The 72,089-nt window shown below is 38.1% G+C and overlaps 1 long non-coding RNA gene across 1 annotated transcript; it reads left to right on the forward strand.

The window, feature by feature from the left end:
* The first annotated feature begins 25,478 nt into the window (after window positions 1-25,478).
* On the forward strand, window positions 25,479-36,465 carry LOC122483236. Its single transcript, XR_006297360.1, has 2 exons — window positions 25,479-25,791; window positions 36,183-36,465. It is a non-coding gene; the product is annotated as an uncharacterized LOC122483236 (long non-coding RNA).
* The last annotated feature ends 35,624 nt before the right edge of the window (window positions 36,466-72,089 follow it).

Consider the following 72,089-nt stretch of genomic DNA (forward strand, 5'->3'; position numbering starts at 1 on the left):
CCAATAATACTATTTTTAAAGTTTCTTATAAAACAGTTTATCTCCAAATAATGGAGATGTTTGCATGCTCCCTTTTCTATCTATGCTAATAGTACCTTCCCTTTTAATTCACTCAGACTAGAAACTCCAATGTCCTATGCTAACCTACTTACCCTTCCTCCCTTGTGACATCAAACACTGAGTGGCCCCCTTTAGAAAGATCTTGCACATCTATGTTTATCCCCTCACACCTACAGTTCTACAGTGGCCTCCTCAACTTTCTTTTTTAAACATAAAACAACATTTTATTAATTTCAGGTATACAACATAGTGATCCAACAATTCTATGTATTACTCTATGTTCACCACAGTAAGTGTAGTCACATAAAAATCTACTACAATATTATTGACTGTATTCCCTATGTTGTACTTTTCATATGCATGACTTATTTTATAACTAGAAGTTTGTACCTCTTAATCCCCTTCACCTATTTTGCTTGACTCACTCACCTCCTCTCAGGCAACCATTGCTTTGTATTTGGTTGTTATGTCTTTTAGATTCTACATATAAGTAAAATCATAGGGTATTTATCTTTCTCTGACTTAATTCACTTAGCATTATACCATCTAGGTTCATCTGTGGGGTCACAATAGCATTTGTTGCTCTCATTCTTTTTTATGGCTGAGTAATATTCTATTGTATAAAATATACCACATCTTCTTTATTCATCTATTGATGGATACTTGGGTTGTTTCCATATCTTGGCTATTGTAGATAATTCTACAATAAAAATAGAAGTGCACATATCTTTTCAAATTAGTGTTTTTGTATTCTTTGGGTAAATACCCAATAGTGGAACTACTGGATCATATGTTATTTCTATTTTTAATTTTTTTAAGTTTATTTTGAGAGAGAGAGAGCGTGCGCACAGAGTGAGAAGGAGAGGGGCAGAGAGAGAGAGGGAGAGAGAATCCCAAGCAGGCTTCACATCATCAGCACGAAGCCTGATAAGGGGCTTGATCTCACAAACTGAGAGATCATGACCTGAGCTGAGATCAAGAGTTGGATGCTTAACTGACTAAGCCACCCAGGTGTCCTTCTATTTTTAATTTTTTTTTTTTTTGAGGAACTTCCATACTCTTTTCCACAGTAGTCGCACTAGTTTACATTCCTATCAATGGTGCATGAGGCTTCACTTTTCTCTAGATCCTCACCAACATTTATTATTTCTTGTCTTTTTGGTACTAGTCATTCTGAATGGTGTAAGGTGATATTTCATTGTGGTTTTTATTTGCATCTCCTTGATGATGAGTGATGTTGAGCACATTTTCCTGTGTCTGTTGGCCATCTGTATGTCTTCTTTGGAAAAATGTTTATTCAGGTCCTGTGCCCATTTTTTAATCAGATTGTTTTCTGGGTGTTAGGTTATATATCATTTGCAAATATCTTTTTCCATTCAGTAGGTTGTCTTTTTATTTTGTTAATGGTTTCCTTTGCTGTGCAGAAGCTTTTAACTTTGGTATACTCCCAACAGCTTATTTTTCCTTTTGTTTCTCTAACCTGAGGGACAGATCCATAAATGTGTTGCTAAGGCCAATGGCTAAGAGATTACTGCTTACGTTTTCTTCTAGGAGTTTTATGGTTTCAGGTCTCACCTCTAGGTCTTTATCCATTTTGGGTTTCTGTGTATGGTGTAAGACAGTGGTCCAGTTTCATTATTTTAATGTAGCTGTCCAGATTTCCTAACACCATTTATTGAAGTGATACTATTTATTTTTCCCCTATTGCATTTTCTTGTCCCCTTTGTCACTGATAAATTTACTGAATAGGCATAGATTTATTTCTGAGTCCTTTATCCACTTCCATTGATCTATGTGTCATTTTTGTGCCAGTACCATACTATTTTGATTACTATGCTTTTGTAGTATATCTTGAAATCTGGGATTGTGATACCTCCAGCTTTGTTCTGCCTTCCCAAGCTTGCTTTGGCTATTCAGGGTCTTTTGTGTTCCATATAAATTTTGGGATTATTTGTTCTAGTTCTCTTAAAAAAATAGTATTTTGATAGGAATTGCATTGACTCTCTAGATTGCTTTTGGTAGTATGGACATTTTAACAATATAAATTCTCCTGAACCAAAAGCATGTAATATCTTTCCATTTGTTTATGTTGTCTTCAAATTATTTCATCAGTGTCATATCATTTTCAGAATAAAGGTTTGTTTGTTTTTTACCTCCTGGGTTAAATTTATTCCTAATTATTTTATTCTTTATGGTGCCATTGTAAATGGAATTGTTTTAATTTCCCTTTTTGCTGCTTCATCAGTAGTGTAAAGAAATGCAACAGATTTCTGTGTATTAATTTTGTATCCTGCAACTTTAAAGAATTTATTTATTAGTTCCAATAGTTTTTTGGTGAAGTCTTAAGGATTTTCTCTGTATAGCATCATCTCATCTAAATAGTGACAGTTTTATAATTTCCTAACAATTCGAATGCTTTTTTTTTTTTTTTGTCTTAATGCTGTGACTGGGACTTCCACTATTATGTTGAATAAAAATGAAGACAGCAGACATCCTTGTTTTGTTCTCAATCTTAGAGTTTGGAAAGTTTTCAGTTTTTCGTCATTGAGTATGAAGTTAGCTGTGGTTTTGTCATAGATGGCCTTTATTATGTTAAAGCATTTCCCTTCTAAATCCACTTTATACAGATTTTTTTTTTAATGAATGGATGTTGAATTTTGTCAGATGCTTTTTCTTCATCTATTGAGATGATCATATTGTTTTTACTCTTTCTCCTCTTAACGTGAGGTATCACACTGAAGGATTTGTGAATAATGAAACATTTTTGAATCCCTGGAGTAAATCCCATTTGACCATGGTGAATAATCTCTTTAATATACTCTTAAATTTGTTTTGCTAATATTTTGCTGAGGGTTTTTACATCCATGTTCATCAGGGATACTGGCCTAGTTCTCTTTGTGTAGTGTTGGTCTAGTTTTGGCATCAGGGTAATGCTGGCCTCATAGCATAAATTGGGGCATTTTCCTTCCTCTTCTATTTTTCAGAATAATTTGAGAAGAATAGGTATTAGTTCTTCAATTGTTTTGTAGAATTCACTAGTGAAACCATTGGTGTGTGGACTTCTTTTTGAGAGTTTTTTTATTATCGATTCAATTTTGTTACTAGTAATGGGTCTGTGCAAATTTGTTATTTCTTTCTGATTTAGTTAGTAGTATGTTCCTAGTAATTGACCCTTTTCTTATAGGTTGCACAATTTGTTGGTGTATAATTTTTTGCATCAGTCTCCTATATGTCTTTGTATTTCTCTGGTGTCAGTTGTTACTTCCATTTTATTTCTGATATTAGCCATGTCCTTTCTCTTTTTTCTTGATGAGTCTGGCTAAAGATTTATCAATTTTGTTGATCTTTTCTAAGAACCAGCTTTTGAATTCACTGAGATTTTCTACTTTTTTTTAAAATCTCAGTTTATTTCTGATCTGATCTTTATTATTTCCTTCTTTCTACCAACTTTGGGCATTGTTTGTTTTCCTTTTTCTAGCCTGTTAGGAGTTAAGGTTAAATTGTTTGAGATTTTTCTTGTTTCTTGAGGTAAACCTATATTGCTGTAAACTTCCCTTTTAAAACTGTGTTAGCTGCATCCTGAAGATTTGGGAAGACTGTGTATTCCTTTTCATTTGCCTCCATGTATATATATTTTTTAATTTCCTCGTTGATTTTTTCATTAACCCATTGGTTGTGTAGTAGCATGCTATTTAGCCTCCATGTATTTGTGCTGTTTTTTTCCTCATATTTGATTTCTGGTTTCTTACTCTTGTGACTGAAAATTATTTCAGTCGACTTAAATTTATTGAGACTTGTTTTGTGTCTTAACATGTTATCTGTTTTGAAGAATGTTCCATGTGTTGTTGAAAAGAATGGGTATTCTGCTATTTTGGGAGGGAATGTTATATATACATACATATATATATGTATGTATATATATATATGTATGTATATATATATATGTATGTATATGTGTGTGTGTGTGTGTGTGTGTGTGTGTGTGTGTGTGAAGTCCATCTAGTCTAATGTATCATTCAAAGCCACTGTTTACCTATTGATTTTCTGTCTGGATCTACCCATTCATGTAAGTGGGTGTTAAGTTCCACTAATATTATTGTTTTGTTGTCAGTTATGTCTGTTATAGTTGCTTTGCATATTTAGGTGTGTCTCTCTTGAATGCACAGATATTTAAAATTGTTATGTCCTCTTGTTGAATTGATCTCTTTATCATTATATAATGCCCTTCTTTGTTTCTTATTACATTCTTTGTCTCAAAGTCTACTTTGATGTAAGTATTGCTATCCAGCTTTTTTTTTCACTTTTATTTGCATGGAATATCTTTTTCCTCCCTTTACTTTCAGACTATTGGCCTTTAGGTCTCAAGTTTCCCGCGGGCAACATTTAGAAGGGTCTTTCCTTTTTTTAATACATCTGGTCACCCTATGTCTTTTGATCAGAGCATTTAGTCCATTACATTTAAAGTAATTACTGATACTGTTGAAGGAGTGTTTTTTGCCATTTTGTTAATTGTTTTCTGGTTGCTTTTGTTCTTCTCCGTTCTTTTGTTCTCTTCACTTGAGGTTTGATAGCTTTCTCTGTGTTATGCTTGAATTCCTTTCTCTTTATATTTTGTGTATCTATTGTAAGTTTTTTATTTTTGGTTATCATATGGATCATATATAACATCCTGTGTATATAGGAGTCTGTGTCAAGTTAATGGTTGAATTTGAGCATGTTCTAGAAGTATTAATTTTTTACTCCCCCCTCTACATTTTATGTATATTATGGCATATTTTACCTCTTTATTTTGTGTACTGTTAACTAATTTCTGTGGATATAACCAATTTTACTACTTTTGTGTTGTAACCACCACACTGGCTTTATAGCTATTAATCTACACATTTACTGTATGTTTTCTTTTACCAGTGGAATCTTTTTCTTTAGTAATTTTCTTCAGTTTATGATCTTTTCTTTTCAATTTAAGAAGTTCCCTTACCGTTTCCTATAAGGCTGGTTTATTGATGATCAACTCCTTCAACATCTGTTTGTCTAGGAATCTTTCTCCTTCAATTCTGAATAACATTGCTAGCTAAAGTATTCTTGGTTGTAGTTTTTTGTGGGTTTTTGGTTTATTTTTGTGTATTTTCTGGGTTTTAGGTTTTTGGGTTTTTTGGTTTTATTTTCCCTTTCAGCACATTGAATATATAATGCCATTGAATATATAATGCTTTCTCTGTGGCAGAAAAGTTTCTGCTGAAGAAACAGCTAAGAGCCTTATGGAGTTCCCCTTGCATGTAATTGTTTTATTTTCTCTTGCTGCTCTTAAAATTCCCTCTTTATTTTTCATTTTTTCTACTTTCATTAATATGTGTCTTGGTATGGACCTCCTTAGGTTTATCTTGTTTGGAGCTTTCTATGTTTCTGGCCATCAATGTCTGTTAGAATTTTCACCTTTTATTTATTCAAATATGTTTTATGCCCTCTTGTAGTGAATATATTATTATTATTGATGATGTCATTGACATCCCTTAGCCTATTCTCATTTTTATCATTCTGGTTTCTTTTTCCTATTCAGCTTGGTTGCTTACTATTACACTATCTTCCAGATCACTGATCTATTCTTCTGTATCTTCTAATCTCCTATTGATTCCATCCAGTATATTTTTCATTTCAATTATTGTATTCTTCAGCTCTGACTGGTTCTTTTTTATATTTTCTATTTCTTTGTTGAAGTTCTTACTATGTTAATTCACTCTTAAAGTTGAATGAGTATCTTTATGACCATTGCTTTAAACTCATGAGGCACCTGGGTGGTTCAGCCAGTTGGGCATCTGACTTTTGCTCAGGTCATGATCTCATGGCTCATGGGTTCAAGCCCTGTGTCGGGCTCTGAGCTGACAGCTTGGAGCCTAGAGCCTACTTCAGATTCTGTGCCTCCTTCTCTCTCTGTCAAAAATAAACAAACATTTAAGAAATTTAAAAAAAAAACCTATCAGGCATATTGCTTATATCTGCTTTGTTTAGTTCCTTTTCTGTGATTGTTGTCTTGTTCATTTATCTGGGACATGTTCCTCTGTCTCATTTTGTCTCACTCTCTAGATTTGTTTCTGTATATTAGATAGGTCACCTACATTGCCTGGTCTTGAAAGTAGTGGTGTTGTAGAGGTCCTGTTGCAGCCTGTAGAGCAATATTCCCTGATTACCAGCGGTATCCTCGGTGTGGGCTCTGTGTACCCTCTCTCTATGGCTAAGCCATGCTTGCTATGGGCACACTGGTAGATGGGCCTGGCCCTCAGCTCAGCTGGCTGCGAGACCCACTTTGCCCACATTCGGCGGGGTTTGGTCCCTGTGTGGCAAAAGAACTAGGTGGGCTCAACACTCAGTGAGCTATCTGCATTTAGCCTTTTTGATAGCTTCAGGCTCATTGAAGGGCAGGGCATGCTCCCTATGCAAGCAGCTAAGAGATCTGGCTGTAGGAACTGTGGGTATAATGATATGTGGTGTTATCTATCCCCCAACACATAAAGGGCAGGTTTCACTTTGGAGGGGTGCTGGTTTCAGCAGGGGTTGCTTTCCAGGTGTGGCAGGGAAGGAGCTGCTTTGAAGGGGTACCTGCTGCAGCAAGCAGATTAGGTGAGACATGTCTGTAGGGAAATACTGACTCCCACAAGCACACAGCTATCTAGGCTCATGTAGGGGAAGGAAAATTGTCTGCCAGAGCTTATGTTCTTGGAGAAATCTCTTATGGATCCCTGCCCCTCAGACACATGTCTTAAAATTAGTAAATCTCTGCCAATCATACCGCAGGAGCTTTTCAAACTGCTGCTTCTATGCTATCTCTGAGGCTGAGTTATTTAGCATGCTAGCCCTTTAATGGTGGGTACTTGGTTTTTTGTCTTTCCAGTGCAGGTCCCCAGGGCTGAGGGTGCCTGGTGTGATGTCTATCTTCTTAATTCTCTGTGCCCGTGAGGTTCCTAGTGGGTAGTTGTACTTGGGGGGGTGGGGGGGGAGGTTGGTGCCTGACAGTGTCTCTATGCCTTTCATTTTTTTAAAAAATGTTTATTATTTTTTGAGAGAGAGAGCATGGGGAGGGAGGGGCAGAGGGAGAGGGAAAGAGAATCCCAAGTAGGCTCTCTCTGTCAGCACAGAGCCCAACCCAGGGCTCCATCTCACAAACCATGAGGTCATAACATGAGCTGAAATCAAGATTCAGACACTTAACAGACTGAAACACCCAGATGCCCCACTTTCTGCCATTTTTGATGTGTCCTTCTCTTGACTAGCTGTGGAAGATTTATTCTGACTCCTGAGGTCTTTTTCATAGTTGTAACACATGCAATTATTGCTTTGGTGTATCCATGGGATTAGGTGAGCTTAGGAACCTCCTCCTCCACATTCCCCAAACTCTAAACTTACTTTCTTATAAAATATTGCTGATGGCTTTTCGCTGTCTTCAGGATAAAGTCAAGGCTTTCCAGGTGTGTGAGACTCTAGTTACAAGCTGTCTTCCCCTTGTCATCCATACTCCCTCTACCTTCCCATGACCACAACAGTAAGGGCTGCCACTGTAGAGAAAGTGGTAGGGGCAAGCAGTATGCTCTAACCTTTTCTGTACTCCTGATTAAACTCTCAAATAGCCTCATGGAGGGGACACTAGAGCAGGGCATAGAACCAAGCCTTCTCTCTGACTCTGAAGGCCTTACTCTTCACCACTACACCACTCTGTCTCTTTTAGGGCATATGGTTTCTCCCCGATTTTTCCAAGTACCCTACACATCGCCATCTCTGTGGCTTGGCCCTTGTCCAAGTTCTTATCTGGAATTCTTTCCCCCTTTCAACCTGTTAAAATCCCACCCATATTTCAAACCTGTATTATTGTTATATTCACTTAAGAAACTTAGGGTTTCTTTTTTAACCTTAACATTTATTGTGAAATATATCAATACAACAGTTGTATTTACTCGAGACATTTTTATTAAAAACAAATTTTGTTAAGGCCCTCTGAGTTTATTCTCCTCGTCTATCCCAGAAAATATCCTGAAATTTGTTTTTATTATTGCCATGCGTGTATATTATTGCCAGGCTGCAATAAATATTCTTATACAGGTACCCATGTATACATGTGTGAATGTTTCTAACCTACAATCTAGTCACAGAGGAATCACTTTGTTGTAGGGTATGCACTACTGTTAACTTCTAGCTCTTGCTAAGTCCAAAGTGGTTGTACATATTTATACTCCCACCAGCAAAGGATAAGAGTTTCCATTCCTCATATCCTTGCCAACACTTAGTATTTTCAACCTTTCAGTATTTGCCAATTTGTTGAAGTAACATGGCATATTTTCATTGTGTTGTTTTCCCCTCATAATTAATGAATTTGATCTGTTTTTTGTGCATTTATCAGATCTGGGTTTTTCCTCTTTTCAGGAATTTTCAATCCCCTTTTCCAGTTTTCTTTTGGTTTATAAAATTTTACTCATAGCTATTACATATGCACACTAAATACTAATTCTTGGCTACATATATTATAAATAGCTTCTCCAAGTCTGTGGTTTATCTTCCACTTTGTTTAGAGGTCTTGGCCACATAAAAGATTTAAATTTTAATGCGGTCAAATCTATTTATTTTTTTAAATGTTCTGTTTATCAAAAAATTATTATTGGGGGTACCTGGGTGTCTCAGTTGGTTGAGTGTCTGACTTTTTAAAAAAAAATTTGGGTTTTTTTAAGTTGTTTTTATTTTGAGAGCAGGGGAGGGGTAGAAAGAGAGGGAGAGAGAGAATCCCAAGCAGGCTCTGCACTGCCAGCTCAGAGCCCTATAAGGGGCTCAATGTGGGGCTCAAGGTGCCTCAAGTGTCTGACTTGATTTTGGCTCAGGTCATGATCTCACTTTGTGGGATTGAGCCCCATGTGGGGCTGCATACTGACAGCATGGAACCTGCTGGGGATTCTCTCTCTCCCACTCTCTCAAAATAGATAATAAAAATAAAAAAATTATTCTTCTGTGCACAGTGTATTTTATGTTATGCATTCAAGGTTTGGCTCTTCATAATTATGTATTTAGTCCACTTGGAAGTCATTGTACACAGTGCTAGAATAGAAATCTCATTTTATTTATCTACAGTTTACTTCTTTCCAAGACCACTTGTTGAATAATATATTCTCTTTCTACTGGTTTTTATGCAACCTATATTATAATTTTTTATATATAGTGGATCTGTTTCTGTGCTTTTTTTCTGATAAAGTCATCTATTTATCTTGCATCAAAGTCACATTGTCTTACTGACTAAATTATGTCAGCAAGACTTATCATGCTTGCCCTGACCTTTACATCTGTTCGTTCTTACAGTTAGTTTCAAACAAATTAATCCTCTTGTATACTTTTACTGAATTTTTAATGTTCCAATTTCATTTTCAGAACAATCACTGGACTTTTAATATTGTCTCTCTACCCATGAATATGATTTATCTTTGAATTTAATGTGACTTATTTTTATCTATTTCAGTAGTTTTATACTTTCTTTACAAAGACCTTTCACATTTTTTATCCATTCATCAGTTGATAGACATTTAGGCTCTTTCCATAATTTGGCTATTGTTGAAAGCACTGCTATGAACATTGGGGGGAAAGTGCCCCTATGCGTCAGCACTCCTGTATCCCTTGAGTAAATTCCTAGCAGTGCTATTGCTCAGTCATAGGGAAGTTCTATTTTTAATTTTTTGAGGAACCTCCACACTGTTTTCCAGAGCAGCTGCACCAGTTTGCATTCCCACAAGCAACCAATTTGACAATAAATTATATTTTTAAAAAAAGACAAAACATGATAATCATCAACAACAACAAAAAAAGACCAGACCTTGCATAGTTTTTAGATCAAATCCTAGGTCTTTTTAGAATCATTATGGTTATTTTATGATTTTATAATTTTATAAATATGGTATAAATTTATATTTTATAAATTATATTCTTGAATTATTTATTCTTGTGTGTTTAAGAATCCAATTAAAATTGACCCTTGATCAACATGGGGATTAGAGCTGCCAGTTCCCCCAAAGTTGAAAATCTTTGTATAACTTCTAACTCCTCCAAAACTTAGCTACTAATAGTCTACTATGGACTGGAAGTCTTACTAATAACATAATCAATTGGCATATTTTGTGTGTTGTATGTATCCTATATTTTTACAGTAAACTAGAGAAAAGAAAATGTTATTAAAGTCATAACAAAGAGACTGTTAGCACTGTAGCACTGTTCTGTTTTTTTTGTTGTTGTTTGTTTTTTTTCAACGTTTATTTATTTTTGGGACAGAGAGAGACAGAGCATGAACGGGGGAGGGGCAGAGAGAGAGGGAGACACAGAATCGGAAACAGGCTCCAGGCTCTGAGCCATCAGCCCAGAGCCCGATGCGGGGCTCGAACTCACGGACCGCAAGATCGTGACCTGGCTGAAGTCGGAAGCTTAACCGACTGCGCCACCCAGGTGCCCCATCACTGTTCTGTTTTTATAAAAAAAAATTACATATGTAAGTGGACCCATACAGTTCAAATCTGAGTTAAGGGTCAACTATAATTTCATATAATTGTGTTTATCAAACTTCCTAAACTCTCTTCTAAATTTTTTTTTCATAGGATTTCTTGGATATTTTATATGTAGAATTATATCACCAATAATAGCAATTGCTTTGTTTTTACTTTCTAATTGCTACAGTTTTCATTCCTTTTTCTTCTCCCTGAGATGGCTAGGACTTCCAATGTAGTTAATCTGAAGCAGTATGAGAAATTGTCCTTAACTGTTTCTGATTTAAAGGAATCTATTCTGTAATTTTATAATTATATAAGCTTTAGAATTTGAAACATACTCCTTATCAAGTTAAGAAAATTTCACGCAATTTTGACTTTGTTAAAACTTTTCATCATAAATGAATTTTGGATTTTATTAAAGTCTTTTTTTTGCATCTGTTATACTCTACATAATTTAATATGCTAATAAAATGAATCACATTGGATATTCAGAAAACAAAACATGGTCAAGATTCTTTTATTAACATTGCCAAATTTACTTTGGTAATACTTTAGCAATTTTGTTCTGACCTATAATTGGTCTGTATAGTTTATTTTTATTATGATGCCCTTGATTGATCTTCATATAAGATATAATGTAAGACCAACTGCATTTATCAATCAGAATAATCTAAGCTGAAAAAAAATCAGTGGTTAAATGCAACTTTTTTTCTCCTACAACATGCACAACTATCTTAGCAGGAGCCAGTTCTCCTTCTAAGTCATACCAGAACCCAAACTGTCAGGTACTTTGCCTCCACCAGTGATCTGTGAGCATTCCAGTAGATGAAGAAAATACAATGAATTACACATTTTCACCTAAAAGAGGAACCTGTTAATTTCACACTTATTCCACTGGCCAAAATAAGTCACAATGCCATGCCTGTCTGGGTAAGTGCAACCCCCATGTTCCCAGAAGGAAGAGAATCAAAATATTAATGACTATATTGCTTCACAAATAAGTTAGGAGCGTTTCTTCTATGTTATATGGGGAAAAAATTGTATAATTTGAGATTGAGATTGAATCTTCAGGAAAACTCCTGGAAACCCATGCAGATCTGATGCATTTTGAAAGGAACGTGGTTGGAAAATTTTAACAATTCATTCGTTTTTGTTAATTAACAGAGGCCTATTGGAGTTTTCTGTTTTTCATTATGTCTACTTGAGCTTAGAATTTTCTATGACATAGCCCATTACATCCAAATTTCCAAATCATTGCCCTCAATTGTTCATGCCATTTCTATTGATTTTTAGAAATATCTAACAGTCTTCACTTTTTTTCATGATAATCTTAACAGAATTTTAACAATTTTATTAGTCTTGTAAGAAGCTAGGTTTTGGATTTTTTGATATGCCTTACTATTTCTTTTATGTCATTAATTCTTTACTTTTTAATTCTTAGCTTTTTAATCAATTTGTTTTGATACTTTATATATATACATATATTTACATATATATATTTTATAAATAGTATATGTAGTCATATACATTTTGATATTTTCATTTTGACCTAAATATTTTCCAAATTCTATAATGATTCCTTCTTTAATCAACACATTATTTAGCAATATGTATTTTTGGGAAAAAATTGTATTGGGGATAGTTTTTAATTATCTACGTCCTTTTCTGTTTTAAATTGGTGTACAGTAGGGGCGCCTGGGTGGCTCAGTCAGTTGAGCATCTGACTTTGGCTTGGGTCATGATCTCTCAGTTGACAAGTTCAAGCCCCGCGTAGGGCTCTGTGCTGACAGCTCAGAGCCTGGAGCCTGCTTCTGATTCTCCCTCTCTCTCTGCCTCTCCCCCACTCATGCTCTGTGTCTCAAAAAAAGATAAACATTAAAAAAATTTAATTGATGTACAGTTGACATGATACTATATTAGTTTCTGGTATGCAACACAGTGATTCATCAATTATCATGACAAGCATATCATAATGTATACAAATATCATCACCATCTGTCACCAAAGTTACTAGAATATTGTTGACTATATTCCCTATGCTGTACTTTTCATTCCCATAACTTCTTTTATAATGGGATGTTTGTACCTCTTAATCACCTTCACCTATTTTGCCTACCACTCTACTTTCCTCCCCTCTGACAACTACAAGTTTGTTTTCTATATTTAGGAGTCATTTTTTTTGATGTTTTGTTTGCTCATTTCTGTTTTTTAAATATATTTCACACATATAATATTTGTCTTTCTCTGACTTATTTCACTTAGAATAATATCCTCTAAGTCCATGCATGTTGTTTCAAATGGCATGGATAAAGAATATGTAGTATATATATACAATGGGATACTCAGCCATAAAAGTGACTCTTAATGTAATTATAATGTCATAAAACATGGTCTGTAAAATTCTGATTTTGGGTTTTAAGTTATATTTTGTACCTGAAAATATGATCAATATTCATAAATGAATCATGCATAATTTGAAAGGAATACATATTTTTTAAATGTATATATTTGTTTTGGGAGAGAGAGTATGAGCAGGGGAGAAGCAGATAGAGAGGGATAGACTGTCAGTGAAGAGCCTGACATGGAACTCAAACTCATGAACCGTGAGATCATGACCTGCACTGAAATCAAGAGTTGGACACTTAACCAAGTCACCCAGGCACTAATATCCATTAGATCAAGCTATTGATGTTATTCAAATTTTCTATAACCTTGGTATTTCTTTTTGTTTGCTTTAATTTACTGAGAAGTACCATTCTTTAGCAGCTAGTAATGCAAACTGGCTGGATTCCAAAGCTGTCTCTACTATTTACAAGCTGAGATCTTGGGCAATTTCTTTAACCCCTACATGCCTCAAATTCCTGATCTACAAAGTTAATTGAATAATAACAGTTGGCATATAAAGTAGTTGATATATAATTAAAAATAATGGCTAACTTTGTAATTTATGTCAGCCCTAGAAAATTATTACAAACAGATTAAATGTCTCACTAAATCAAGATTCAAAGTTTCTTAGTTCTCCTGAAGACTCTTAAGAACATATCTGATCTCCCATGTTTTAGTGCCTCTCTCATTTTCTTTCATTTCTCACAGTTGTTTTCTCATTATATCTGTTAAATTCTTTTAATGCAATGGTATATAATTTATCTGTCTCAAGGAATGGCCCTACCATCTTACCAATAACTCAGGATATCAGGATGTTGTCCTTGTCACCTGTTTCTCCCTCACTTCGTATGTCTAAAAAATAACCAGATCCTGCATTACTTTCCCATCTCTTAAATCCATAGAGTTTGTTTTCAGTTCCAGTATTACTTCCCTAATCCAGATCACCTTCATTTTTCCAAAAGAATTGTACTTAGGATACTTGTTTCACCCACCTATCCAACAAATATTTATTAAATATATACTGTGGGACAAGCACTTTTCAGGGTGCACTGGATACAAAGACGAATGAAAAAGAGATGTGTCTCTGCCCTGATAGAATTTATAATATAGTGTGGGAAATAGATATCAAACACTTTCACAGACTAATGGAAAACTGTCTAAATAACAAGAGCATTGAAGGAGAAGTTTCATAGTGCTGTGATTGAGGCCCTTTGAAAAGTTTTTTCTTTCTTCCTCTAGACTGCAAGTCAAGGAAAATGTCTGTGAGAAATGAAAAGGGTGTTAAAAAGGGATGCTTGAATTTATGAGTCATTAACTTTATAATGTAGCTCCAGTGGTTTTCCAGGTTTACATTATATTCCATAATAAGTTTTGTTTTTTATATTAAAAAAAACACAATAAATGAGATATTTGAAATAGCCTTGGATACACTACTTTGTTTCACTTGAGGTGTGTTGAGGTGACAACAGCCCTGTGGCCTACCTGTTATTTCAGTCATGATTCTACATGGTAATGCCCATTTATATGTTGATCTCTTCAAATAGGCTGGAACCCTCTGGAAGACAGAGGTATGCCTTAACTACTGTGCTTCAGACACCAAAACCCTGCTAAGCACTTGGTGGGCCCTACATAAATGTGTTTGAATAAGCTCAAAATAACAGACATTTGGACTCCTTTCTAAATAGCTCATTGCATGTGAATGTCCTCAGGATGCTGAAGGGGAAAAAGAACAGCAAGAACTTGGATCCCCCACCAAAGATATGTTTTTAAGTAGAGAGGTTTTTTTTAACCTTCAGCATTAATTTCATTCACGAATGAACAAGAGAACGATAAACTTCAGACCTCACTTACTCCCCCTCCAAAGTGTACCTGGTTATCCATTTGTCCAAATGATTCTTTAATGTGAAACCCTCCATGTGACTTCCAAATAGTGCCAATTATTTTCTGAACAGCAACGAGTCAATGAGCCAAATTATGTGTGTTTTCTTATCATACTCTAATTAAAATTCTTCCCAGTAGGTAAAGTTTCTTAGTGCAACATTAAAATATTACTCTATAATTCAAGGTCATGTTTGCACTGAACAAATTAGCTTAATTCAAGTGTCACATTGATTAGGAATTCTTTTAGTGCTTGGAATGCTCATGGAATGGCTGAGTAATCTTTGGATATTGGCGTTAAAAAAAAAACCTCTGTAGAGGAAGAAAGATGTTGCTTACCTTTCCTTGGGTTACAGAGTGAAATCCAGAGCATGTCTTTTTTTTTTTTTTTTATAGCCATCAATGATGATTTGAAACATGAACAATGAAGTACTTCTTACTGAAAATAGGTAAATAGGAAGATGCTCCAGGCATTCTAGAGAGTGAGAAGTTGCTTAGCATTTAAAATATTATAGGACTGGGGCGCCTGGGTGGCGCAGTCGGTTAAGCGTCCGACTTTAGCCAGGTCATGATCTCGCGGTCCATGAGTTCGAGCCCCGCGTCAGGCTCTGGGCTGATGGCTCGGAGCCTGGAGCCTGTTTCCGATTCTGTGTCTCCCTCTCTCTCTGCCCCTCCCCCGTTCATGCTCTGTCTCTCTCTGTCCCAAAAATAAATAAATGTTGAAAAAAAATTAAAAAAAAAATAAAAATAAAATATTATAGGACTAAACAAACTGGTTGCAGACATTAATCTAAAATGCAAAGGATAATCTTCATTAGACATATAGTTTGGATATGTGTCCCTTATTTTGTAGTAGTTTATCCTTAATATGGAGTGTTCAACTCTTTTACGTCATAAGAAAATATATGCAAGTCCCATATATTAATGATTGGGAATATTTATAATTTTTAAGACAACCAATCTCTGGAAAAAGAAAAGTCAGAAAACAAGGGTTCATTTGCCTTCATCCTTCATTGAGGTCATAGAATGTTGCCTCTGCTTCTTTGCCTAGGTCCATCACTCCCTCAGATCCCTCTAAGACATCTGCAAAAAGAACAATGATTCTTTTAAAAGCCAGCCAGTCTTCCCACTGAGCATGCAAGTTCTGCCACTTATGGCTGGAGGTTACTTCCTGTGTGCCATCCTTACCCAACGGAAGGTGTCTGACTGATGCTCTGTGTTGGTAAGTACTGCCACTTATTTTTGATGTCCATTGTAAGAAGAGTATAAGTGCCAAATATTTGCATAACTGTCCAGACCTATAAATAAATGTAGCTTTGTGATTATATCCCACTCAGCCTTGTTGCTCAGGTTGTTGGTTTACTTTTTTAAAGTTGTCCATCAAGTCTCCAGAGAAAGACCCAGTAAGTTACAAGCACACTCATTCTTTGCTCCCTGTCTACAATGCTGATACCCATGTCTTAAAGTTAGGATTGATTCCAGAAATTGAAAGTATTTCTAGCATCCTGCTGTTTGGAGTGGGTGAGTGTTTTAGGCTCCATGAGAAAAGATAAGGTTGGTCTAATTTAAAATCAGCCTGAGTTGTTGCATTAGATTCACAATAGGTTTGGCTATATCAAAGAGTCTCACAACCAATGTTTCAACTATTTAATTTTATGTTTTATTTCCTCCAGGCCAAAAGGTACCCTCAGAGAAAAAGAAAGAGGGATTCACATGATAGTAGGTCTGTCCAGAAGTTTCTAGGGCAGCTTAGCCACATTTCGTGAAGTTTTCTTGGGCACTACTGAACCAAGGAATAAAAGTTCACCGGTGCAGAAGAACACACATATTTTGGTAAAATTTTTAGAAGCTACTGGGGAAATGCTTGGATATGGGCTATTTAAACAAATTGTAGAATTAAGCTTATTGAATCTTACTGAATTCTTTCCCAAGTATGAGCTTCTGCAATATCAGTTGTCCTAGAACTTACCTGACATGAAATGCAATCAAGAAGACAAGAAGACTATGACCTCAAGCAATTTAAAATAGCTTTCAAATATAAGTCTGTCCAGACATGGTTAAATTGTTTCTAAAAAGAATTTTTTTTCTTTATGTTTTGCATACATTGGAAAGGGGAAGCAAAAAGTATGCATGGTATTTAGTCAGGGAAATAGAGGCTAATCCATGATCTTCTCAAGCCTTCTAGGATGACCTCTGCATATGTTAGCACATAGCCTTAGGTTTCTTGCCTTTGTAGATTCTTGAGACCACAGAGCTGCATCCCTGGGTTGTCTTTATCACAGAGTTCCTGGTGAGTCTACAATGTAGGATACACCTTGGCCCTGGGCTACCACAAGCAGCCATCCTGAATGGATATTTACATGGCTGGATCTGTAGAACTCCCATAAGAAAATAACATTCTTTTTGTGTACTGATCTGGAATTTAAAGCAGTATTCATCTCCTAAGAATAAAAGAAGAAGGAATTTTGATTTAATGCTCTAACTCAGAAAAGCTTAGAAGTAAACATTTCAGCATTGTCACAGACTTGAATTTGGTAAGGAGAATTAATGTAAGAGAAAAATTCAACATCACGATGAGCAAGCAGCACTGAAACAAATTAATCCAAAGAAATGCATGAGATATAAAGAACTGCAGCATACAAAATGCAGTATTTTGCTGGATGAATTACTTTATGACATTCATGAAATAGAAATGAAGTAATAAAAATGTTTCCTCAAAATATTTTGATTTTGAGGCTGCCTCACTCAAATTTTGGCTAAAAATCTATATTTAGCTCAATTTACTGATATCTAAAAACTCAAGCTCAATCTCCTATAACATACCTTTATGTCTTCTGGAACTCCTAACATGTATAAACTCTGAATCAGGTCCTATAGGATATATGACATATTGAGTAATAATATTAATAAATAATAAATACTTACTGAGAACTTTCCAGGTGCTAACACTGTTTTAAGCACCTGACATGTAATAACTCAATCTTCATAACAATTCTATTAGATGGTCACTATTATCATTTGTTAAAGAAGATGCCAAAGTAAGCATTGCTGAGAGAATCATTCAAAATAGGGCCAGGAAGATACTGAAGAAGCAGGACCTGTGCACATCTCCTGTTTGAATTTTAAGAACACCATGAACTCTTGACTTTTGTCAATTTCAACTTGGAGGAGCTGGTCCAGGTGCAACTGACAACACATCTTTCCTCTTTGGACTGGAATAGAGATATAATGGAGCAACTTCTAGCTAAACAGCCAATACTGTGTCAGTCAATTTAACTCTGGCAGTAGGAACCATAATTCTTTCAAAACAATTTATGTAACCTTTTGAGTGTTGCCTTTACAAGTCTGCACTCCCTGTTTGCAATTCAGAGCACATTTTTTATTTCAATGGACTTTAATTTTTTTTTTTTCAACGTTTATTTATTTTTGGGACAGAGAGAGACAGAGCATGAACGGGGGAGGGGCAGAGAGAGAGGGAGACACAGAATCGGAAACAGGCTCCAGGCTCTGAGCCATCAGCCCAGAGCCTGACGTGGGGCTCGAACTCCCGGACCGCGAGATCGTGACCTGGCTGAAGTCGGACGCCTAACGGACTGCGCCACCCAGGCGGCCCTATTTCAATGGACTTTATAGACTGCTTCTTCTGGGTTGCAATTTCTAAGACCTTAAAGAAATATTTTTGGTTGCTTTCCTGCCTCTTGATCTTCTTGGGCAACATTACATGACTTAATCTGCAGGATCTAGAGTGCCTGACCGCCATCTGTAGCACTGTTGCCATTTGGGTAAGGTCAGAACAATGGCCCATTGTGCTCTGTGCACTCAGGCAGTTAACTCCAAATTTTTGAAAGCTAATCTGAACCTTTCCAAGTGATTCTCAAACTTAGCCGAAGCTTCTCAACCCTTTCTCTACCTCCACCTCCTCCACCTGTGTAACCTAGTTTAGCTGAACTTCCATTCAATATTGACAACTCAGAGGTTTCTCTAGACCCCTAGTCATCCAGGTTCCTTTTAAAGTTCAATGTAATGAAGGATGCTGAAAGGACTTCATCAGTTACCTGTACTTCTTGGACTAAGGCAGAATTAGAAGCCATTACTAAGGACTTCTCTGTGGCCTTGAGGACCCTTTAGGATTTGCTAAAGAAATTATACTCTGACCTATGAACCTGGGTATTCTGACCTTTATCAATTTATCCATATACTTGGACATGCAAGGGAATAGATGGAAAAAGTAAGGTAGACAAAGCCTTTTGAAGACTTTTCTAAGCAAGAAGCTACAGATAAAACAGGAGCTTTTAAGCTAGCTAAAGATTTATGTAAAACTATCCTAAGATTTTTTTCCCAAAGACTGCATATTGGTGAAAAATTTAACAATGTACTCAATGGCCAAATGAGTTTTATTATTATTATGACAAATGGGAAAATACTTTTAAAGAATACTCTTGAGATTTATCAGGCACATCAGGGACATGCAAATCAAAACCACAATGAGATATCACCTCATACCTGTCAGAGAGGCTAAATCAATAACATAAGAAACAAGTGTAGGCAAGGATGTGGAGAAAAAGGAACCCTCCTGCACTGTTGGTGGGAATGCAAACTGGTGCAGCCACTGTGGAAAACAATATGGCAACTCCTCAAAAAAATTAAAAACAGAACTACCCTATGATACAGGTACTCTACTACTGGATATTTATCCAAAGAAAACAAACACTAATTCAAAAAGATATATGTACCCTTATGGTTTTACAGTATTATTTACACTAGCCAAGACATGGAAACAGCCCAAGTGTTCATCCACAGATGAATGGGTAAAGAAGTGGTGTACATATATACACAATGGAATATTACTCAGCCATAAAAGAAATGCAATTTTTCCATTCACAATGGCAAGGATGGACCTAAAGGGTATAATGCTAAGTTGAATAAGTCAGAGAAAGACAAATACCATATTATTTCACTCATATGTGGAATTTAGGAAACAAAACAAATGAACAAAGAAAAAAAGAAACCAACATAAAAACAGACTATCATATACAGAGAACAAACCGATGGTTGCCAGAGGGGAAGTGGGCGGGGGGGGGGGAGGGATGAATGAGATTAAGAATACACTTATCTTGATAACCCCTGAGAAGTATATAAATTGTTGAATCCTATTGTACACCTGAAAGTAATATACAATCTAAACAGATCTATAATCTAAGAAAATTTGATGTTTATTAAGTAATTTTAAACAAGTTTTCCTTACTAAGTGTATTTGTTTATTTTGAAAGAGAGGGAGAGAGAATGAGTGGGGGAGGGGTAGAAAGAAAGGGAGAAAGAGAATCCTAAGCAGGCTCCACTCTGTCAGCCTGGGACCTCATGTGGGGCTCAATCTCACAAACCATGGGATCATGACTAGAGTCCCATGCTTAACTGAGCCACCCAGATGCCCCGTGGTTTCTTTACTACTAATATAATCTGCCTGGGTAACAAAAATTCTATGTTTTGTCTGCATCACATCTTCGATTAGTTAAAAGGAAACAAAACAAAACAAAACAAAAAAACGAACTGAGTTTTCGCTATTCAAAAAGAGCTAAGGCTTTTGCAGCTATATCTGTCCTTGAAATCTTTTTGTCACTTCAGTGAAGTAGATAACTAAGTAGCCATGCATCTAATGAAACTTTTGACATTTTTTGACAAGCTTTCCCAAATCAAGTTTGAAATGAAGTCTTTTTGACCTGAAAGAAACTTTGGGACCTTTTTCTAGAGGGTCCCTGGAATATTTAAAAGTTCTATTAAACTAAGTTTATTTGATATGTTAAATTACATGGGAAGCATTGTCAAATAAGAATACTAAACCCTCTTTATGTTGTATTTGTGTAAGTGTATGGTAAGTGTTCCAAAAATTATATGGAGGTTCTAAAATTCTGACATAAGTTTAATGAGAAACTTATCCTTATAGCAGTATGCCCAATACTCCTACCCCTATTTCCTTTGATCCACAACTGATAAAAAAGGGATAAACTTCAATTTTACAAAAGCCTGATCAAATCAAAGTATGTTCTACCAAAGAACAGTCTTTCCACAGCATGCTCTAGAAATAAAAAGACATTGAACATTACAACCATCAACCTGGAGACATGATTTATTGGAAAAAACACTTGCACAAAGGTTCTCTCCAGTCTCACTGGAAGGGACCATACAAGATATTGCTAATCAACCTTTACACCATTAAATTAGAAGGCACCGATTCATGTTTCTTATTTTTTAAAAAGGCTCTCATATCCAGCTGGACTACTAAATCAACTGGAGACCTCAAATTGACTATATTCTGAAAGAAGAAGCAGACAACATCTGAATACACTGCTTTCCTGAAAGTCAGGACCAGGTCAGTACAATAACTCTTTAATATTTGCCAAAAGTATAATGAAAACTTTTAAATTCATTGAGATCTTTGTTCTACTGTTTACCTGGGTAGGAATTCTTATGAATTTTGCTGTTTGATACTCAGTAGAACTTCTTCCCCTGTGGTAGCCAAATCTCAAAGCTTTCTGTATACCTATTGTTGTTCCCTCCCTGATTTTATATGTATATATATCCAAATGATGAACTTTTAAATCTTACTAGTTTTTCTTCCAGCTTTCATCTCCTTTGGTACCTAGAATGGTTAATGTTATTATTCAAATATATCAATCACTAGTGGATTGGCCATAATTCCTCTACTAAAAGTTTTCAAAGTAAATAAATAACAACTAGTAGTATGCTAATCTCTGAACTTCTCAGGTGTTCCCAACTTTACCATAATTTTTGATAAGGAGCCTTCTGCTATAATCTACAGAGTCCAACCTTTCACCCCCAAACTCCTATTCCATGCTTTCTCTTGATATCCCATATCCTATCTAGCTTTTCCTCCCTGCCCCCCCCCAACCAAATAATGACTATTAAACTCCTAGAAGACAGATTCTAGGCCCTTGTATCTGCAACACAAATACACAGACCCATATTTGTCTGATAATAATTCATCACTTGTTTACCTGACCCATCCACTTGACTACCCCTTCCCAAGCTTGCCAGCCTAATGCAACTTGTGGGCAGCTCCCTAAGACTGATCCTTGACTTGAGTTTGTTTCCTCTTCATTTCCTGTAAATGAATCTATAAATACTGTCAATATGTCTGGCTTGCTCTGTGCACTTGATATATTTTTGTTTGTGGATATAGTCATCAATCTTGGGCTTATAAATGTCTTAACAGTTGGAGAGGCCTTAATAGCTTGTGTTTTGGGCAGAATTTAATATCTTCCTTCACTATTCTCAAAATGACTACAGCCACTACTGCCAAATCTCACACAAGAAAAAGAACATTGTTAATACTTGATATTTACCCTGATGAGGAACCTTCAGGATATGAAGACAATAGTTATGGTCATAGCCAATGCTGCTAACTTCCTGCTAGATATTCCACCAGAGATGAGTTTAAATAATATCTTAGAATCATAGGTTCATGGCTTAGAGTAGGCACAGCAGACTTTGAAATTTTGAGAAATGTTGAGAAATTTTAAGAAATATATCTCCTTTTATTAGCTTTGGGTCAGAGGAGGTAGAGGCTAAGTGCATTGGATACCCTGGTGACCATCTCAAAGGATGACAGTCTGAGTTTCAAAGAGGATGGAATTTAGAGGAAATAACAGTAGGGGTTTGGGCCAAGGTATTTGAAGGGTCTCTACAAATTTTGCCAACTGAGTCTTAATAGTGCCGTTACTGTATTCAACTAACCATGATGATTGAGGATGATCTGCACACACACACACAAAGTGTCATAAAACTAGCCAAACAGAGTACACCTGTCCAAGGCACATGACCGGTAAATTTATTTCCCCTATCACTCTGAAGTTCAAGAGGATTTCCCCAAGTAAAGATAATTTTTTTTAACAGAATTTTTTAGCTATAGAAGCAGCAGTGGCCTGAATACAAGGGACAGCTTCAGTCTGGTGAGAAACCATGCAAGGACTAAAACATCCACGACGTGAGAAATATATATGAAATCCATCTTCATTTTTTTAATGTTTATTTATTTTCAGAGAGAGGGAGAGAGAGAATCCCAAGCAGGTGTCATGTTCAGCATGGAAGCTGATGTGGGGCTGGATTGCACAAACGTGAGATAATAACCTGAGCTGAAATCGAGTCTGATGCTTAAGCCACCCAGGTACCCCTGAAATCCATCTCGGTGAACAAGTTTCCCTGGATTGTATTTTGAATAGGTAGGACAAGTGAGGTGAACACTTTTTGTGACCTTATTAATATTTCCCTACCAATATTGGTTTATGAATGCTATCATTGTGTTAGTAGTCTAATGGTTTAATGCAGCAATAGTGGTAAATAGTGAAAATTTTAGAATTTTTGGTAGGGCTAGATATTCTAATTGGTCAAAACTAGAATTCCTTTTATTGAATTAGCAATTACTAGATATCTCTTGTCAATTTTCCAAATTATCATTTGGAAGAACACTTCTTTGGATCATTACAGAGATTTGGCTATTGGTTTCCTTGAGAGTAGCATTTGAGGCAGAAATGTCAGTGAGGTGGTTTCCTTTGAACTCCAGTGAGTTGAATTTGGAAGGCCCAGGGCCTTAATAGTAGCCAGAGCCACCTTTAAAAGTATCAGGTATCAAGGGGCGCCCGGGTGGCTGTCGGTTAAGCATCTGACTTCAGCTCAAGTCATGATGTCATGGTTAGTGAGTTCAAGCCCCACATCAGGCTCTGTGCTGATAGCTCAGAGCCTGGTGCCAATTCTGTGTCTCCTTCTCTCTCTTTCCCTCCCCTGCTCGCACTCTGTCTCTCTCTTTCTCTCTCACAAATAAACATTAAAAAAATTATGGCATCTAATAAATTTTGGACATGGGGCCATTTTTAATTTATCCCAGTAGAAGTACAACAGCAACAAAATTTTCATTATTTCCATAACATTCCAAAGTCATGAGCTATCCCAAAGGAAAACTGGCTATCAATATAAATGTTTTCAGCTTTGCTCTTAGCCTAATTACAAGGATAGTTAAAGGGAATCCCAGATTATTTCTTCAGTGATCTTAACTAAAAATGGCAGGAATGGCTCAGAGGTAAAGGGGTTATCCTTGTGCCATGGGTCTAGTTGTTGAAGAGGCAGAGGGGTAGGTGGTGTTCAAAACACTTTGATGTCTAGAGCAAAAGGAAAACTCCTCAACAGTACAGTATGAATAGGAACAGCAAGTTCTGAAAGGAATCAGATAAAATGCCAGCACAGGAGTCAAACTGAAAGCCAGCACAGTTCTAATAGGAATAGTCTGAGTCCAAAAAGGAATTGACTAAAGGCCAAATTAGTACTCTTAGAAAGGACAAGGCCTTAAAACAGATCTTGAAGAAAGCCTGAAGAGCCAAAACACAAAGAGAGCAGAGCTCAAAACCCAGAAGAAAATTAACCTTCAAATTCCAGAGTCAACAAAAAAGCAGTGAGCCCAATTGGTGCTGTGAGTATAATTTCCTATTTGCACATCAGCCTCACAGTTGTTGGGGGTTGCCTCTGGATCCTATTTCTTATAATTACATAACATTTACCTTGAAAGTTATTTTACCAGCAAAAAATGGGGTTTATTAAGGAATAAGAAAATGGAAATTTAGGACTAGCACCTTAAGGCAAAGCCATAGGTAAGTTCAACAATGTAGAGGAACATTATTTTATGTAGAAGAAGGAGGATCTTATCAAGGATTGTTTTGAATGAAAGTCCATGGGAAAAAAGGAAGAATTCAGGGTGATGATGGTTTTTCATTGGCTGAGTTGCAGGGATAGTTGATTTTGATTTCTCATAGGAGATGCTTTCCCTATTGGGGTTTGTAATTGACATTAAGTGATAGGGCTCCCCCTCTTGCATCCCTAGTCTACTTTAGTGAGGTTTACATTTATTAATTTTCACAACCCAGGATGGTTCAGTCTTAGGTTCTCTTGCATTTTTAACTGGATTGGAGCTGTCTTGCATTCATGTTTTTAAATTACATTGTTGATTATTATTTTAATTTGTGCTTTATTTGCTATTTTCAAATTGCTTATGCTATGTATTTCTGGTTATTGTTGTACTACTACTTAAAATGTCAGACTCAAAAACATTCATCAGATGTACCTTTTGACTAAAGGTAATGAGAACCTAGTTGATGTCTACACCTTATTTCTTTAAACCTCCTTATTACTCAAATGTGGCCATAAGACTCTAACCTATCATGATTGTTGAACATCTCAAATATCAATAACCTAAAAAACTCCTTGTCTGCAGGACATAATGTACCCAGTGCAGGTTGCCAACCACTCTGCAGTGAAATGGGTCTAACAATTGATCATCAATCCTTTCCTGCCAGAAAGATCTTGATCAAAGGAGAATAAGTAAAAGAAGATTCCAAAGTGAAGTACCTATAAGCATTGCTAAAAGAGTCATTCAAAATAGGGCTGGGGAAAGGTTCAGGAAGCAGGGCCTATGCACATCTCCCATTTCAATTTTTAGAACACCAAGAACTCTTGACTTTTTGTCAATTACAACTTGTCAGTTGCACGAGGACCGCTTCCTGGAACACCTCCTACTTTGGACTGGAATAGACATAATGTAAAAACTGTTAGCTAAACAGCCAATACTGTACTAGATAGTCAGTTTAACTCTGTCAGCACCAATCATACTTCTTTCAAAACAAGTTATGTAACCTTGCAGGTTTTGCCTTTATAAGCCTGCATTCCCTGATTGTAATTCAGAGCACACTTTGTTGTCAGTAGTCTGTGTGCCTCATGGATTGTAATCCCTAAGACCTCGATAAATGGAGAATAAAATAGGAGGCCAGATAATAGCTAATAGGATTTTTTTTTTTTTTTTTTTTTTTTACAAAGGACCCCTGGTGCAGGAGTGGTGACTGATATGCAGAGGACAATGCAGAAGGAAGTCAATGCTCCCAGCAAAAGTCAGGCTCAGGAACTGGAGGTAAAGTATTGGTGAAGGCTTGTAGTAAGACATGAGCCTGAAAATAAGACACCCAGGGCCTCTTCCCATCCACAAGAATAAGTCTCCGGGGGAATACAGAAGAATAAGCTTTATAGTCTGGAGAAACTGGGCCATAGGGGCTGGACTTGGGCACACAATCAAAAAGCAAGGCTGGAGTTCTCCAAAGAAACAGGTCATGGACTCCCTCTCATGTCCTGATCTTAACAGACATAAAGAGATATATTGATGGTTATACAATAATAGTAGGGTACTTGAACACCCCATTTACATCAATGGATAGATCATCCAGGCAGAAAATCAATAAAGAAACAATGTCTTTGAAAAACACACTGGGCTAGATAGACTTAAAAAATATATATGGAACATTCCATCCCCAAACAGTAGAATACACATTCTTTTCAAGTAAACATAGAACATTCTCCAGGGTGGATCACATATTACCCCACAAAACAAGTCTTGATAGATTTAAGAAGACTGAAGTCATAATCATGCATCTGTGCTAACCACAACAGTATGAAACTAGAAATCAATCACAAGGAAAAAATGGCAAAAAAAAAAAAAAAAAACAACCCACAAGTATGTAGGGACTAAACAACTAATAGGTCAATAAATCAAAGAGGATCAAAAAATACATGGAGACAAATAAAAATGAAAACACAACAGTACATTTTGAGATGTAATAAAAGCAATGTTAAGAGGGAAATATATGGTGACACATGCTTCCTCAACAAATGAGAAAAATCTCAAACATTCTAACCTTCCACCTAAAGGAATTAGAAAAAGAATAATAAACATAAAATGCAAATCAGTAGAAGGAAGAAAATAATAAAGATCAGAGTAGAAATAGAGAATAATAATTTAAAACCATGGAAAAGATCAATGAAACCAAGAGCTGATTCTTTGGAAAGATAATATTGATAAACCTTTAGCTGGACTCACTGAAAGAAAAATACCTAAGTAAAAAAAAAAATAGAAAAAAAGGAGAAATAACAACCATACCACAAAGGATTATAAAAGACTACTGTAAGTAATTATATGCTAACAAATTGGACAACCTAGAAGAAATGGATAAATTCCTGGAAACATACAATCTTTTAAAATTGAATCATGATGAATAGAAAATATGAACAGACAAATTACTGTAAGGAAATTGAACTCATAATCAAAAGACTCCCAGCAGACAGGTCCAGAACCAGATAGCTTCACAGGCCAATTCTTCCAAACATTTAAAGAAGAGTTCATACCTACTCTCCACAAGATGTTCCAAAAAATAGAAGAAGGAAAGCTCCCAAATACATGCTATGAGGCCAGTATTACCCTGATGCAGAAACCAGAGAAAGAAACTGTGAAAAAGGAAAACTATAGGCCAATATCCAATGAAAATAGATGTAAAAATCCTCAACAAAATAATAGCAAACCAAATTCAATAATACACTAAGAGGATTATTCACCATGATCAAGTGGGATTTATGCTGAGGATGCAAGGATGGTTCAATATTTACAAATCAATGAATGTAATATACCACATTAACAAAACAAAGTATCAAAATCATGATCATCTCCATCAGTGCCAAAAAAGGATATGAGAAATTCAACCTCTTTTCATGATAAAAACTCTGAACAAAGTGGTTTAAAGGAAACATAACATAATAAAAATCATATATTATCAGCTAAGATCATAATCAATGGTGAAAAAACTGAAAGCTTTTACTCTGAGAAACAACACAAGGATGTCCACTCTCATCATTTTTTTACCATAGCACTGGAAGTTCCTAGCTACAGCAATCACAAGAAATAAATGGTATCCAAATTGGTAAAGAAGTTAAACTGTCACTATTTGCAGATGATATGATACTACACATAGAAAACCCTAAAGTGTCCACCCAAAATTTATAAGTAATAAATGAATTCAGCAAAGTTGGATTATACAAAATTAATACACAGAAATTGGTTGTATTTCCATATACTAATAACAAAATAGCAGAGAGAGAAATTAAGAAAAAGTCTCATTTATAATTGCACCAAAAAGAATAAAATGCCGAGGAATAGACTTAACCAAATAGATATTGAAGATGACACAAGTGGAAAGATATTCCATGTTTATGGAGTAGAAGAATTAATATGTTAAAATGGCCATGCTATCCAAAGCCATCTACAAATTCATTGCAATACCTATCAAAATACCAATAGCATTTTTCACAGAACTAGAATAATCGTAAAATTTGTATAAATCCACAAAAGACTCCTAATAGCTAAAACAATCTTGAAAAACAACAAAGCTAGAAGTATTACAATCCCAGATTTCAAAATACACTACAAAGGAGTCTGGTACTGGCACAAAAAAAGACAGGTTGATATAAAGAACCCAGAAATAAATCCACACTTATATAATCAGTTAATCTATGACAAAGGAGGCAAGAATATGCAATAGGGAAAAGACCAATGTCTTCAATAAATGGTGCTGGGAAAACTGGATAGCCACATGCAAAAGAATGAAACTGGACCACTTTCTTATACCTACACAAAAATAAACAAAAATGGTTTAAAGACCTAAATGTGAGATATGAAACCATAAAACTCCTAGAAGAAATCATAGGCAGTAATTTCTTTCACATTGACTTTAGCCACGTTTTTCTAGATATGTCCCCTCAGGCAAAGTAAACAAAAGCAAAAATAAACTGTTGGGACTAAACCAAAATAAAAAGTTTTTTCATAGTGAAGGAAGCCATCAAGAAAACAAAAAGGCAACTAACAAATGGGACAAGATATTTGCAAATGATATAAATGATAAAGGGTCAATATCTAAAATATATAAAGAACTCCAACTCAACACCAAAAACAAGAAATAATCTAATTGAAAATGGGCAGAGGACCCAAATAAACATTTTTTTCCAAAAAACATACAGATATCCAACAGATACATGAAAAGATGCTGATCACTACCAATCATCAGGGAAATACAAATCAAAATCACAATGAGAGATCAGCAGTCAGAATGGGTAGAATCAAAAAGGAATAACAAGTATTGAAGAGAATGTAGAGAAAAAGCAACACTCATGGACTATTGGTGAGAATGCAAATTTGTGCAGCCACAGTATGGAGGATCCTCATAGAAATACCATATGAACCAGTAATTCTACCACTGGGTATTTACCCAAAGAAAAAGAAACACTAATTCAAACAGATATTTGCATCTGCATCACGATGTTTATTGCAGCATTACTTTACAATAGCCAAGGTATGGAAGCAACCCAAGTGTCCATTGATAGATGAATCAATAAGGAAATGGTATATGTACACAATAGATACTACTCATCCATAAGAAAAGAATGAGCTCTGGTCATTTGTGAAAATATGGGTGGACCCAGAGGGCATGATGCTAAGTGAAATAAGTTAGACAAAGACAAATACCACATTTCACTTTTATGTGGGGGGAAAAAAAATAAATCATAAAGAGAAGCAGAGAACAAACTGATGGTTGCCAGAGTGGAGGGGATAGGAGGATGGGCAAAATGGGTGAAATGCATGGGAAGTATTGGTTTCCAGTTATGATATGAATAAATCATAAAAAGTTATAGCATAGGAAATATAATGGATGGTAATGTAATAATGTTGTATCAAGACAAATGACAGCTACACTGGTGATGAGAATAGTATAAGACATAGACTTAGTCACTATATACCTAAAACAAATGTAACATTGCATATCAACTATACTTCAATAAAAAAGTGGATATGTACAACCTGTGTATTTAGTGGCCCATTCAAGAACAGTATTAGATTCAAAACATAAGTGTCCTGAAAATTTGTTTAAAAAAATGGTTAAAAACAATTTAAATCATGGGGTGCCTGGGTGGTCAGTAGGTTAAGTGACTTGATCTCAGGGCCATGAGTTCAGGCCACATATTGTGCTCCAAAAAAAATTAGATCATATTTAAAGCCTCCAGAAGAGGAGTCATAAAGAGGGCCATTGGTTACACACAGCAAAGTGTTAAAATCCTTTTCCTCAGCTTTTTCCTCATATCCTGCTATTGCCTTAGTTTTCCAGTCCTATTGTATAGAGTTCCTTGAATTCACTTGAAACTCAGCATAAGGTGCTGTGTCTCAATCTCACCAGTTGCCCCCCGGCCCCCTCTTGATTCATTCTCTAAAAGACCTCTTTTCAGGCCATAGCTCTACCCACTTCCCTGAGTAGAACCACAAAGGCCAGGTCAGCAACCCTCAGAGCACAGGAATTCTTACCGAAGAAGCTGGGGTAGTGCAAAGCTGCCTGAACACATTGTGAGCCCATCATATTGATGCATGACTATTTTTTTAGTCTGTGGAAATGTTATAGATTTTTAGTAACTCTTCGACACCCAGGGTCCCTGGCCTATGATGGAAACTACTACCTCATTTTCTATCCTTGAAATCTCTGCAGGACCCAGTTTAACAATTTACACAGGGTGTTTTGTGACAGTACAGGGCAGCAACAATGTCTAAATCCAGACTCATATTGAAACATGTCCACTCCAATAAATCAATGTTCTTACCTTGACTAATTTATTGACTTACTTGGCTGGGAAAAGGTCATGAACAGCATTGGACTGGATTCAAATTGATCTAACCACCAAACAGCAACAAAAAGAAAGCATTTCATTATTTACCCCACAAATTGGTCAGTTTTCTATATATTTTTTTCTTATTTCTATAACAATATCTACAGACTCACATCTGGCACTCTACACAATTTATTTGAAAATACTAAAAACCTCAGCAGAACAAAAGTTAAAAAGTTGAGAAAGGGATACAGGAAAAAGAAGGGGGCAGGAATAAAGTTATCTCATTTATTAGAATTAGAATCCTGGCATCTCATTGTTTTAGCAAAAATAGGGAAATCATGTTTGTCCCAACATAAAACCTAAGTAGCAGTACATCTGTAGCAGTCTAAGATGAAAATTTTCTAGGCCTTCCCTTAATTGGACAATGTCACCTTGTCTCCCTGGAAGATAACCAACCAAGAAGGAAAATGAGCAAGAATACAAATAGATAATAAATACATACATAGCATGTATTACCATGTGCCATGAATGGAGAGCAGAGAGACAGTGCAATAAGGGACAACACTAACCCAGATTTAAGAGGTTTTGCCTTAAGACTGGGCTCTCCCACTAAAGGTCAAGGTGCAGGTAGCAATTTTGTTAATCTTCATCTTTCTAAGGGAATTTTGGCCAGGTGATCCCTAAGATTCTTCTTAACTCCACAATTCAAAATCTCCTTTTGGAGTCATACTCATCCATTTATCTTTAATTCTCAACACAATTGAAAGAACATCAACTGTGGAGTCAGAAGAAATGGGTTTATACCCCAGTTAGGCCCTCATTTGTATGATATTGGGCAAGTCATTATCATCTTGTCTTCTTTTACTGTTTATTATTATTACTTCCTCAATATAAAATAATGTTTTTCTTATATTACTGAGAGGGGTAACTATAATAGCAAACATATATTGTAAATGATTAAATACTATGCAAATTTTGGTCATTAATATTTTCATGGCTCTGTCAACAGGGTTTCTTCCTCTATTGATAGTAAGGTAGTAATGTATTGAAATTTTCCAAGATAAAGCCTAGTGTGTAATATTCCTCCTCCCCCAAAAAATCATTTGCACAGACCCAGTGGCCAAAATTGTGGATTATTCTTTTGATTAATTATTCTATTTTAAAAGTCTGAACTAATTTCCATAATAAGACATAGGAAAGATCTCTAGCAATATCTCTTCAAGTAATTAAAAACCTATTATTATAATTTCCTTTTTAATTAAATAGGCAGTGGAACAGTGTCTTAGTTCAGGCTGCTAAAGCAAAGTATCATAGACTGGGTGGCTTATCAATGGAAATGCATTTCTCCCAGTTCTGGAGGCTGAAAGTCTGAGTTCAGGGTGCCAGCATAGTTGAGTGCTGGTGAGGAGAGCCCTCCTGTGTGTTGCAGACTGCTGACTTCTCATTGCATCCCTCACAAGGCAGGAAAAGAGCAAGCTAGCTTTCTGGTTTCTTCTTATAAAGGCACTAATCCCACTCATTAGGGCTCCACTTCCTGACCTACTTATTCCCTAAAGGTTCCACCCTCCAGATACCACCACACCAGGGACTAGATTTTAACATATGAATTTAGAGAGACACAACATTCAGTCTGAAACAAATGGTGTTATACAAAAGTAAGAGAGACAATTCAGCAAATTCAAAAATGCTGATGTCATTCAAAAAATTCTACAATGAAAATCTTCTATTTTTATTCTCTTTATACACCAAAGTATAGGGTTAAAAAAGTTCTTTCTAGATGTTGATTTTCCCTTCACCTTCAGAACTTTTGGACTTTATTCTCTCCAGACTCCTAAATGATTTGCTGAACCTTCATTGTCTGTCTGACCAAGAGTCACCAAGAGATATTTACTCTGGGGGAAAATAAATTAAAAACCAGCAGTGGCTGCTGTCTTCACATGGAAAGTTATGCAAATGTTCATCTGTTCTTTTGAAGCCTTGAGCATCCTGTGGGACCAACAGTCTTTTTGCCAGAATTCATAATCCTACCGTTTAAAGTGAAGGTGCATTTACCTATCAGAAGGAAGCTAGCCAACAGGTTTTACAGTATCAGAATGATCAGAAACTGCTTCCAAATACTAAATCTTATGGTGGAAATATGGTTCTTTGGGTCTATTGGAAGTATCAGACTCTCTCCCCTGAACTTTCCTCTCACTGGCCCATAAGCTGATTGGAGCAATCTCAGCCAGAGGAGCGTCAGAGACAAAGAAAAAAATTTAGTAAAATCTTTCATGGTGCTTTTCCCCAAATAAAACTTTGACTAAATGAAATGCTCCCAAGGAAGTTGTTAATTGGATTGTTTGGAGAATAAATCAATACGTAAGAATCCATTTTTCCCTCAGCTCCTGGCTAAAAAACATCTTCTCAAAGAAAGAGGCCCAATTTCCTTGCTACGTACAGCATTTGATTCAGTGCCAAACATTTTTGGGAAAACCTGTGTCTTAGCATATTCATAATCTAAAGAATAAAAGCAATAACGGAGGGTGAGGAAAGTCTCAAAAGCTATTCTTGGGGAAAGCCTAGCTCCATGTATTTTAGCCTCCCTAGAAGGGCAAAGAGGATGGAGATTATGTTAGGAACCTTATTTCTGTTACAGCCTTCTATCTTTATGACCATCCATACAGGCAGGTTACTCAGGCACTCCACAGTTTTTAAAAAAATCCCTATTATAAGCAATACCTAATGATAAACAATGAATAAAATAGTCTCTGTCTTCTGTCCTTATAGTATGGCAAGACAGACATGCTAAGAACTACAGGTGCGATGAGCTTAAAAAGAAGTGTGGGGTGTTATAAGAGCATATATAATGAACAGGAAATACCTGAGCAAAGATGGAGAAGGTGTGAGGGACAGAACAATTATTATATTTTTTGACAGACAGTGCAAGTGAAGCCCCAACAGATTAATTATCCCACAAGTGAGTGAAGAGACAGGATCCAGATCCAGATTCCTGTCCTTCAAAGTACAGGTACTCAGAGATTCCCATCTGAGACTCTGAGTATATCTTATCTGCTCAGTCCTGCCTGGGAGCAATTGTCCTCAGGTTTTTCTCCTAAGTTGGGGAAGACAGAGGAGGGAATAAATTTAGTCAACTTCATTTTAACAAAGAAAGCAGATAACATCTCTTTAAAATGTTTTCTAGAAGTGATTCTATAAAAGAATCATGTATTACTAGCTGAGACTTGTGCCATAATAACTCTGAAAGTACTAAAGCTTGGGACTCTGGGCAAATTTGGAAAGATCAGCTGTCAGAGCCCGAAGCACCCACTTTTAGAATTTGTGTTCATGGGCCCTACACCCTAACCTACTAGGCTCTGGATCACACTGCATCCCAGATGCCTACAGTACAGGCAAATGCTACATAAGCCTCTTGCCAATCTCACAACTCAGGAATCTTTCTTCAAGGACCAGAGAGCCATCTTTTTGAAATGTAGTTATCAAGGAAGATAAAATGCCCAATCTCCTAGTTTGGGGGAAGAGCTGAGCCTAACTTCAGCAATCACCTGACTCCAAATTCCAAAACCTATTTCCAGTCATACATGTAGGAGGTAACTAGCAAGTTTATCTTGAAGACATAAGTGTAATGGGTTGCACCTACTTTGCTATATAACAGAGTGATTTCTTTCTGTCTTTGCAGTATCTTTAGGGGATGGCCTGTAATGTGCATCACATTCTGCTCTAATGCTTACTCAGTAGTAAGGCTGTTGGCTTTGTCTTGTAACCTATGTGGAAAGGTGTTATAATTCGGGAGATTTTGCTTTTAATGATCGTCCTCCAACCACCCCCGCTCTGCCATTTCCCACTGATAGGAAGAGGTGAATTTTATGATGACTGCCTACAGTCCAGACAGAGTGTTGCACTTTCACCAGGCTTGCAAAATCAAAGTGTGAATTGTTCCCATATAATCACGTGAGAGGCAATTTTCAGCAGCATGTTTAGCCACGCTCACAGAACACAGGGTCAAAAACAGCTTGAGTCAATCTCCTTGTCAATCTCCCTCAGTGACAATTTAATAAAAAACAGAATTTAAATTAGAAAGATGAAAGTATCCCCCTTGCAGGGCCAGAGCATTTGTAGAAGGAAGAAAATGAAGCCAGGCTCCCAAATCTATCCAGGAGAATGGGAAGAAAAGCTTTGGAAAGACCAGTAACAACACTCTCAGGCTTGTTGCTTGTGTTATTTTCCCTGTAGTGCTTAACAGTTGACTGCAGTGAAACAAGCCCTGTGCACTTTGACAGCACCAGCAGGATGGAGACCAGTGGAGGCTCTGCTTACAGACTTTGATGGGGAGACGCCCAAAGGATGGGGGTCAGATGTAAGAGGAAGAGAAAAAAAACCCAATACCTAAGACCTCCAAAAGAGGAAAGGAAAGCCAGAGAGAAGGCAAATATCTTTAGGACCCAGGGACAGTGCCCATTTCACAGGATGCTCTGCTGGGACACCTGGAAGACCCCTCAGATCCCCTTACCTGCAGGCTGAAATGCCTGATTTTCTACCATCTGGACCTTGTGGATTTCATTTATGATCTGATCCTTGCTCAGTGGATGAGCACTATTTATTGAGCACTTAGTATGTGCCTAGTAACTGAGGTAGGATTCAAACACTCAGGCACACCCTTTGTTTTGGAAGTAAGATAGGTAGATGTATCTGTCTGTCTATCTGGACTCCTGGATCTTTGTATTCAGGTATTCATTCAAATGTTTCCTCTACCTAGAGGCTTTTCCTAACCACCTATCTGAAGTAGCCATTTCATCTCTTACGACATCCTAAAGGCACTCTCTGCATGGCTCTTATTCCTACTTGCAGGGAAACTTGTCTCTCTCCTTCTCTGCTGTTTCCCAAGGGTGAAGAGCAGTACCCAGTACCGGCACTTGGTAGCTCTGTTTACTTAGGTAATTCACTAGTTGATGGCAAATTCCCAATGGACCTTTGGGTCCGTTCAGTCTTTTTGAGTTAGAGGGAAGTGGAGAGAAAGCACAAGGGCACTACTGTTTGTAGCCAATAAAAAAAAAAAAAGTTGGAGAAAGGATTTTTATAAAAAATAGTTTTCTAATTTCCCAGTTTTTCCTAGGGCTACAAATGGTACCAATGGAAGTGGGTTTTAGTCAGGAGTCCTATAAATGCAGGGCTGCTGCACTCTGATATCCCCCAGCTGGAAGGAGACTGCTCCTGTAACTTCCCTGGTTGCTCTGTCACTTGTCATCACTTGTCATATGTCACTTGTCATCACTTTGTGCTCAAGTCATCTTCCTGCATGTTTGCATTGCTCCAAGGACCACTCCTGGGTCTGAGTTCACTCCTTCTCCTCTTCTTTCCCTCCAGCCTCCCTCCCTATAGCCTGGGCAGTGGTCAAGGTCAGTCTTACAAATGTGCATGAATGAACTGCCACAAGGCAAACCCTAAATCTTTAATGTCATCTTGTTATTTAATTTTCTCATAAAAGTGTGATGGGAAAAAAAAAAAGATGACATTCTATTTAATTGAAGCCACCAACAGATGGTTCTGGTTAATTGAGGTTTTTTTTGGTAGGCTCTCTTTACGAAAGACCCTATCACACAGGCTTCTTAGCATCTCCTTCCATGCCCCAGAGCCAAGTGCTTGGAGAACATATGCTCTTTTTGAGAACTCTAGTCTGTCTGCTCTGGGAATTCTTCCAAATTCCCACTAGTAGTGCTCATTATGACTCTATTTCCTCATAAAAATACCATAAGGGTAACACCACCACATATTTTTACAGCCTTTTACAATTCACAAAGCACCTTGACATCCATGGTCTCTTCTTTATCACAGGCTGTTTGCTCCTTAGATAAGAGAGGCTCCATTTGAATCAGGATTCCAGAGGAAAAGCAAGGATGTACAATGCCTTCTAGAAGGAGAACAAGGAGTGGACGTATCCTAATGCAGCTTCTCATGAGATAGCAAGAGGAACACATCTTTGCCCCTAACATCAGCAAGCTTGAGTGCCAGTGCCTTCAAGTATCATTGTTATCATGTGGTGTCATTATTAATAATGGCTAATTGTTTACCCTGTACCTGCTAGGTAACATGTCCTAATAAAGGTCACAAAATCTCATGTTACTGGTATGGATTTGCTGAGAGGAGCATTGGGGAATAAAGGCTTTCTTGAAACCAAAGCCTAGGCCAAAGCCTACCATATGTACAACAGAAGAATGAAGCTTCTCTGTTAAGTGATAGTGATGGCTCGGCCCTCCTGAATCCTCTTTCCTCCCTTCACTGATGACTCCTGCAGCCATGAAGACAACTCTGGGGAGTTCCCAGGGCTATTCAGAGCACACCTGGAAGATGGTTTTGAGAGGACCTTGACTGGGAGAAGCACAGAGAGGAGAGAGGAAGTGAGAGGACAGGAAGGTCACAGAAAAGCCATTTTCCTGTGACACTCCAGTTCCTCAGAGTGTGAGGGGCTTACGTAACAATAAGGGCACATCCTCATGGCAGACACAAGCCTGTGTTCCCCCAGCACCCTTCCCCACCTGGACACCTGCTGCTGGGAGCAGCTGTCACCCTGGACACTTCCCACATCTCTCCACTTAAGTGCCACCATGGAAGCAGAAAGGAAGTCCTGATTCTGCCTGCTGTCCATCCCCTGACATTATCGAGTCCTTGTAAAATGCATCCATGCCAGTTCAGAGCTCTGCCTGCAGACTTCAGAGAACCTTGAGAAGTCTGACCTCCTTGTGTTTCTCTCCCTTGTGCTGGGCCTGACAGATACTGATCTAGCAGAAACATGGATGGCTCAGGGAACTCACCTTGCCCTGACTTCTGCAGCAACCTCTCCACAGACTTCGGCAAAGGCTCAGGAGCTTGTCATCTATCATACTCACCTTTCATTTTCCAGACAGCCTCCTTGGGTGTTTTCCTACCTTGTCAGTGCTAATAGAGCCTCTCCGTGTGAGAGGGCCCATCCAGTTTCTGCCCTCCCTACAACACAACCCTCCAGAATCACAGTACTGAAAACGCATAAATCAAATCCTTGCCTTTCAACATCACATTATCCTAAAAAGCATATTTGGAATTGGGTGTACATAAAAATATAACCTCTGCATTTTTCTTAACTCTAAAATTGAGTGAGCCATAGTTGCTACCTCAGAGAATTGTGATTGCTGAGATGTTATGTCAAGTGCTCCATGCAGTACCTGGCATAGGAAGTACTCAGTAGATAATAATGAGTAAATAGCTTGACATGTAACTAAATACAGAGATAAGTAAATGAACAGATAAATGAACAGTAGAGCATAGGACTATGGGTTAGTTACCATTCTCTTTCCTTTCCTGTGGAGATGGTAATTATTACTAACATTTATACTTTAAGCAACTTTTTGCGATTGCTTAGAAACTCAGATCTCATGTGAAGTCAAGGCGTATGCTTTAAGATCTAACCCAAAACGCGGTAGAGGTAAGTCATTAAGAACATGGGCAGTGGGGCCAGACCACACTGGACCAAATCCCGATGTTGGCCTTAATAACTGTGCTACCTTGTGTAAGTCACTTAACCTTGCTGTGCCTTAGTTTCCTTGTCTGTAAAACAGAGACAGTGATAGTACCTGACTCATGGAGATGGTATGAAGAGTAAAGGGGATAATCCATAAAAGGGCTGACTGCAATGCCTGGCATAAAGCAAGGTGCTCCCTAAATCCATTGGTGACATAGAAATCTGCTGCTGCTGTTCCTATTACCACAATCACTCTAAACAGATTTCTACTTGCCTCACTTCAGGATTGCTATCCCTGAACATTCCTTCTGCTCATCTCACCCCTGGATTGGACCCATTTGAGATTAACTCATTAACCCTTGAGATTACCCTCCCCTTTTGGGCAGCACACAGGCACTGCCAGATACCCCACTTGCCCCCATTCAGCCTTCCTTCTCCTCCCTACAACTTGAGCCACTGAAGTCCAGGATGCTTTGAAGGCAAGCCACCCTTAGTTATTGTGGTTATGACAAGGCTATTCTGCGCACCCCGCATATCCCCTGCATGATGTACGTGCACAGGACTGCTAATCATAGAGCCAGCATAAAAACAGAAGAATAAAAATAAAAAGGATTTGAGTTGTGGGTTGTGAAATTGTGACACCCTGTACAGCCCAGGCTGAGGGAAGGTTAGCTCTAAGACAACCATCCATGACACCGTGGTACCTTCAAAGCAAGATTGGTCTCATTCCCTGAAGGTCTGCTGAGATGCAGGACCTGGGGCTCACCCTGGGGCTTCCATCAGAGCAGCCAGGATCATAGTGAGGAAGTTCATAGGAGCCAGACAATGCCATTGAGGTACATGTGGTACATTGAGGTACAGAGTTAGTGCCTGCTATTGGCCTGGAGAATTTTAAACATACAAAGATAGCTGGAGCAGGTGGTAGATGGAAGGAAGTAAATAAAGACAGCTATGGGGCAGCTTGGACTCCAATCTTTTGGTATCACCAGGATGCCTGAGTTTTCCCAGAGCCCTTGTTGGTGCTAGAGAAGGAAACAGGCTTGGATCACTATCCAAGAAAAAGGGCTTTTAAATAAGGAAACACAGCACCTGGGTAGCTCAGTCAGTTAAGCGTCTGACTCTTGATTTCAGTGCAGGTCATAATCTCATAGTTCATGAGATGGAACCCCACATCAGGGTCTGCACTGAGAGTGAGGATCCTGCTTGGGATTCTCTCTCTCCTCTCCCTTTACCCCTCTCATGTTCGCTTGCTCACTCACTCACTCACTCACTAGCGGGAAGGGAAGGGAAAGAGGGAACTCTATTACAAAGGACTATGGTTTTACTTCAGGAAGTCAAAAGCTGGGGAGGGTCTTAAAATATCAGCCAAGGAAGCCATCAAAAGGAATGGTGCATTGTGATGACCCTTTAAGAGCTTCCTAGGAGCCCATATTCCTTCTCCAAGAGGAAGCCGGCAATGAAGGTTTGCCACTCAGCAGCAACAGCCAGATTATAATAGCACCAGTTAAGTGACACCTTTTCCTTTTATCTACTGAGTCTCAATCCCTCCCTTACCCAGATTAACAAAGAGCCAGAAAAAGAGAGGAAGGGGGGGGGTAAAAAAAAAATAAAAGTTCTTTTCCCCACTGCATGACTCTGAGCAGGAGTCTGCTGCTGACTGTCTCCAAGAGGAAAACCTTGATTTATAGCAATAAGCAACTTCCATGGGGCAGATCCTCCCACCATGGCTGCTGTTCATCCACCAACACATCACTGAATTCAGAGTTAGAGGAGATGGTAATAATTCGCTTTTCCTAAGTTCTCCAGCATTGCTGAGCAGAGCATGAGCTGGGGTGAGAAAGGTTGGGGTTAGGAATAGAGGAGAGTTTGAATGAGATAGGAGATTGAAGTTTTTATTTATACTGGACAGGATTTCTTTATAATTGGAAAATGAGGCTTGATAACCAAAGTGGATCTATTCTTATAGTTGAATGTGATCAAGACACTTCTCTCCAGATGGTATCAAGATGTTTGAGATCAGTCAGACTGTTTTTAAGACAGCAATGACTAAGAAGTAAAGGCACTCTTGGTATCTCACAAAGTTCACACTGTTTAATATTCAGGTTATATTTCAGTCCCAAAGGCTCCCTTAGGGGTTTATCATCCATTACATTCCAAAGGAAGAATCAGCCTTTGTGGATACTGTTACCTCTCCCTCGCTCCAATCACCCTCCTTCAGGGAAATGGGGCTGAACTGTTATGAGAGCTCATCATGTTTATTTGGAAGAAAATTTTTAAAAACTGAAAGGTATGAATGCATCCAGTTTCCAGTTACAAAATATAACTCCAGTCTAGTGGGAGCAAGACTAGTGTAGGGAAGTCCGTGCCCTGGTCTAGTTGCCTCCCCCAGCCCCTGGATTGTCCCTGTGCTGTGCATGTCCATTGTACTGCAGACCCTCTGGGGCAGCTGAGCAAGACCCTCAGGAGCCCACCTACAGTGGAAATGTCCCTTGAAGGACATTAGGCCATAAGAACGAAGGATTACTTTGGAAAGAGACATCATTGGGGGCTAAATGACTCTTGACAAGAAGTTCATTAGACCTTGACCCATCATATAGACAGTTATACTCCAGACATCCCCCACAGGCACAAGTATCAGCCTGGGCCAAGCTACCATTATGTCCTGCCGGGAGAAGGAGTCTCCCAACTGTACTCCCTAATCCTGTCTTTGCTTAGTATAGTCTATTACCTCCACAGCAGTAGAGTTATCCTATTAAAACCTAAGCCAAATCCTCTCTGCTGAAAAACAAAATGAAACAAAGTCTCCCCCATTTCATTCAGTAAAAGCCAAAGTCCTTCTAATGGCCTAGGCCTACATGATCTGCCCAGATAATTCTCTGGCCTCAACTCCTACCACCCTTTGCATTAGTCACTCTTCACCAGCCACCCTGATCTCCTTGTTATTTCTCATACCACCAACCAGATCCTATCTCAGGGCCTTTGCACTCTGTTCCTTTACCTGGCAAAACCTTCCCACCAGAGGCCATGTCATATACTCTTCCATTTACTTACGGTGTCTTCTCAAAAGAAGTATATCTAGCAATGGCTTTCTGACTGCCTTATATAAAAAATCTCTTGCCCTGTCCCAGAACTTACTGTCCCCTTCATTCCACTTAATATTTTTTACAGAGTTATCACAAACAATCTGTATATACTACCTTGTTTACTGATTAGTGACTTTATATTTACACTGGAATGTAAACCCTCTAAGAAAAGAGACTTTACCTGATTTGTTTTTTAAGATTTTATTTTTTTTTAATTTTTTTTTTCAACGTTTATTTATTTTTGGGACAGAGAGAGACAGAGCATGAACGGGGGAGGGGCAGAGAGAGAGGGAGACACAGAATCGGAAACAGGCTCCAGGCTCCGAGCCATCAGCCCAGAGCCCGACGCGGGGCTCGAACTCGCGGACCGCGAGATCGTGACCTGGCTGAAGTCGGATGCTTAACCGACTGCGCCATCCAGGCGCCCCAAGATTTTATTTTTTAAGTAATATCTATACCCAATGTGGGGCTCAGATTCACAACCCCAAGATCAAGAGTCAAATGTTCAACTGACTGAGACAGCCAGGTTCCCCCACCTGATTTGATCCTTAGCACCTTGATGAGCACTGAGCATGTAACAGCAACATGATAAATATCTACTGAAGGGATAGGTGTTTCTCCTAAGTAATATACGACCAATGAACAAAATCTGGGGACGAATTCCCCTAAGTCTGTGGAGCAAGAGGCATTCCATGAATCACCCCTTTCCCTCATCATGAGGACCAAAGTGGAAAGATTCACCCAGTCTGGAACCGTTTTTTGTTTTGTTTTGTTTTGTTTTGTTTTCTTTTGTTTAGAGAAAGGACACTAAGCCCTAAAGAGAGGAAAATAAACACAACCAAAAATATTAAATTCCTCCAGAGTTCTGTTTGCCCTTATTTAGTCACATTGACCGTGTAATCATCTCCTCCTTTTCATATCTAATTTTTCCTCACTCTCTTGATTCATCCCTTCCATCCATATTTCTCATAATTTGGGAAGTAGTAGTCTCAATAGATCTGCTTAGCAGTGAGCCTATTTTGTGCTTCATCTCCTTAGCAAAGAACTCTCTTAAGCAGGTCAGATGTCCAATGCCTAGCCAGTGAGAAATTTTAGCTGAAATAACATTATTCAGTTTTTTACTGAGGTATAAATTACATATAGTGAAATATACAGATCCTAAGTGCATGTGTAGAAAGAAGTTTATAGAGCTACAAACCTGTGTAGCATGCACACCACTTGAGACAAAGAACATTTCCATTACCTCAGAACAGTCCCTGGTGTCTCTTACAAGCAAATTACTGTAACCTCTTCAGAAACAACCACTGCTCTGCTTTCCACCCACAACAATAGGCTTTGCCTACTTAGGAATTCTACATAAATGGAATTATATGTACTCCTTTTTTTTTAATCTGACTTCTCTTGGTTGTATTTTCAAGATCCATCCATGTTGGTGGATTTATCAGAAATTGCTCCATTTTATTGCTTAGTATTTCATTGTGTGCATAAACCACGATGTATTCATTCACCTACTACTGGATGTCTTTGCCCTTTCCACATTTCAGTAATTATGAATAAACCTGTTTTGAACATATGTATACCAATATTTTTGTGTGTGGACAAGGTGTTTTCTTTGGATCTATCACATGTTTGTTTTGTTTTTGCTCTTAGGTAAAATAGATATATAAGATTTATATGGGCAGTTCTTAATTTTTCCAATAGAGTTTTACCTTTTAATTGTAGAGTGCTTGCATATTTTTTAATAGAATATGTCATATTTTTATGTTATAGCAAATTGTATTGTTATTTAATGCCATATTCCAATATTGGTAGTTCATAGAATAAAACTGATTTTTGTTTGATTTGTATATATTGTATCTTTGATACATTCACTTGTTAGTGAATTACACTTAGAATTTTAACATAATAAGCAAGTGGTTTGAATATTTATTTTCCTTTCTACTCCTTATGTCTTTTTCTGTGTATTATTGTACTGTCTGGTACCTTCAGTAAAATACTGAATTGTAATGGTAAGAGTGAACATCCTTAAATTTTCACAGTCTTACATATTTCATCATTAAGTATTATGTTAGCTGTAGGTTTGACAGATATGACTTTTATCTGGTTGAGGAAGCTTCTGTGAATTCCTAATTTGCTAAGAGTTTTTATTTTTGTTTTATTTTGATGACTGGGTACTGAATATTTAATTTTTTTTCACCTATTGAAATGATACTTTTTCTTTTATTCTGTAAATATATCGAATGAAAGTGATTTATTTAACAGTATTAAGCCAAGCCTGAATTCCCAGAAGAAATTCCATTTGCTCCTGATCCATTATCCATTTGATATATTATTCTATTTTATTTGGTAATACGTTTTTGAAGATTTTTGCATTTCTGTTCATGACACATATGGGTCTATAGTTTTCTGTTCTAATCTTTGTCTGGTTTTCGTAACAGGTTAGCACAGGCCTCAGATATTTTCTAGAAGAGTTTGCATAAGATTTGTATTATTTCTTCCTTATATGTTTTTTGTTCTTGTTTTTTTAAAGGTTTAAAATTTATTTTGAGAGAGAGAAAGTGCAAGTAGTGGGGGTGGGGGAGCAAAGAGAGAAGAAAGTGGGAATCCCAAGCAGTCTCTGAACCATCAGCATGGAGCCCGACTCAGGGCTCAAACTTACGAACCATGAGATCATGACCTGAGCCAAAGTTGGGCGGTTAACCAACCAAGCCACCCAGGCACCCCTTTTCCTTGTATGTTTGATAGATTTCACCAGGGAACCCATCTGGCCCTAGAATTTTCTTGGTGGGAAGTTTGTTAGCTATAATACCAACTTATTTAGTGAATAAAAAGTACTTTTAAGATTTGTTTTTCTGTCAGTTTTGGTAAGGGATTAATCAATTTATCCAGTTTATGGGTTTACAGTTGTTCATTTCTATTTATACTGTGTGAATTTCTAAGCAATACAATACTTTCAGATGCTGATAATTTGTGTTTTCCCTCATTATTTTCAGGATTCATCTAGCTTCAAGTTTATAAATTTTATTGATTTTTTAATGGACCAACTTTTGCTTTGTTGTTATTTTCTACTCTTTGTTCCTTTTCTTCATTAGTCTCCACTCTAATCTTTACCATTTCCATGGATTTGCTATTAGATAGCTTTAGGTTTTTTTTTTTAATATTTATTCATTTTTGAGAGACAGAGAGAGGCAGAGCTCAAGGAGGGGAAGAGCAGAGAGAGTGGGAGACACAGAATCCAAAGCAGGCTCCAGGCTCTGAGCTCCAGGCTCTCAGCACAGAGCCCGATGCAGGGCTCAAACTCACTAACCATGAGATCATGACCTGAGCCAAAGTCACAAACTGACTAAGCCACCCAGGCACCCCAATAGTTTTAAGTTTTAATGTTGGTTCTGCCACTGATTAGCTGAATAGGCTTAAGAAATGGATTTACCCTCCCTGAAACTCATTTTCTTCATCTGTAACATAGGGACCATAATTCCCACTTTCCATAGTTTTTGTGAGTCTTGCAGTAGTTATAAATATAAGTTACTTAGTACAGTATCTGGAACATAGAAAGGGCTCTGTGGCTGTCCGTTCTTCCCTTCCCCATATCAGGGAGTAAAATGGGACTTGAATAGGGAAAAGTTCATGTATCTAATAGGGTCAGGAGATTTGGGTTATTTGGAAAAGTCACTGTGTCTCTGAGTCTCAGGGTGTATTGTTCTTTGTCTCATGAGAGATTGACCAAGGGATCACACAGTTTTCTCCAGATACAATAAACATTCCATGTGTCTGTGAATAAAGAGTAGGTCTCTCTATAACCTCATGACTCCACTCTCCCAACTAATACTATTCCTGTGACAACTAACAACAAGGCAAAGAGAAAAGTTAGGGAAACAAAAGATCAAAGGAAAATAATAAGACAGGCTTCAAAGCACAGAGAGAAGAAGGAAAAACAAGGCAGGGGAATGGAAAAGAAGTACAAGCTAATGGTAGACAGCAAATAAGGCTGAGAGCTGTGTTGCTGTTGGCACTGTCAGCTGAGAACCTGCTCATCAGAATTCATAGAGATGATACAGGAAAGAGAGAAGCCTGTCTGGGCTGGGGGCTGCTTTGAACAGGGCTCAGATCTTCCAAGGCAGAAACTGCCTAGAGCATCATAGCTTAATTTCTGAACTTCCAAATCACCAACTGAGCTCAGCTTAGAAGTGGTAATTCTAAAGTTTTAAATTTTAACTTTCAGGAAAAAGAAAAATCTTCATTTTCCACTGGTTCTGTCCCCAGAATACTTAATCCATATTTTCATTTGGAAGGAGTCAGTGAGAGAAGAGAGTGAAATGAGTGGAAAAGAATAGAGGAAGAGTGATCACCAATAAGAACAAAGTTAGCCAAATTTACTGTGCCCTTAGAATGGGTCAGATACTGTTAGGTGCTTCTGCATATTCAATTTCAATTCTTCTTCACCATCCAGAGAAACAACCCAGGTGGAATAACACTGAAGGGAGAATATTACTGCGCTAATTTGGGGACAGTATGTTAAATTTTAAGTACATGTATGTTTTCAAACATAGGGCTAGGAGGCAAGAGGCATGTCAGAGAGCCTTACTATGCAACATTTGGTTCAAGGATCAAAGGCATCTGATCACCAGGGAACTTATTAGATGTTCAGAATCTCAGATGTTTTCCCAGATCTTGAGTCAGAATCTGGTCATTTGTATGCACCCTAAAATTTGAGAATCCTTGATTTAGAAAATGAGAAGATAATGCCAATTATCCCTACTGCAATTATAACAGGCCATTTACCTTCAACACTCTGTTTTCATTCCTTAATAGTGATGGAAAGTACAATTAAGGCGGGCATTTTCCATGCTGGGTAGCTACAGAATAGGAAAGACTTGGGCTGCAAGCTTCGCTTTGTCACCACTATTATGACACAGAGAAAGTTACTTTTTTTTAAGTTTGCACTTCTGCTTCTGCAAAATGAAGCCAATTCATGTAATTAAGAGTGTCACTGGGTCAAGAGCAAGATATGAAATAGATTATGAAGCATGCTATATCTCTCCCCAGGAACTTTCTTCAGCGTCTCCTAATAGCCTACAAATTAATGAACACTGTCCTTCAGTGACATTCAAACCTCTTTAGCCCTCTTCTGCTTCTCCATCTTCATTTCCTCTTATATTTTCCCATGAATCCAATATTGCTGCCTTTTCCTCAAACATAACACTCACTTTCAGTTTCTACCCCTACTTCCATATTTTTCCTTCTGCTAGGCAATGTCTCCTCTCTACCTCTCACTACCAAAATCCTACTCACTCAGGAAGACTCAGATCAAATACATCTGTTTAATCAAGTTGTTACCAGTAGCACTAATTAGACATCATTCAACATTTTTCTTCTCAGTTACATGACTTTCCCTTTTCTCTACAATAGTACAATTTCATTATTTTTTGAGTTGGAGCTAGTTGTGTATATATCTGAAATCACCTTTGGAACACAAATACTCCAGGAAAGGGATATTACTTGTTATTCATCATTGTTGTCCCCTCAACCACCAGCATTGTACCTTTTACATAATCTATAATAAAGAGTTGAGGAAATTAGAAAGGAAAAAGGAAATTTCAAGACACTGGAGATACTTTGAAAACATCCTTATGTGGTAGAAATAAAGTTGCTAATGAAATATGTGCCTATCTAATAATAAGAAGGTGGTAGAGATGGTATGCATAATTCTATAGAGAAATCCCATTACATATATCTCAAATGCTTGCTGTGTGCTCTGTGACGCCTAAGTGCACCTCTAAGCTCTCCTTTAGTTTGGGACAATGGAGAGGCAAAGTCTCAACCATTCCCCCTTAGACTGGAATTATCTTGATTACTGCTCATTTGCAGTTAAGGAAGGCTAATGTCTTGTGAAAGCATGGACATCCTTAAAAAGGGCATGGAGGCTAGTTCTCACTAAAAAAATTCAATGAGAGAGATTGTTGCAGAGAAGATGCTGAGAAGGAAATCAATAAATCTGGATTCACGTTCTAATTTTGGAACTATGGGACTCAGGGCAAGTCACTTGACCTCTCTGAGCCTTAGTTTTCTATCTTTCAAAAATTATTCCAGCAATCAAATAGGTACGATTGCTTATCTTTTTGTAATTTATAAATTGTAAAGAACTATGTATATACAGCATATCATCAGTAAATTCAGCTAGCAGGACAAACTCAGAGCAGCAGACTATAAACTACTAGGCACTAGAAGCCAATGACTGCATAATTTAGACCTATCCTTCCCTCTGTGTTGTGAGAACACAGTAAGATAGACAAGTGACACATTTCTTACTATTTTTCCTGTTATGGCCCCAGATAAAGTCCCCTGTCTTATTTCTACTGAGCCAGAGGACCCACGGATTTCCTCTGCACCCCACCTAGTTACTGAAGGAGGAGTTCACTGTTAGAGTCCAAAACACCTTATAAAAATGGCTAAATTGTCAGGAAAAGAGAAAGTGAAGTTGAAGTCAAAATTGCCATTTTCCCCCAGAAATACTCTGAATGAAAAGATGGCCCAATGAGGAAGGAAGCAAGATGGTTTTATTCTACTTACATCATTTAACCTCTAAATACACAACTTCTAGCACAAGAGTGAGGAGGTAAAGAACATAGGTTTTGGAGTAAGACTGCCTGGAGTTTAAAGCTAGGTTCTTTTGAGAGCTAGAAGGGGCTGAGATTTGTACTCTACTAGCAAGCTAATAAGTTAGCTTATCACAGTTTCAAGGATGCTGGTATTAAACATAACACTCCTGGATCAGAGACAAGGGATAGTTTATTACTCACAAAATATCAGTAGAAAGAGCATAAGCATTTTTATCAGTTCTCCAAGCCCCAGTTCCCATGGGGTGATGCAAACATGTACATGTACACCCCATGGGGTTAGCTAGTAGATATATATATATATATATATATATATATATATATATATATATATATATATATTATATATAACATACACACACACACACACACACACACACACACACACACACACAGTAGGCTATGTTCCAGAAGAGGAACTCTGAGTTTGAGTAACCCAAATCTTTTATAATGGGTGGTCAACATGCCTGTCCTATGCTTCATCGAAGAACCTATCTTACTGTCTTCATTGTACTAGACATTAAGCCTGCTTAACCTCTGCCCCGAGGAATAGTATCCTTATTTTCCCAGACTCTTCACCCTGAAAATATGCTTGAAAAGATAGTCCAGAACAAAGGCAATCAGTGGCTCTGCTCACAAGTTGAACAGAAACATGAGAAATCCATGGAGAATTGTCTCTCAACAGGTTCTATCACTTAAAGGATATGATTAAAAATCGTTTTCCTTCCCTCTGAGCATTGGTTGTGGGTTTGTCTGTTTCTATATAATGCAGGTAATAGCACAGATCTTACAATAGGATGAAAAGTAAATATTAAGTGCTCAGCATATTGCCTCATACCTCAATAAACTAGTGGTAACTAGTTTAATGCAACAGAATGACAGTGGAGGAGTATGTGGAAATTTCTTCAGACCTTCTCCTAACCCATAGTACATTCTGATAGATCAATAGGTACAGAGGCAGCTCAGTATGATTCTCAGGGCTAAGTAAATATAAGAGGCAGCACAATATAGAAAAATAAGTCTATTCACCTCTACAAATTACCAAATAGGTGATGTTGGCCACTCAACCTTGCTCAACTTTATTTTCCTCACCTAACCACCTAAATGGTCTAACTTACCAAGTTATTATAGCATTTAAATGAGACAATTATGTGATAGTATTTATCACATAGCAGTGCTGTTCAGTACATAGTAGTGGACTATCATTAAGTACAGGTAATTTCCCAAGTCATTTGGTTCAAGGTAACACTGAAAGTTGCTTTCAGAGCACTTTCATATCCACCACCACCCTTTTAGAACCCCTGATCCACCCATTAATAAAGAACTGACTGAACAGCCATCATGTACTATGAACTATAGACCTGCAAATTCCCTTCACCTGCCCAAGACTCCACACTTGGTCCATTAGTAGGGACAGGCAATGTCCTATTGAGAGCAGCATCTTAAAATTATATAACATGGCCTCTTAAGATCTAAGAATCCTAGATTTTGAGCTGGAATGATTGGTATATTAGAATCCCAGATCTTTGAGAATGTACTTCTCCTCCATAGAACTTAGTTTCACAACCTTAGCAACCTGAGCTATGACTTACAAAGACTAGAAAAGTCTTTCTCCTTCTCTTACCCACTGACAGCTCATGTGATCACTTCTCATTCTGTCCACCCATCCAGTGTATCCCATTCCCTTCTCTAGCTTTCCTTTCTCTGTTTAATCAAATTTTGATCTATTTATTAAATAGGTATCTGTAACTACTGTGTGTGATCATTCAGCTAAATGTACTCTATACACAGTAGGTAACTATAGGAAGTACCAAAAATTGTGAGGTTATATGATACAGATTCATGAAGAGAATCAACCTAGTTGGGATTGCAGAGATGTTCACATGTGAAAATTTTAAAAGAAATAGCAAAAATAATGCAATCATTCAAGATTCACACACATGTGCATATATATGGAGCCAAGTGCCCATTTTTCTTTAGCAAATTCATCACTTCTCCAAGCTCAAGTCACTGGTATTAGCACATGAAATGAATACTAAAATAGAGACACAACTATATAATTGTAATTTCAGATAGATAACAGATACACTATGTACTAGTAAACTTCCTAGTGTCTCTTAGAGTTATAGGAATGAATGTGAGGGGCAGGTGGTAAGACTGACTGTGCCATTGTCAGCTCTCAGGGTAGGAGAGGGGTTAAGAATGTTGAAGAATAGCAAACACCTTTGTCATTCCTAGCCATGAAGCTTCAGTTGAATATGTCAAAGGAAAGTTTTTCTTTTAAAACCCCTGAAGAAGCAGGCTGTGTTGATGACAATAGTTTGGTAATCTTTCCTTGGCCAGATGGTGCTTAGCAAGTGTTTGTTGAATGAATACATGAATGTATAGCCCCCATTATCAGTGGAATTTTGCCATCTCCCTTCATCTGGGACACTGAAGGATCCTGGGCAAACAGCCCACCAAGAATTGTTCTGTTTCCAATTATGTCTTTGTGTTATAAACCGTGAACTCATGTATAAACCATGTGGTGCAGACAGCCTAAATTAAATCCTGAAAGACTTAGGGAAACATTATGTCTGCTCAGGAGACTCACAATGTGAAATGAGACTCGCAGGCATTGTTAACCATAAAACGCCAAGGAAAAGGGAATATTTCCCTCAGGCAGCAGCCTCATAACTCCTTTTCTCCACAGAAGCCTCATCTTTTGTTTTCGGAGTTTGGGCAGAGGGGGATGTCTGGGGTGTCCTCACTAAGAATGTAAACTCTGAATTTCAAAGAAGGTGGGAAGCTGCCCTGGGGGGAAGAACAAGAGGATCCACTTCAGATGGAGAGGACAGCCTGGGGATTTTCCACATTATATCTTATTTTAGGGAATATGCTCCATTGTCATCCTGAGAACACATCAGTATATATAAATATATACATTTATATATCCATAGTATTATATTCTTCAAGTCCTAGAACAGTCTATTCATTTTATATTTACTTAATAAACAATTATACATGTCTTATTAGTTACCAAGGCCCTAATTATCTATATATACTGTCCTCACAACACCCCTGAGAGGTAGGTAGCATTACTGTCACTACAGACATGTTATGGTTCAGATCAGGAAAATGGGGCTGAAAGCATAATTCAAGCTAAAGCACATAAATTGTACAGCTGGGCTTGGGATGCGGACATGTCTGATTTTAAAGCTCGTATCCCTGGTACAGAAGCAATAGTGACTGCCACCCTTCTTCACAGATCTGAAAACAAATAAAAAGGAAAGGTTATCCTCTGGAACCATGACACATTCATTCAATCCACCTCTGAGATGAACTTCAAAGGAGATTGAAAAGATACAGAGATAAAAGAAAATTCAAGAATGCAGCCTGTCCCAGAAAGTATCATTAGTTTAAGTGACACCAAGATGGTTATAATTCACAAATGTCTGTCTCTGGGCCTCTCCTTTGAACTTCAGCCCTGGATAACCAACTGACTGCACAACATCTCCACTTGAGATCTAACCGCCACAGAAAATCCTAACATTTCCAAAATAGAGTTCCTTATATTTCCCCTAAATGAGCTCCACTAGGCCTTTCCCATCTCAAAAAACAGCAATTTCATCCTCTTTTCCTAGCCCACACCCCATTTCAGAAACTCTTGTTGGTCTTGCCTTTCAAATATATCCAGAATCTAAAGGCTTCTCAGCATCACCTTTACTACCACCCCCATTTAAGCCCCTACCATTGGGTCATTGCAAAGGCCCTTTTTTTCAACTTTTTTATTTTTTATTTTATTTTTTTTTTTATTTTTTGGGACAGAGAGAGACAGAGCATGAACGGGGGAGGGGCAGAGAGAGAGGGAGACACAGAATCGGAAACAGGCTCCAGGCTCCAAGCCATCAGCCCAGAGCCTGACGCGGGGCTCGAACTCACGGACCACGAGATCGTGACCTGGCTGAAGTCGGAGGCTTAACTGACTGCGCCACCCAGGCACCCAAGGCCCCTTTTAGCTTCCCTGCTTTTGCCCATATCCCCTTGAGCCTAATTTCAACACAGTAGTAGAGTGATCCAATCCAGCTTCCTCTAATGGCCCACTTACTTGGAAGTAGGACTTAAAACCATTTCAATGGCCTGCAAGTCCGTTTGTGATCTGTCACCATTCCCCCATCTCACTACCACCCCCATCACCTCTCTAACCTCATTTCATACTGCTGCCATGGCAGGTTGCCCGGCTCTATCTATCATATATTGGATTCCCTCTATATTGAATGAATTTTTCCCAGATGCCCACATAGCTTTTCCCTTCACCTTCTTCAGGTTTTTTACCCTAATGTCACTTTTATGGAGGCCTTCCCTGGCCGCCAAATCTAAAATTGCAGTGTCTCTCACTACACATGTTTCTTATTCCACATTCATCTTTATTCTCCGTCTTAACACTTGTTAAGTATCAGCATGCTATGTATGTTGTTTTGTTTTGTTTTTTAACATCAGTTCATTCCAATTTATGTTCCAAGAGTACAGACCCTCAATAAATAGCAGACCCTCAATAAATATTTGTTGAATAAATGACTCAACGAATACCTGTTGTTGGTTTAAGGTAGGTATCTTTTATTGCTGGCAAGGAGTTTCCTGACATCCTCTGTTTTTTTAAGTATTGGATGTTCATTTTTATCAATACTGGGATTATCACATACTTTATTCCATCAACTGTTAATATGAAGAGTTTACTTATAAACATCCTGCTAATTCAATCATCTTATATTCTTCATATAAATACTACTAACAGTAACTGATTTGCTAAACACTCTTTCAAGCTCAATCTGCTAGTTTATTTAACTCCTTTAAACAGTTTTTTTTTGGTATGTGCTATGTTTGTCTGAGTTGAGGATAAGCATATGCTATCTTTATCAAATTATTTAGATAGTTTTTCACAATTTTCTATACTTTTATACAGTTTGTGTGATAAAGATATTATAAAAGCATAACTTGTTCCCCCAAACCTTTAACAGTCTAAACGTTTTTGGAGATAATTCTTTAATAATTTGTCCATTTAGTTTTTCGTTAATGGATTCAAGTTTTTTACTTGTTTTTGAGTCACTTTGATAAGACATTTTCATCAGGCAAAGTTCATCCATTTCACCAAATTTTCTAGTGTATTTTTAAAATGTTAAACTCTTCTGTGCTTGTTATTATAAACCCTTTTCATTGCAGCTCTTGTCCATTTGGATTTCTCTCTTTTCTTTATTAGACTTTCAAAAGGATGAGTTCATTTTTTTTTTCAAAGAAATAGCTCTTGGATCCAATTCTATTCTTTTATGCAACTCCTTAACTTTTGCTTGTATCTTTATTTCTGTCCTATTTAAGAAATACCCATTCCTCCAGGGTGCATTTTAAGTTTGCTACCTAATTTTACTTGTTTTATTATTCTTCCTCATTTTATCTTCTTTATCCCTCTCCCTTGTCATTATGAATCATACTTATCTTATAGGGCATCTTAATAGCTTCTCAGTTCTAGCTCCCTGCTCTTGTTTCATGTAAGTTTTATCTTTTTATATCTCACAAAACTTTCCAAGAGTTTTCCAAGCACCTGGGGGGAATCTTCATAAGTTATTTACCAGAGGTAAATTCTTCCTGAGTTCTTAGGTCAATTGCCTTTTTCCCAGTTTTATAAATTTGGGGGATTTTGCTTGTTTGTTGTTTGGGTTTTGTTCTTGTTTGTTTTTTCTGCACAGGCTAATGTTTGCCTTTGGACAGAATGCATGGTGGTGCTTGACCTCATTCACCACTTAAGTTCTAGTGGTATCCTCTTATATTGTTATCAGGAAACAGATCAATCACAATTCCTTGTTCTAGTCTGCTTTATTCAAGTCTTCTGCTGGCCTGAGATGGGATCATATCTACATTCCTATACTCCTAATTCAGACAATATATGCAATTAAACCTTATAGCCTCAGCTGTGTTACCCCAAGTGTTCTCCTAGTCTCAACCCCTAGCTGTAATACTTTACTACAAGTCTGGCATCTCTTGGAAACATTTATTCATATATTCAACAAATATTTGCTGAGCACTTTACATGTGTAAAGCACAGCTCCCAGCATTTGCCTCCTTATTTTCTGAGAGGCTATCTTCTGAGTCCTGTTAGTCTAAAACAAGTGATCAAAAATTGTGAGCAGATAGGGACAATATTTGCACTACCTCACAATAGTACCCATTTAGAGGAGGCGTAGTGACTTAGTTCAGGCTTCTGTAACAAACATACCATAAACTGGGTGGCTTAAACAACAAACATTTATTTTTTCATAGTAGTGGAAGCTGAGAAGATCGAGGTACCACTAGATCCCATGTCTGGTGAAAGCCCTCCTTCTTGGCTTGCAGATGGCTGTCCCTTCTCACTGTATCCTCCTGTAGCAGAGGACAAGCTCTGTGTCTTATGTGTTCTTCTCGTAAGGGTACTAGTCCCATTCTTAACGTTCCATTCTTACGACCAAATTACAGCCCAAAGGCTCAATTTCCTAATACCATTACATTAGAGGTTAGGATTTTAATCTATGAACTTCGAGGGTGGGGGGAGGGTGGAAACAAACATGCAGTCCCTAAAAGAGACATAATTTTCTGGATGATAAAGACCTGGGTCTCTGATCCAGAATGAAACAGAAAACAAAGGAAGAAGAATGTTCCTCCCTCTTTCAGGCCAGTGGTCCTGCTGTTTCATGAAGTGACACATGATTCTGATACCAGTTATTGTTATCAATCCATCTTTATGAGTCTTAGAGTAATAGTAATTAGAACTCCTCCTAGATTCTTGTCATAGGGTGTCTCACAGACTTTGCTTTTCCAGTACTTTCATGTTTTTAAGGGAATAGTAACATTTTATACTGAAGGTCATTCAGGCCATTCTGAGTATCCCACTTCCAGAATCTGGCATCTTCCTAGGCACAGGCAGACCACTCGGGCACTCAGGCATATTCTAGCTATTGGGGCATTAGGAGAGCAACCATGCACCATGGAACTCTGAAATAGTTAAATGAATCAGCTCCTCAGAGTGGAATATAGTTTCAAACCATAAAACCAACATTTCTGTTGTGCTTCAACACGGAGCCTGCTGATGTCCATTTGGGTAACAGGCACAGCATGTGCTTACAGGAACAGCTGCCTCTCTTTTCCTCCTTTGGCAGCCAGGACACTGAAGTTAAAAGGATCTGCTATTTTCCTTCTAGCTGCTACCAAGTAGGAAGCAGTGCAAGACCTATAATTCTCTGTCCCATGTAGTGTCATCTGGCAGGGGCATGCAGGGGAGAGCCTGAAAGTTACCAGATACCACCTATGCAAAGAATCCACCTCCTGTATGGACAGTTGTGGTGGATGAGAAGCATTTAGAGTCAGTTATGCCTTCAGAGTCAGAGAGAATGAACTTTGGAATCAGACATGCAATTTTAGCAAGTTACTCTTATCATTTTCTCATTACTTTCAAAGAATGAAGGTAATGGTGGTTATCTCACAATGATATAGAGAGGACCAAATAAGATAGTATATGTTACATTTCTGGCATATAAAATATGTTCTCAAAAGGATAGTTCTGACCAAGGCCAGGACTAGGTTAAAGCAAGTAAGGCATTCTGCATCGGCACAATATTTAAGGGGGCACCAAAAACCCCAGTAACCAAAAGAGAACCCTGTTTTATTTGTCCCATCCTAATCCAGGCCCTGTTTTCAGTACAATTTTATTACAAAACCAGGAGCCAGCCAGTGGGGCTACAGTTTGCTGGTTTGATTTCTTAAAAATATTGCATTAAAATATTATTTATATTGATTGCTGAGTTGGGGGACAACTGCCTTCAATGTTGTTCCTGAGGTGAATTCCTCATTCACCTAATCCTACTCCAGGCTCTGGTTCTTCTGCTAAGCATCATTTCTTAGTAATCTATTATTTGCTGTTTTTAGTATCACTGAGAAAATCCACATGCTCTCTCTTCCTTCCCCCAAATCTTTCTCCTTTCTTGTTCTCTACTTAGCATCGAGATTATCACCATCCCCCTAGCTATAAAACGTGGACACATTCATTACATATTATTACAAATATTACTATAAAAATACTACATTGTATTACAAACATGGCCATATTTAAGGAAATGGCCCAAACCTTAATGGTCTTGTCCAAATTGGCTTGGACAGTAGGAGGCCCTGGCTTCTCTAGGAATTCCATACAAAATATTTCCACAGTGTCTAGGGTACTCACTAGTCCAAATGTCCTCAAGGCCCCCAAATTTTATAAGCACCAAGTAATAGGACTTTCCCTCTGAAAAGCTATGATGGAGGTGGAAGGAGTCTTGCAACAAGTTTTAGGGGAAATACGGACATGTGTAAAATATAGGTATCTTCAGGGAACTTAGTGACTGAAGGGTGGGAATAAGAAGCAGTGTAAAACAATAACAGCCCTTCATTGGGCATTATGTTAAATTCTGTTATATGTATCATCTCATTTAATCCTCATAAAAGGATGTATAATGTATATATTATCACTCCTATTTTGCTGGTAAGTAACTGATTGGGCACAGATTGACTTACACAATCAGCTAGTAACTAGCATTTCTAGGGTCTTTCCTGCTTTATCCTTCTTCATCATGTATTCAAGACATACATGTTAAATCTCCACCATGTACAGCCCATGAGGAGCAAAAGTTTATCAAGCCTTCTCCCAGAGAATTCACATTCTGCCTGGGATATGTGTATAATAGAGGTACACAGGGGTTTCCAAGGGAACCCACAGCACCTGGCCAAGATGGGTGTGGTCAGCCTCCCAAACTCAACAAGCCCAAATCCCAAAACCTAGTCCTCTTCTAAGCGCTCCCTGTCTCAGTGAATGAGTACCACCATCCACTTGTGCAGGCCAAAAACCTAGGATGAATTCTTCAGTGCCCCTCTCCTCACTCCCTATATGAAATCAATCAGTAATTTTCATAATTGCCTCTTAAAATATCCTTAGAATCTGCTCAATCTCACCCATAATCTAAAACAAGCTACTGCCAGCACTCACTTGAATAACAATTACTTTTTCCATATTTACTTGCCCACAACCCTCTCTCCACCAAGTCATCCTCCATATGGCCTCCACAGTGACCTTTGTAACATGAACATCTTACAGGCTGGCCTGCAATGGCTTTGGTTTCAAATTAAGGAGTGGATTCATTAAAAATGTCCACCATTCCTGATGTGGTTGGGCTCTTGCCTCCCCAGTTTCATCCAAGGACATATTAGCCTATGATCCCCCCCACTCTCCCTCTCCCCTGTACCCCCAACACTCATGTTCTCTCAGACCCCAACTCATGGCCCCCTCCAACACAAGAGACTATTTCCTCTGTAAAGTCTTGCCTCCCCTGTTCTTCACCAGTTACTTCTCGTCCTCCAGGATCCATTCCTTGGGAAAGCCTTGTCTGACCCCTAACTATATCACCCCCTCTGCTATGGGATCCCACATAATGGAGCCTCTCCATTTCATGCCACAAGTTCACCTTTGTCTGTATTCTAATAGAATAATCCTTATTAAATGAACTTTATTTAAGCATTAATTATGTAATCTGAACATCAAACTGTAACATGAGGGCAGAGACCATGTCTTATTCTGTTCATCAATGTATCCTCAGCTCATAACACAATGCCTGGCACGAACTGTCAGTTCAAAAAATATTTGTTAAATTTTAGAACAAAATGCCAGGAAGGAAAAGAAATGTCAGTAACTCCTCCAGATAAAAAGGCTTCCATTAAGCATCAAAATATTTCATTTTAAAGCATTTCTTAAAATGTTACACTTTCCTTATCTTCTTAAAGTACACTAGAAATAACTCAATATTTATTAAAGGCTCTAAATCTTTATTAGGAACCTTAGTTATCATATTTTCTTGTAACACTAGCTGGCTTTTGACTTCTGTGCTTTTTAGATTCCTCAGCCTGCATGTAAAGGATTCCTGCTCTCTCCCTTCAGAGTTGGCAGTGTCCTTTCTGGCTAGTGTCAGTGTGCCTGCCTCTAACAACCTCTTTCATGATTTCTTATTTGTTGCTTTGAATCTCTGGCAGACTGGGAAACTAGATAACCAAGCCGGTTGTATTGAGTGTGAAGTCACATTGACACGTTCCAAATGAACCCAGAGGGTTGTTCTAAACTAGAACTAATAACCTCCAGAACCCCCTGCATGCCTAAGACTAGTCGCTCTCACCCCACTTCTCAACATTCCTTTGCTTCTTTCTCTTTTTTCTCTCCCTTCCTAGCCTTTATTTGGCAATATTGGCCTTCTGTGGACTTGGCAGCTAAGAGAAAATTTCCCTTTCCCCTTAAGTAGCAAACCCACTAACATGGCAGACCTAACCATCAGGGTTTTGATGCCTTTGTTGGTTTTCACTGTTTTTAGGTACTCAGTAAAATATGCAAGAGTTTATTTCTCCCCAAGTCTCATGCAAAAGCTCAGAATTGGAATTTTGTTTTTGGATAAATGGGGTTTTACCCTAAACAGATACCAAAGACATCAAGCAGTTATTTGAAGCATGTGTCACTTTTAGCAGAAGGATCAAGCTTGGTTATCAGTGATAATGAGCGTATTCCTTGCTTAGTCATAAAGAATGTCCCTATTTTTCTATCCAGTTAGAATATTAATTACTTCCACCTTGAGTTAAATGAAAACAGGAGGGAGCCAAACTGCTAATTAAAAACTTGGGAATGGTTTTGCTGGCTATGGAAGAACAGCAAAGCAAAATAAGAGACTGGTATAGGGAATTGCTCAAGTACAGAGCAAATGAGAAAGCAGCAGCTCTCAATTCTATCTTGAATTTGAGCACTTGGCCCTTTCAAGTTGATTGCATGCTTTAAAAACACATTAAGGAAAAGCAAGGAAGATGGAGAAAACAAAATTTAGAATGGCGGAGTTCCTACAAGCTAAGATTCAGACTCTGATCCAGAGGGCAACTTCTTAAGTGATTTTGAAGACTTGGTCTAACACTTAGCTTTGCTACAGCAGCCTTTATTATGTTAGGCAATTACCCCCTTGATGCATATGTGATGTTAATGGCAGGTTAAAATCAAAGGTGATAAAAAATGACAGCACTGTCTGTTCCCTGGGGAAAAAAAGTTATGACCACAATTTTATACAAGCTAGGAAGAGGCCAAAGATTCACTGCTTATCCTGGGCTGGAAGGCAATCTGATGAAAAACTAAAAGGCCAGCAAGAATCTAGGTGACTGAGCTCAGACAACAGCTGGCCAAGCAGGGGACTCAGAATCAGACATACTTACATACTTATACATCCTCTTGCATTTGTAAAATAACGCTGACTCTAAATATAGTTTATTTAAGGTAAGGTCCCACTCAGGTACATTTTTATACTGTTTTCCACCCAAAGGGCTTGCTTGGCTCTTAGAATGGACTTAAAAATGAGGCTATTCTGAGAAGCTATCTTTGTAATAGGCAAAATTCCTACTATTCCATTAGTAGGGATAGGAATGATGAGAAGGCAGCTGCCAAGGTGTAGAGGAAAGAGCCCAGATGAAGAGCAGACAATCTGAATGCTAGTTTCATAATGTCATTCACTAACTAGCTCTGTGACCTTGAACAGAGTGGGTCTTAAAACTTCTGGTCTAGTTTCTTCAACTTTAAGTAACAGAGTTTGGCCATATTCTTCTAAGCTTATAGTCAACTTAGAGAATCTGATTTTTAAGAATTTCGAGAACTTAAATTTTTATTGTTTATCATGGTATTGGGTGTTGGGGAGGATAATGATGAATAGAAATTCTAGTCTGCAATTCTACTGTAAGTAGAAAGAATACTAAACTTGAAGTAACAGGTAGCACTTAACTTTTCTAAGCCTTAATTTGCATTTCTTAAAAGTGGGCATAGCAGTAATGTACTTTGTAGGGTTGTTGAGTAGATTAAATAAAACAATGTGTGTCTAAACGATTTCTGTAAATGTTTTAGGAAATCATGCTCCAGGCCCTCAAGGACTTTAGGCTAGTTTATTGGGTGGATAGGAGGGGCCAAGTCAACAGAGAACCATGGTTCTCAAACTTGCAAATTACCTGGAGGTCTTGTTAGAGATGCAGACTCTGGGGTGGAACCCAAGATGCCACATTTCTAACACACTCACAGATATGCTACTGATGCCTAGTTCACATTTTTAGTAGAAAGCCTATCAAATGAATGTGTTTAAAGCAAGACACTGTAGAATAAAGCATGTACATGATGCATACCATGAGTGAAAGCCTCTATTCCTTTCCACATACCTAAGTCCTCTCCTCCTTTGAAGACCGGTTCAAGCAGTATGGTTCAGACTACTGCAGCCCTCTATAAACCCTTCCTTCTTAAGCGTGGTGCAGTACTCTGGATTCAAATAACTTTCCCAGGTGACTGTGATATCAAATTGGTTCAGCACCAAACACTACAGAGGTAGTTCTCAGCCCTGGCTGCACGTTAGAATCAATTGCAGAGTTTAAAAATGTAGAGGCTCAGCCCCTAGGCCAGCTAATTATATGAAATCCATTAAAGCACCACAGGTGGTTCTAAGGTGAGCCAAGTTTGAGAACCACACACCATACTCAAGTCTACGATTGAGGGCAGGGATCACGTTGACTTGGTTTACCACTGTATTTCCAGTGCCTAACACAGAATTTGGCATTCAACAAATACTTGTTGAATGAATAAGTCAATAATAAATAAGTGAATAATAAATAAACAAATGAAAATTCAGGCTGTCAGCCATTTCCTTAATCTCTTTTCTGATGCCCAACAAAACTACGTACTAAAGCATAGAGTTGAAGTTAACCTCTGGAGCAGATTGCCAGGATTGCAATCCTAACTCTGTCACTGGACACCCATGCAAACTCAGGCAAGCTTCACAACCTCTCTGTCCCTCAGTTTCCTACTCTGTGACATAGGGATGATAACAGTATTACCTACTGTTTAGCGTTTTGTAATAATTAAATGAGTTAGGACATGGAAAACATGTAGAAAAGTGCCTGGCACACAGTAACAACGTATTAATTGACAACTATTTTTATATTCCATCACTGAGCACACAGTGGTTCTTAGAGTTCTGCAACTGGTCAGATCAGTGAGCACTGTCCTGTCATTTACCCAACTGATATTTCTTAAACAGCATCTCTATTCCAGGCACAGAGAATCTGTGACTATAGATATAGCAGCAAAAGGAGAGAAATAGGACTGTTCTTACATTACTTAAAATATAGTGGGCGAGGCGTACACTGAACAAGTTATTTCAAAGTGATGAGTAATAGAAAGTTATTTTAAGTGTACTGACTATTACAAAGGGGAAAAGTATCATGAAGACCTAGAAAGAGGGTGGGAAGGCGACTACAACAATGTACAACATGGGCAATTAATACTGAAGGTTGGAAAGGCCTCCGAGAGAAGAAAGGATGTTCAAGCCTATTTGAGCAAAGAGAGGTGGCAGAGCCTTCCAGTCAGAGAAGAATGTTCATAAAAGCTCAGAAGCATGGAAGAGCAAAGTTTGCTTTAGGCACTGAAAGAAGACAGGTGTGGCTGAGACATATAATCACGGAAGGCTTTGGGACATATGGCTGCTTAGGTTGGGTTTTGAGGCCAAGTAAGATTGGGAAGGCAATGAACAAAACAGAGGGAGTAAAGACAGGAAGGTGAAAATTAACACAGCATTTATTCATTCATTTTCTACAGCGTGTTAAAGATAGGCAGTGAATGAAAATACAAAATACCCCTGCCTTCATGGAATGTACATTCTAGTTGGGGAGGTGGACAATAAGCAAATAAACCTAGTAATTAAATAAGATAATGAGAGGTCATTACAAGGGCCATGTAGGATATACGCAAGGTGACATGCTGGGGGATAACAAGAACGTATGTGAGTCAGAAGGAGATATGTCTGACAGAATTAAAGAGGACCTATTGATCACCATGTGATTTGGCTCTATGGGATCAGGCATGCCAAATCATAGCCACCGTAGAAAGCCTGGCAGACAACTTCAATGTCTTTAGATACAAGGCTGCTTCCTTTGTGTCAGTCTGCGCTTCTACCCTCTTTCTCTCTCCTCATGATTCCTTCCTCTGCTCTACTAAGCTTCCTTTATTAACATCGCCTTTCTTTCCTTGTCTTCTAAAAATAAACTGGAGAAGTGAGCATCACATAGAAATCACTGGTATGGCCCAGATGTGAAATCAGAAAGAAATAATTTTGAGGTATAAGCTCCAGTCTTTATTAACTATAGTACTTGAAGCTTCGGTTTCCTTTTCTATAGAATGAAGTAATAATATTTGTATTCTAAAAGAACCAACAGGATATGCATATATAGTGTATGTATGTATGTGTATATAATATGTGTGTATATATAAATGTGTGTGTGTATATATATATGTGTGTATATACGTATATACGTATATATGTGTGTGTGTATATATATATATACACGCATACATATGTGTATATATGTATATGTGTATATATATATGTATACGTGTATATATACATATATATGCACATATATACGTATATACACACACATATACATATACACACATTTATATATACATATAAATACATATACATACACATAAATACATATACATACACATATATATATACATATGTATGCGTGTATATATACGTGGAGAGAGAGAGAGAGAGAGAGAGAGAAGGGGAACCTGTAAGGAATTGGCTTATGTGACTATGGGAGCTGATTGGTCTGAAATCTGGAGGCAGGCAGATGACCCAGAGAAGAGTTAATGTTGCAGCTGCAATCTGAAGGCAGTCAACAAAAGGCATCTTAAAGTGCTCAACAAATTGGATGAGATCCAACCACAATATGACAGGTAATATAAATTATTCAAAATCTACTGAATTAAGTATGACTCACATCTAAAAACCACCCTCACAGCAACATCTAGATGATTTTTTACCAAATATATGGCCACCATAGCCCAGCCAAATTGACATATGAAATTTACCATCACACTATCCTTTTACCTACACCAAGGATGTTACTTGGATCACACTGGTTAATATACATGGATGAACTTGGGCAGGTCACTTTGTCTCTCTAAACCTCAGTTTCTTCATCTGTAAAATGCAAGTAAGACTACCTACATCACAAATCAAAATAAGAATGAGTTATCACCTCACAGTTGTCAGAATGGCTAAAATCAACACAAGAAACAACAAGAGTTGGCAAGGATGCAGAGAAAGGGGAACCATCTCGCATTGTTGGTGGGAATGCAAACAGATGCAGCTGCTCTGGAACACAGTATGGAGGTTCCCCAAAAAGGTAATAGAATTATCATCTGATCCAGCATTTGCACTACTAGGTATTTACCCAAAGAACATAAAAACACTAATTCAGAGGGATATATGCAGTCCAGTGTTTATAGCAGCATTATCTACAATAGCCAAATAATAGAAACAGCCCAAGTGACCATCACTGATGAATGAATAAAGAAGTGGTATGTGTTTATATATATGTATAATGGAATATTATTCAGCCATAAACATGAATGAAATCCTGCCATTTGCAATGACATGGATGGAGGTAGAGGGTATAATGCTAATATAAGTCAGTCAGAGAAAGGCAAATGCCATATGATTTTTACTCATATGTGGAATTTAAGAAATAAAACGAACAAGAAAAGGGGGGTAAAAGAGACAAAGCAAAAAACAGACTCTTAACTATAGAGAATTGATGGGCATGGGGGTGCAATAGGTTATAGGGATTAAGGAGTGCACTTGTGATGAGCACTGGATGATGTACAGAATTGCTGAATCACTATATTGTACACCTGAAACTAATATTACACTGTATGTTATCTAACTGGAATTTAAATAAAAACTTAAAAAAAGAAGACTACCTATTTCATAGGGTTGTGATGACAACCAAATGAAGCAATCTAAATAAAAACTAAGCACAGGAACTGACACCTAGTAAACTCCCAAATAACGTTTCCTTTTACGATTATTTTTATGTTAGTATTATTTGCACTGAGCACTTCACATTTTCTTAGCTGTTAACCTTAGCGTACCCTGCTATGCATACCACTTTCCTCTTTGACTGAATTCTAACCACACTTCAAGATTCAGCTTACATGTAAATCCTTTCCTGACATCCTTTGCCCTGCATTCTGGATTAGCTGCACTGTTTTTATACATCTTTCATAGCACTGAGCTTTCTTTTTTTGTTTGTTTGGTTGGTTGGCAGATTTCATCACTAACATAAATTATAGAGGTAAGTAGGTGACTTTAATTTCCATGTCCTATCACTTAGCACAAAGCAGAACACAGAATATTTGATACAGTTGCAAAATGAACAGAATTACCCAGATCTGCTTATGCTCATGCAATGAAATGTATATTCGGAGGCACTTTACCCTCTTCAGATTATACCCATTTGTCCCTCCTCATACATCTATGGGGACCATGAGAGCCCCAGCCATTCCAAGCCTCTGGAATCACAACTTTTAATATTTATTCTCTATTTCATTATATTAAGTGACATTCTTCTTCTGTTTATTACAACTCTGTAGTAGGCAAGTAGAAAAATATGTTCGATGTTTATTAAATTGAAATAAATTGACACTGACATACTATAACAGATTCAGTAGGTAGTTGCTGTAGAAAAGTCAGGGATAGCTTGTTTATACTAGCAAGAGGGAATGTTTGGGGGATGACAGAACAGTTCTGTATCCTAATTGAGATAATAGTTACATGAATCTTCACTTGCATTAAAATTCATGAAACTATATACCCAAAAGTCAATATAACTGTACCCTAACAGAAATAGAAAAAAAATCAATGTGCAGAAAGTGTACACAGTGAGAGACAATATATAGACAAGTCCATACAATAAAACTTTTATGACAATAAACAATTTTATGACAATAAAACTCTAATCTTTTACCCCTGCAGCAACCAAGCCAGGAAGCCAAACCATAACCTCTGTAAACAATGGCCCAGAATGGCCCATGACGTGGTGACAACTGTCAGTTTCTCTACTTTCTGTCCCCACTTCCGAACTCAGGACCAACAAGAGTAGGCCAAACCAATCACTAGGATGCCTTATTTCTAATGAGTCCACCTCCAGCTTCCCTAGGCCAACAATCTGCCATCAGGGCACATCTGAAGCCTTCCCTTTTCTTTGCTAAGATACTTTCCCACCCTCGGTCAAACACAGTGATAGGGGCTCTCTTGCTATAACAAGCTCTAAATAAGCAGTTTCTAGGGTTTTTTTTTTCTTATGTAAATGGTCTTTGTTTATTTCCACAGCAGTATACTATCATTTGGGATAAAATATAATTATATGCATGTGTTTGTATATGCATAAACTTTAAAGTACATGTGCACACATGAAAACAGAAATGATGTTGCTTCCTAGGAAGGGAACTGGTTGGTTGGGTAATAGACTGATTTTTCTGTATTCTCCTTTTGAACCTTTTGGATACCCCACCACCATTAAATCAATGATTTAAAAATAAAAAGTAAAATAAAAGGGCAACCTGGGTGGCTCAGTTGATGGAGCATCTGACTCTTGGTTTAAGCTCAGGTCATGATCTCACAGTTCATGAGTTTGAGTCCCACCTTGGCACAGAGCCTAATTGGGATTCTCCCTCTCCCTTTATCTCTGTCCCTCCCCCATTCACATACACACACACTCTCAAAAATAAACATTTTTAAAAAGTAAAAAAAAAAACTAATATAAATAAATAAATAAATAAATAAATAAATAAATAGTGAAAGTGAAGTTCACTAAATTATGAAGACCTCTGGACTAGAAGTATTAATTATTCAAATTCACAAATGATCACAAATAGTCTCTCAAAGTAAACAGCTTGATAATTATTATGTTTAGAATAAATCAGTGATAAGGAATTTGGTGAGTTGTTTGACAGCTCTGAGATTTGCTGCCCCATGAAGACAGTACCAGCCTGGGGGGTGGGGGTCATAGGGAGGATTAATTGTCACTTTATATGTGTGGCACCTGTCATATATTAAGTGCATTTGCTGGAAAGACTACTGAAGAAAATATAACCCAACATTTATTATAACTCAGACACAGATGTTTCTTTCTTGCTCACAGACCAGTGAGGGTAAACAAGGTAGCAGGTGGTGCAGTTGCTCAGGAACACAGACTGTGGTCCTGCCATCTTCAGTGTGGGGCTTCCAAAGTCTTCCTGGGTAGTGTCCCTATCCATCTAGCACAAATGAGGACACAGGAGGCTCCATAGCCCGTGCCTGGGAGTTGGGACTGTCACTTTCACATTTAGGACTGCCAGATTTAGCAAATAACAGACATCCTATATTTTATCTAATTAATTTGAATGCCACATAAATAACACAGTATTTATCTTATGTTTTTATTATTACTGTTTTTTTTAGAGAGAGTGTACTTGCAGCAGGGGAGGGGCAGAGGGAGAAACAGAGAGAGAATCTTAAGCAGGCTCCATGCTCAGTATGGAGCACGATGTGGGGCACAATCTCACAACCCTGGGATTATAACCTGAGCCAGAACCAAGAGTTGGATGTTCAACTGACTGAGCCACCCAAGCACCCCCACAGTATTTTTTCAGTATAAATAGTATGTCCCATGTAGTATTTAGTACATATTTATAATGAAAAATATATCTAAAATTCAAATTTAACTAGGTATCTTCCATTTTATCTACCCATCCTGGGCCACATTCCATTGGTTAGAATAAAACACAAGCCCACATAAAACAACAAAGAAGGCTAGAAAATGTGGTTTTGTTGTTTCCTCAGAAGATGGGAAGAAGAGTGTGGGTCTCGCTAAGCAACTAGTAGTCTACGCCATGATAAGAAATGAACACAATTTAGGTCCCTTCCTTTTTCTACGCTACAGGTGTTACAGGACCTACAGAATTAATAGGAAATAGTTGTTCTTGAGCTTTTTCAGGCATTCTCATCTTAAAAATATATGTATTTATTTATTTTTAAAGGGGGAGGCAGAGAGAGAGGGAGAGAATCCCAAGCAGGACCCACCCTGTCAGTGCAAACTCCAATGTGGGGCTCAATCCCAAAACCACGAAATCATGACCTGAGTCCATATCAAGAGTCGGATGCTCAACCAACAGAGCCACCCAGGTGCCCCCAGAATCTTCTTTCCTAACCAGTGCCTCAGGCTCCATTTCAGACAATGGAAGCAACATATCTTGGACTCTTTGGAACTAAGACATAGGTACATAAAAAAATTAAGGACTAATCAAACAGTTTGAAGTGACACAGGCTATAGTAGGGCACAAACCTGAGTTTTTGTATCACAATAGACAGAGGCATTGTTTCCAACACTACCTGTGCAGGAAGCCAACCTGGAACACTGGCCTCAAACTTTGGGTACAGAGCACAACTCAAACACCTGTCAAAACAGTCTCTGAAAAGGTTCTACCACTTGGAGCAGGTCCTTGGTAGACTACAAAAATCAAATAACAAGAAGACAGTGACACAAGGTTGGCGTCCTTCATCAAAGTCAGACAGTCCTGGACCCTGTGCTGCATGGCAAGCCTCTGGAGGCAGCAGTACAGCTGGTGTGGACTCTAATAAACTGCCTCCTTGGAGTGATAGGACTTGTGAAGCTGACTGCTGTCTCAGGTAGTTTAAAGAACAAGAGAATTATTTTTTAACAAATCCTCTTGTGATGGTTGAAATCCCAGTATTCATTTGTATTCATTTTGGAAGCTGGCACCCATAACTTAAGGGACTGGTAATAACATTGACAATCTGCTACCGTGGAACTCATGCAGGTGTTATTAACTTTAACTGAATTGATCTCAACTAGATCACTGTCAGAGAAGATATGGTAACAATTGATTTTTTTTCCAGCTCTGAGAGCATTATCAGTTGACTTATTTCCATTTCTCCAGTCTTATTTTTTTTTCCTTTTGGTTGAAGGTTTATGGCAGCATTTCTTTCTTCTTGCTTTCTCATTTCAATTTGTAAATAGTATGTTTTTAAAGCACAATATTTAGGGAGAAAAGGCAATGCAACTTCAAAAACAACTCATCCAAGCCCATAAATTTGGCAGCTGTAGAATATGTTTAAACAGGCATTGAGAAAGAAGGGCACTTTCTCTGAACGTGATTCATATCAACCATGCACTATGGACTGTTATGCCCACTGTTATGGACAAACTGTGCCCCCCTCCCACAAATTAATATGTTGGAGCTCTAATGTGCAGTCTGACCATATTTGAAAGAGGTAATTAAGGTTAAATGAGGTCATAAGGGTGGGCCCTAACACAGTAGGACTGGTGTCCTTCTAAGAAGCAACACCAGGGATACACACACAAAGGAAAGGCCAAGTGAAAACACAGCAAGAAAACAGCCATCTGCAAGCCAAAGAAAGAGGCCTCAGGAGAAATCACACCTGCCAACACCTTGATCTTGGACTTCCAGCCTCCAAAATCGCAATAAAATGAGTTTATTTTGTTTAAGCCACCCAGGTCTGTTGTATTTTGCTATGACACAAGGCTTACCAATGCACCCACCTACCCAGTACCTTAGAGGAGTGCAGTTCTGTGTAGTACAGTGTTTCCTAATAGGCTTGGGAAGAGCACTGCATGTCTTCTAGCAGCATTAAGGTGGATGGAGGCACCAAGATGCTTACTCTCTGTTCCCCATTCCTAGAACATGCACCTGCCTCTCCTGTTGTGCTCACCTGAATCAGAAGCCAGTGCAGAAATAAAGGCCCTACAGGGAAAGATGGAGTGTGGAACTCTGATATGGCTGGCCCTGGCCCTGTAGTTTGCTAGCACTGTGACCTTGGGCACTGTGTCCTTGGGCAGTGAAGCTCCACAGACTACTGGGTTATTATTTGGACAATAGGGAGAATAATACCTGCTTCTGAGAGCTGTTACAGTGATCCAATAGAATAACAAATGTGAAAGTATCCTGTACAGTGTAAAGTACCAGACAAACTAACAGGCGTAGTAAGGCTCTGATAGTAGAGGATTATAAAAGTCACTCTTTTCATTTGTTACCTCAAATACTTCAAAAATTTATATTTTAAACTCGTGACTATCCAGAAGGAGGTAAATCAGCTCTTCTACTGGCTGGAAATTATTTTAACAAAACCAGGAAGACAAGGGTCTGTGCCAATAGGATGCATAAATTAAAGAGTGATTCTGAAGATGTAGGAGTAAACAAGGACAAATCATAAACAATTCAAGGTATAGAGAAAAGTCAAGAAAGCTGTTTCCTTAAAGTACAGGCCCTGGACTCAGGTAGGTCTCAGTGTGAGTAAGCTTTTCATCTTTCTCTTACAAACTATGTATTATGGGCAGGTTATTTAATCTTTCTAAGCCGTATAGGTTTATTGAGGGCTAAATAATATTGTATGTGTATATTATATATATACACACATATAATAATATATGTGTATATGAACTACTTTGGTGCTTTTTGTATAAGAAATGTAATTATTTCTTGTCCTAATTTTACCAGCAATTCCCTGTGTGACCTTGAATTCACCCTTTTAAGCCCCTGTTTTCTTACCTGGTTTCAAGGACTTCCTTCTGGCATGCTATCATTTTAAAATAGTGAACATTGTGGCTGTATCACAAGGCTGATAAATAATTCAGGGTTCTTATGTAACTATGAAATATAACTTACATATCAGGACTAAAAAAGAACAACAAAAAAAAAAAACCAAAAAACAAAACCAGTGATTAGATTTGAAAATGGTTCTCCATAAGCATACAAGGTCATAAGCAGAAAACTGTGTCTCATGAGTCTTTTTCCTCCAGACCGAATGGCCACTCAAGAAATGGATACCACATACCTACTATGGGCAGAGCCCAGTTCTAAAAGCTGAGCATACTGCTGGAGCAAGCTCATGCATGGTGAACTGTACAGTGTAGAACATTCACTGCTGTGCAGTGCAGAAGACTTTAGGATAGATCCAATGAGAGCAAGCTAAGCACTGAGAGGAGGTTCAAGATGCAGAGTTGCACGTAAGTCTCTAACATTTACAAAGGTGGAACAGTCCTAAATAAGTACAGATCCGCTGGCCTGGAGCTGTCAGTGGAGCAAAAGCCATGCCAGCCTCTATCCTGGTGAGGAGCTGGGGAAACCCTCCACCCCGACCTCACAGTTATGTGCCAAGCATGCTGACAGAGGTCACCCAAGCTTGTCTTTACTTAACTTCTAAAATCACTGTGTTTCTGAAGCCACAACCAGGCCAGGAGGTCAGGCAATGAAATCAACCATCTCCGCGTGTGTTTGTTTTTTCTCATCTGTGAAGTAAGACCTACTTCACAGGGTTTTTCTAGCAATACAATTAGATAATATATGTGAAAATGCTTAAGGAAGCGGCACAAATACAAATGCTCATCATTGCTGCCATCATTTATCTCAAAAGGATCTGCCATGTGAAACCACCCACTTCAGCCTGGTTTTGCAGCAGATGGCTGCCAGAAATATCAATAGCAGCAATTTTTCCAGTCATTCTTCAAATTCTGCTTAGTGTTCATTATCACCTTTATTGACTTAGCCCAGCTGCAGACACCAGCCCAGCTCCATCATCCTGTCACCGGGATTCGGCTGGGCAATTTGTGCTTTCCAAAGAAGGAAGGATGGTTGGGCAGGAATGCAAGCAGGATTCAACAGCACAGCCTGATGACATCCTCCCTCTCACATGTCCTCTGTCCTTGCTGGGCCTCCACAGAGCAGGGGTAGGGCTGTCCCTTCTGATCCTGGGGTCAGGAAGGCCCACAGCTCTAGGGTCTATGTTTGTATTCAGGAGAAGAAAGCTACATCAGGGCCCATCATCACTTAAGAATGAGCCCTCTACAGACAGAGAACCTTACAAGCAGTGTGATGTAGTGGGAATAACGGTAATAATGCCCTCTGTGTGCTGAGGAGGTACAAGGAGCCAGGCTCTATGCAGATGCTTTAAAAATTAGTTACATTAGGGATTCCTGGGTGGCTCATTCCGTTAAGAGTCCTACTCTTGATTTCAACTGGGGTCATGATCTTGCAGTTCATGGGTTTGAGCCCCATGTAGTGCTCTGTGCTGACAGTGCAGAGCCTGCTTGGGATTCTCTCTCTCCCTCTTTCTCTGCCCCTCCCCTGCTCATTCTCTGTCCCTCTCTCAAAATAAAAATAAACTTCTTAAAAATTAAAAAATTAAATAAAAATTACTTAGATTTAAAGGCCAGCTTTGTTCATTCCTAGCTGTGTGGCCTTGAGAATGTTACTCAGCCACTCTGTGCCTCAATTTCCTCATCTGTAAAATGTTTCTGGGAGTATTGCTTTGAGGATTACATAAATATATAGCATATAAAGTGTACATAAGTGTAGACATATAAAATATAAATATGTAAAATACATATTATATAATATATAAAATAAAATCTAGAATACCGGAAAACGCCTGTGACATATGCATCACATTAAGTATTATTAGTTATTATTATAAATCTTCTATATTCATTTACTATTGTGGCTGTAACAAATTACCATAAAATTAGTGGATTAAAATGACACAGATTTATTATGTTATAATTCTGGAGGCCAAAATTACTAAAGTTAAGGTGCCAGCAGAGCTTCCTTCCAGGAGGCCCCAGGGGAGGACATGTTTCCTTTCCTTATTCAGGTTCCAGAGGCACCTACACTCCTTGGCTCATGGCCTTCTCCTTACACCCCCCCTAACCTGTGCTTCCATGGTCCCGTCTCCCTCTCTGCCTCTTATCCTCCCAGCACTGTATTACAAGGACTCCTGTGATTTCGTCAGGTCTAATAGAGCAATCTGGGATGATACTCCCATTACAAGACCCTTAACTCAATCACATCTGCAAAGCAAGGTAACATACTCATAGGTTCTGAGAATTAGTATGTAGACATCTTTGAGGGGCCATTATTTGGCCTCCCACAGCTCCCAAGAGTAAAATATTTGTATGAGGATTTTACACTAAGGGTTGAGTCTTGGAGGAATTACAAAAAGCTAAAAATGCTAAAGGTGGGTTCCAAATACAGGTAAGCCTTGTTGAAAAATCCCTAATCTTTGAACCAGTTGCTTCTAGACATGGACAAGGAAACTCAGAGTTGGCTTCCCAGTCCTGCTACAAGCTGCCCAATGGGACTGGGCCACTAAGAGGTGCCAATGAGACAGTGACTATGAAGAAGATTTAAACTGTTTCACAGGTACGAGGCCCTTGACTGGGTGTCCAGATGGGGAAAATCTGCCCCGCGAGCAGAATGACTTAAAGTCACAAACTAAGGAAATAGTAGAACCAGGATTTCACCCTAGATCTGCTTGACTCCAAAGAAAATAACTTTATTCAGTGAAAACTGTAGTTTAAAGAGTCATTGCAAAAGAAGTGTGCTTTTGTGATTTTCAACTTGAGTATACACGGTGTAACCTTTTCATCCTCTCATGTACATAACCTTTCAAGTACAAAGCATAACGTGCTTCTATTCAATCTTGTACTTTATGCACTACAACCTTTATACTTTCAACATGGACACGTCTGGGATTGAGAAGCTAGGACATATGAACACAGAAGGAAAAGGTTATGGCTCTCTAGTAAAGAA

This window comes from Prionailurus bengalensis, chromosome D1 (genome assembly GCF_016509475.1).
Source record: "Prionailurus bengalensis isolate Pbe53 chromosome D1, Fcat_Pben_1.1_paternal_pri, whole genome shotgun sequence".
Lineage (NCBI taxonomy): Eukaryota > Metazoa > Chordata > Mammalia > Carnivora > Felidae > Prionailurus > Prionailurus bengalensis.